We start from the raw sequence: 72,089 nt of genomic DNA, 5'->3' as shown, positions 1-72,089 counted from the left end.
ATCTACCAAAATGCCAACCCCTTCTCTACTCGTGTGATCCCTTTTAAAGTCCCTTGGGCTGTACCTGCCTAATTCTAATTGGTCACAGTGGTGAGTTAAGGGTCTATCTGTCCAATTGACTGGAAAAGGAGGTGGTCTACCTCCCTGCTCATCTCCCATCGATGACTAAATCAGTTACTGTCACTTCAAAATATACCAATTTTTATGTTTATCTTCTATATATGAAGCGATCATACATTTCAATGTACGATTAATTTGCTCAGTCATGTTGGTCTGGGGATGATAGGCAGTGGTAACCTTAGGTGTTACTGTCCATTGCTCACAGATCTCTTTGAAATCAGAAGAAACCAACTGTGATCCTCTGTCAGACAGGATGAAATCTGGAACACCCCATCTTGTGAAAATGTATTTTCTGAGGATACGAGCGATAACCTGAGAATTTGCTACTCTGATAGGGCAAAGTTCCACCCATCGAGTGTAGTAATCCACAAGGGCCAAGAGATACTCGTTCCGTTCCTTCCTCGTAACTTTTGTTTTCTTAGGTTAGGGTTAGAGTTTCCCAGCTGGTTTTGGGTTATCTGCTTTCAGAGTCTGACATTTCAAACAGCACCTCACAACTATTTAACGTCTCTCCGCATCCCAGGCCAAAAAGCTACTTCTTGAAGACTTTTGTAAGTTTTGAAGATTCCCAGGTGACCACTTAAGGGACTATTATGATAAGCTCTTAGCATAGTGTGAACTTAACTCTGTGGAATGTAGAGGCGGTAGTGGCGTTGATTGTCTGTCATCTGTTTTCTGAAGTACAGTTTGTCTTCCAAAATGATATAATTGTGTTCACCAGTGTCATCATTTTCTGCCAGAGTTTTGAAGATTTCAGGTCTTTGTGTTGTTCTTCCCAAACCAACTGGAGTGTCATTAGAAGAACAATGATTGTTTTGTCTAAAAAGTCTAAAGGTCGAAAAGTCGAAAGTCGAAAAGTTGTCACAGTCTGGCTCATAAACTGGACAAAAATGACACACGAGGGGTTGCGGAATAACAGTGAATCATTTATTTACAAAATAAACTGTACAAAAGTTGTAGATCTACAAACTAAGGAAAATGAGGAATAATACAAGTAAATAACCAAAAAGCCCAGCCAGCATCTGGCCTGCGAACAGGGCAAGCACCAAGCAAAATGCTGGCATCAGGGTGGAGAGAGGGAGAAAAACTGGCAGCTCCTCAGGTTTTAAACAGTTAGGCTACGACAGGCCCTTGGTGGAAGCCAATCAGCAGCCAGTTCTGCTCCTCTCTGGACTCTGCCTGAAACTCAAAACAACAGAGACACCTGGTGCCCTGGTGGATTAATCCAAAATTAACCCTGAGCCATTACCACCACCGCAATAAATCATCATAAGTGCAGTACTATTTATCATGCTAACAGGTATGTTAGGGAAAGTATGTACACCAATGCAACGTACATGAATGGATATGTGTGCAGGTGTGCGTATACAGATGTGTGTGAAAAAGCTCTCACCAAATCCAGGGAGATTCTCCCCCCAGAGTTTTACCATCAGCTGTTCCTGACAACTCAGCAACTGCTTGCACGTAGAGAAGCATGGATAGTCAATAGAAAGTGACAGAAAGGCCAGGGAGAACAACCACTGAATGGTCAGGACATGTTTCAATCGGGGACCGCCCTTGATAAGGCATTGGCCACAATGTCGTCCTTGCCTTTAACATGGTGGATATCTAGGCTATAGGACTGCAGAAATAGAAACCAGCCCACCAGTCTTCTATTTTGACAGGACAAGGAGTGAAGAAAAACTAGTCGATTATGGTCTGTATAAACCAGTAGAGGAGCACTGGAGTTCACTTCAAAGTGTTGCAGTGCCCACATCAGGACCAGTGCCTTCTTCTCAATTACAGAGTAATTCAACTGTTGAATTTTCATGAGAAATAGCTCACAGGACGCTGAACATCATTGCTGTCAGATTGCACTAACACAGCACCGGCTCCACAATCACTTGCATCCACCTGCAGTTCAAATGGACGCTCCAAACAGGGAGCTGCAAGGGAAGGAGCGGCGCACAGGAGACTTTTAACATTGTTGTTACATGCTCCCCCCCGCTGGATGGGATATGTATGACCAGAGTTTCTAATGATCCTTTGTTTGCGCTTCCTCCCAGGTGGCCCTAATTGATTGAGGGGGAGGACTTATAAAGAGGAAGCAATGTGGTGGGGCCTCTCTCTCTGACTTCCCCTGTTTTTAGCCTGAGCTGCAAGGGTTTTGTTCTCATGTCTGGTCTAAAATGTGTCAGCTTTACCTTGTTACTTTATGGATTTTTGGTGAGCCCAGTAGCCCTCTTTTTTCGCGGCTTTATTTCTGAGGCTTAGCTTGTGTGGATCTAGGTTAGAGGGGAGAGCCCAGATCCTACGGCCCATTGTGGGTTGGCCTGGGTGTCTCCCCTTCTCTTTGTTTCTTTTGGCCGGCTCATCAGCTTTTGGTTAGTTAATTAACATACGTTTGGAGGCACCAATCCTAAGAGTTTTAAGCTCATATCTCCGGAACCACACATCCGATCATGGCGGTTCTGGGCTCTATCGACGCGGGTCAGCGAGACGAATCAAACCTACCCAGCTCTCCAACACATTCCTGTCATGAGTTATTCCCAAGAAAACAACTTACAGCCACTTCCCAATGTCAGATCAACTCGGGGGTGGTACCGTTGGATCCGGCATGGCTACAAATGGGGGGGGGGGGGGTAGACCAAATTTCAGTTTTCACTTTGGCCTGTGACAATTTGTGAATTTTAACCAATTTCAACCGAACTTGACTTGCTCTGATTTATGATTCAATGCTATCAGTGGACTCAGGGGACCTGAAAATAGGGGGGTTACCCAAGTTTCAGCTCAATATAACCTTGGGATTAGGCAGTTGAATTCGGAAATAACAACTTTCTTATGGGTATAGATAGACTCCAAATGGCCTGAAACGTGCTCCTAAATGGTTTCTGAAGGAAGAATTTGGCCTGTGACACTTATTGAAATTTCACCATATTTCAAAATGTTTTTACTTGCTCAGGTTGGTGATTCATACCAGTGGACTCAGGGGGCCTGAAAATGGGGGGGTAGCCCATGTTTCAGCCCAAAAAAACCTTGGTAAAGGCCATGAATCGCCACTTGAAAAGTGGCATTTACCCCCTTATTCCCTAAAATCTTAATCACCTAAACTCTTTCGTGTGGTTTGGGGTTTGGTCTGCCATTCTGCTTGGACATTTTGGAGAACTACCTTTCCCATCAACCCCCCTCCCCCTTCCCCCCTCTCCTCCTCCTCTTTCTTCTCTTCTCTTCTCATATGGCTCATGACAGCAAGTGGGTGGTGGTCTGGGGACTAACATGCGCCAGCCAGTGTCTTGCCTCTGTCTCACCACACAAACTATGTTGTCGTTGGTCAACATAGGGAGAGACTCTGAGTATTTTTCCACTTCACCTAACCCTAGCCCTAGCCCATTTTTTTTACATCTCTATTCTGTGTTAAATAAAAATATTGTTAAAAGTCGCCCCGTCACTTTGACACTTTTTAAAGTATCTTCAACCTGTTGTTTTATGTGTAACATTGTGCATTGTAGACTTATTACAAGTTTATAAGCTGCTTTGTGTACTTTTGAAATGGTAAATTATGCTTTTTAGATCACATTTATGTGGTAAATAAAAAACCTTTTGACCGACATTGATAATTGTAATTTTAGCTTCTACTTCCAAATTCCAATATATTATGCTGTAGAGGAATATAGATAGAAATGTGGAGTTAGTGGCTGAACGGAAATCATGGGTAGAAACAGGAATTATGGGTAGACAGCTGCTTCTGTTGACTGCATGCTAAGTGATCGTCACAAGCTCTCTAAATGTTTGATGATGTTGTTTTATGTGTAACATTGTGTATTGTAGACTTATAACAAGTTTAAAAGCTGCTTAGTATAATTTAGAAGTGGTAATGCCTTGTAGATCACTTTTATGTCAATGAAAAAACGTTTTGACCTAGCTTGAAAATTTGAATTTTACTGGGTGCACAGTAAACAGAGCTCTGTCTCTTAGCAACGCCTCGGTGTCCCGTGATATTATTAAACATGGTGAAGTGGTGAACTATAACTATAACTAAATACATATATATATATATATATATATATATATATATATATATATATATATATATATATATTTCTTCAGGGTTTGTATGGGTGCTTGAAATCCTTGAAAGTGCGTGAATTCCAATGTTGCATTTTCAAGGTCTGAAAAGTGCTTGGATTTTAGTTTAAGTGCTTGAAAGTGCTTGACATTTGAACTCTGTCTTGGCAAAATTGGGATCAGACTGTATATTTTACCTAGTACAGGGAGAAATAAAATCATTGCGTGTGTGTATCATCACACATGCAGCCTGGTAGCAATAGAGAAGGATGGCTGAGGAGAAGGTGAATTTGATGCAATTTGGACTGATGGACTGATGACATGTTCAATATTAATAAACTTTGACGAATAAGTGAACAGCTTATAAAAGTTTATGTCAAAAAAGAAAATTACAGGGTGCTCTCAGGTCTCTTTTTGTCTTGATGCAAGTGGCTTCCCTTTTTTGGATAAAACATTGTGTTCTCCTTTAATTTCTAAAGTTTTTGCTATTATGAAACATCATTTTAGATGCATTTTATATTCCTGTAGATATGTATTTTACCCCAGCGACATGGTACTGGAAAAGTTGGAAAATGACCCTTAAAAGTGCTTGAAAAGTGCTTGAATTTGACCTTGAAAAATGTGTACGAACCCTGTATATTCTAAGATATTGAGATACGTTTTGTGGCACTCCCTGTTGACCTAAGGTTACGAAATTTGACACACACTTTCCATATAACATTATCTTTCATCTAGAAACCTTTCAGTACCTACACTGAAAAGAGATAAGAAACTTACCGAAAAGATGGTAAGAAGAATTTCAAAATTCAGTTCATGCAAGTGATCCATTTTTCAATTGCCAATTTGCAGAGGAGGCCAATTCATGTATTGTTTCTTATAATTTACAGACTCAGAAGGTGTGCGGACTATGTTTTCGCGCCTTTTTGAATTTAAAACAACCCCTTGGGGTGTCCCACACAATCCCCAACAAACAGGAGCTGGAGCTCCCCATTCAGTATGGGAATGCACGGTAACAATAACAAAATTATTTTTATACTCATACTTTGATAATATATCCTACATCTCATAGATTTCTGAAGACAGTAACTTCTTCCAAATTTCAATGATTGCATTTCTCAGTCATCATGAAACACTCAATAGATTAATCACATGCAGGAGGTATTAGAATTTCCTGGACTCATGTACAACTTACTTCCTACCACAGAACTTCAACCCGTCTGACATCTCCCTTATGCAGCAAGCGCGACCTCGCAAGGCGTGATAAGCATCTCAGCGAGTCGCACTCGCTGTTCAACCATGATGTAAGTACTTTAAATTTGTATTGTTTTGATATCGGTTGTACATATACTGTTTTACATGGAATGCAATGACTTTACCTTAATAGGACAGAGAACCTTTGATGTGGAAGACGAAGAGGGCAGTATTTATAGAGAAGCTCGGCGAACTGCAACGGTCGGAGCCAGAGGTCTCGATGGTGTCGTCACTCGACCTTGGCGGTCACAGCAAATATGGTAAATTACTAGTTTTGTTGACATTATCTGTTATACTTCAAAGTGAAAAGACAAGTTACATCATCACATTTCATAACATCATTTAAATCGAATCTTTCCTAGATCAAATTGAAGGGCTGGACAGTGACACGAGTGATGTCGATATGGATACTGGTACTGGTGCTGACTCCGCCTGTCAACTCCCTTTGGGTGTTGAGTTGGCCGGCCCGTCTACTTCCAGTGAGCCGGGGATCACCATCGCTTCTCTGCCACCCACCCCTCTGCCTACCTCCACAATCAGCGAGACGCCCGCATCCACCGTCTGTAGCTGCAACTGCAGTGAGCTATTGGAGAGGATCAAAGCTCTGGAGGACAGGCTAAACATGAAGACTCCAATATCCACTCCCCAAAGGACGCCCAGTGGGACTCCTAGAGGGACACTGGGGGCCAGTCCATCTGCGCTGGCGAAGATCCCTCGACACCAGGGCCGCTCAGCGCAGAAAGAGGAGCGGGTATTCAGTCAACAGCAGTCACTGGATGGTAAGTTTGTCTTTCTTGTCTCTCCCTCTTCCCAATTTCTGTTGCTTGTGACTCAGCATTGTTACCTAGTAGGAACATAGGAACGTAATTATCTAGCTGGCCAGGCCAAGAGCTGTCTTTCAAGCCTAGTCTTGTGTCTGCAGTTGCTTCCCGCAAGGAGTTGTGAGGGACAACCCATCTTCCAGAATTCCATCTATGACATTCCCATTATTGTAGTTGGCAATTTGGAAGTCCATAGATGAAATTCTGGAAGCCAATTTCAAATGCTTGGAACTCGGCAACGATAGGTGGTAGGAACCGGAGAAGTGAATTTTCTGACAGGTCATGCCAAGAGCTGCCTTTCAAGCATTGTCTCATGTCATTATGGTAGCTGGCAATTTGGAAGTCCATAGATGAAATTCTGGAAGCCAATTTCAGATGCTTGTAACACAGCATTGGGAGCTTGTAGGAACATAGAAGTTTTGTGCAATTTGATGACAAATTGATACTGTTTTCGTTAATGCAGAAATATATGCTTTCTGGCTGCAGCACCGATGGGAGGAATGACATGTTGTTCCTCCTAAACATGGAGAAGTTGCGTGTGTGAGTAGTCCTTTTTATTATTTAATTCGTCTTGCATAGATTTCAATGAATCAAGGAGTCAAGGACTGCTTTACCTTTTTCGATAGGTGGCCCACTTACCTGACAACTAAGGGCTATGCAGCCACGACAATAAAAAACATGCTTCTCAGTGTGTTTGGCTTTGTCGAACATGTGGGAAACTCCTTCATGAAGGAGAGTAGGCTCAAGGCCAGGTGCATTGAGAAGCTACAATACGAGCTCAAAAGGGTGATGGCGGAGGTGACCAAAAAAGTTGTCGTCCACTGACAACACGTCCTTCGCCAAAAGTCAGGTAAATGTAGTTGTGTCTGGGCTGTCTTAATCAAAGTTGTCAGCGTGTAGTTTGTTAAGAAAAGAATCTGCGAAGGCAAAGGCTGGGTGGAATGATAGAACAATCTTTATTGAAACAGATCTCAAGCCCGTTTCTGAACCAGTACGGCCACAGTTTGCTTGTGTTTTAGTGTCTTCTTGTGAAATTTTTGTACTGTAAACCTACTTTAACTTGGTGTCAGTCTCCTTCAATAGCCAACCAGGTTACTGCGAAAGAGGAGCTTGAATTCATGGTGGCTGCCAGAGAAAAAATTCCGGCGCTGTTTAGTAAGTAAAGTTAAGAAGTTCTGATTGGATTTTCATTGTTTACAATCTGTCAATTTCTTCATATATCCTTTTTTTTATATTTTATAGAATGCCTTGCAAATGACCCACTCTCCCTAGCCCATCACAACATGCTGATGGGCTATATCATGGGTTATCTGTGCGTCCTCTCTGGACATCGTGTGGTGGTCCTGACCAATATGACGAAGGACAATGTCGCCAATGCCGAGAGCTGGCACAACGGCAAAGGCTTCCAGGTTTTGGTGAGTGTTTCTTTGCCAAAAAAACATCTGGTTTTGAATGACTAGTAATGAATTAACTTGATTTTACTGTTGGATGGTTAGGGTTTCTAAGTCACATATGCTGGATATGTCAACACTAGTATTTGGTTGACGTGATTCAAATCAACTTTCCAATATAACTCTGCTAATTTTGTTCATCTTTTTGATTAGGTCGATGAGCACAAATCTGTTCACAGTTTTGGTCAAGCCTCCATGTCTTTAACTGCAGAGGAGTATGGATGGCTTGCCAGACTGGTTTCTACTGCTGACCAACGCAGAGGTGGAGACTGTAACTACGTCTTCCATACCTTCACCGGCCACAGATACGAGAAGCCTCTGAACATCCTGATCATGTCATGGAAGGATGCAGGGATGAAAGGCGCTGTCAGCTTCACAAAAATCCACAGCAGTGTCTCCATCCAACTAAGTACTTCATGTGTTATCTTCCTTTTTTTCAAATTGTATTGCATATCAGAAAAAAGTCAGTGATGCACAGAGTCCGAATATGCAAAAATCAAGTCTCTAAGATGCTTCTTCCAGAAGATATGGCTGAGTCAATTTTTTGGAAGTTGAAGTTGGAATCTTGTAAGTTTGTTTTTCTCCAGAAGATATGGCTGAGTAAAAATCATTTGAGGTGAATATGGCTGAGTAAATGAATTTTGAAGTTGAAGTTTAAACGTTGATATTTTGTTTTAGATTAATGTAATGCATATTATCTGAAAGCCAGTGATGCACAGAGTCCTAATATGCATAAGCCATATTTGTAAGGTGCTTTTTCCAGAAGATATGGCTGAGTAAATTTCTTGGAAGTGAATGTGGCTGAGTAAATGTATTGGAAGTTTATTGCATGTAATGCATATCAAATGAAAGCCAGTGATGCACAGAGTCTGACTATACAAATGCAGTGTCTCTAGGATATTCCCTTGCAAAGATATGGCTGTGTGAAAAATGTAGAGGGTGATTTTGGAATATGTCAACTAACCCTAACCCTGAAGCGCCACCTGGTGTCTGATGGCGAGAATACAATCCAGAAAGTATTGTCGGATTTGGATGAAAGTGACGTTGTTGATTTCAGAAAAATGTGGAGAATGCAGAGGCGTCGTCCATAATTGTCTGACGCCATTTTTTGAGATTACAATGGATTTTGGAAGTGGTGACCCTCGACCGTTTCCGAGGTCAGCGCATCGAGACTAACATTTTGCACCTACTCCTGTCGCTCTGCGCCATCTCCTTCCAAAATCGACTTGTCCCTTATTAGGTGTTAGGCTTACCTTGGTTCAGGTCTCTACGACATTGATCTCCGCTTCCCGATCGTCCGAGGTGCTTGTTTTTTCACACACTTACTCAACTCCAAAAACAAACACCACCAGCGTGCTCAGCACCCTCAAAACTAGATAGAAACATGTCTTTCCTGCCACTCACACCCCGGGAACACGAAAGACTGGAGACGTCAAGGGTGGCACTCAGCCCTATCCCCCTTAAACATTTTTTTCCTTACTTTCATTATTGTTTATCCCCTTTTTTCTATTATAATTTCCCATATTTTTGCTGTGACCTCCTACAAGTTCAGGTTATTTTGTAAGATAATTTGAATTGAGAGCTGTGCCAGTGCTTAATTTGGCTTCTATGAGCCCAATTGCCTCGTTATCCCCATTACCTAACTAAGGTATCAAATACGATTCAAATGGTGATATTGGGTTAACAACATCGTTAATCGGTGGAGTTTTGGGTCGTACCAGGGCTATGGTTTTACACTTGAGCCACCCAAAGAGGTCATGGACCTAAATCATAGACACATTGAGTTGCTGTGATGATTGTTACCCTGTCTCTCATAATAACAGAGTAAGATACATCATCACCTACTCGTCTATCTCCAACAGAGTAGCAGTGTGGGTGACCTGTCCTGACTCCAAAGCCAAAGCCAAAGCCAGGATACAGAGCTTCAGTGAATGAATTGTTGTAGGTGGATAAGACTCTGGTCCTAGCCTAACCTGTCTGGTTCCTCTGTCTCTGTGGGATGGAGAATCTTGTCCTTGTCAAAACCTGGCACAGCAGTATGTGACAAAAGAGGGAGACAACATATAATCTGTAAATAATGCTAAAGGTTTTAATTAACTACATTTAATATGCAGTATAATTATGTCTATCAGTCATTCAAAGTATTTGAATGATGCTTGCGAGTATAATTATATCAGTATCAATTTGTCATCAAATTGCACAAAACTTCTATGTTCCTACAAGCTCCCAATGCTGTGTTACAAGCATCTGAAATTGGCTTCCAGAATTTCATCTATGGACTTCCAAATTGCCAGCTACCATAATGACATGAGACAATGCTTGAAAGGCAGCTCTTGGCATGACCTGTCAGAAAATTCACTTCTCCGGTTCCTACCACCTATCGTTGTCGAGTTCCAAGCATTTGAAATTGGCTTCCAGAATTTCATCTATGGACTTCCAAATTGCCAACTACTTGCATGCTTGCATGCTTGCAGCCAATATCCAATATTCCGTACATCATGCTCCACGTGACTGACTATTTACACCACACACCCCCTCCTTTGACATTCTTCCTCACCCCATGCCAGCAGCAGTACAAAGCACAGTCACGGTCACGGATCGCCAGCTGTCTTCCAGGACAACCATCTCTACTTCTCGCCGCAAATTCCTGAAGGAAGCCGTTCTCCGACGCTCTGGAGGCGTGCGCCACCCGACGTCGCTGGCGGACTCTCTTCCTCCTGGGGCCGGGGCGGCCGACCCACCGCAACACCTGTCCTGCCGGGCACAGTCGCCGATCCTGCCGTCAGCACACGCCCCAGATGCTGGATCACCACCATCCCTCCCGGCTCAACCTCATCCTCGCCCACTCTTTCCACCAACCACCCTGATCATTGGGGACTCCATTACACGAAATATCCGCTTTTTCAACGCCACCACCTGTTGTCTCCCCGGTGCCACAGTCCTGGATATCCTGGAAAAACTTCCTCGGCTGCTGCAGTCTCTCCCGTCCTCCATTACCCGACTAGTTATGCACGTAGGGACCAACGACATGGCTCGGGGTGCCTCTGAACTGACAAAACGTGCTTTTATCTCCCTCCTGGACTTCCTTCGCACTTGTGGAAAATCTGTTTTTATTTCTGGCCCCATTCCCACATTTGGTCGCGGCGACGTGCGCTTCTCCAGATTATTAATGCTCAACACCTGGCTCAAACCTGCCTGCTACATCCGAGGTCTTAACTTTACGGACAATTTTAATCTCTTCTGGAACCGCCCCTCCGTTTTTAAATCCGATGGCATCCATCTTAGCACCACAGGTGCTCGCATGCTTGCAGCCAATATCCAATATTCCGTACATCATGCTCCACGTGACTGACTATTTACACCACACACCCCCTCCTTTGACATTCTTCCTCACCCCATGCCAGCAGCAGTACAAAGCACAGTCCAGCTCTCTAGCGCCCCCGTCCCTCCCACTCAGCCCATAAAATCCATCTGGTCCAACTCCCGTCCCCCTTCACGCAACACTGGCCGGGCCGTTGACCACAGTGTCCTAGCCTCCCTGCCCTGGTCGGCTAGTAGCACTGCCAATTGTGAAAGCACCACTGTCAACTTCGGTTTACTCAATATCCGTTCACTCACGAGCAAGGGCCATCTTATCCAGGATCTCATCACTGACCATAAGTTTGACTTTTTCTGTTTAACTGAAACCTGGCAACAATCCAACGACTTCTCCCAACTCAACGAATCTACTCCTCCGGCATTTACTTACACCTGTCAACCCCGTGGCACCGGCCGGGGAGGGGGTCTCGCAATAATCCAACACGAGAAGTGGAAAGTCTCGCCGGTGCCTACCCCTGCTTTCACCTCCTTCGAATCCACTGTTTGTCAGCTCTCTGGACCGACTCCCACCATCATTGCTACTGTTTACCGGCCCCCAAAACCAAATATTGACTTTCTACATGACTTTGCTGCTCTGCTCACCCACCTATCCACCCTTTCACCAAACAACATAGTACTGGGAGTTTTTAACATTCACATGGACAATACCAACAACCCACTTACCAAAGACTTTACATCCTGCCTCGACAGTTTTGGATTTCAACAGCACACCGATACCCCCACTCACTCCAAGGGTCACATTCTGGACTTAATCTGCTGCTCTGGTGTTTCCCCTTCCGATCTAACTGCAGTTGAACTCCCCATAACCGACCACTTCCTCCTCTCATTTAATGTAAAACTCTCTCTCTCCACTACCAAGCTCCCCCGTCTCATTTCTTTTCGCAATATTAAGGATATTAACTTAGATTCCCTCTCCTCCAGCATTGACTCCCTCATGGCCACTCAGAACTCACTCACCCTCGAACAGCTGGTTTCACACTACAACACTGGACTCCAACAGATACTCAACTCCCTTGCTCCGCTAAAAACCAGATCTGTCTCCTTCTCCCTTTCCGCTCCCTGGTTTACCCCCGAACTTCGACTTATGAAAGCTAAAGGACGACAACTCGAGCGGCTATACAGGAAAACTGGACTTCATATTCAGACATTTACAAAAATCATATGTTACATTACAAGAACTGCATTACCCAAACCAAATCCAATTATTACACTGCTATAATCTGTTCCAACAAAGGTAACACTAAATCACTATTCTCACTGTACAAGAATATCACCCAAGCCCCAGAATCTCTCCCATCTCACCTCTGTTCAACTGCTTTCTGTAACTCCATCATGTCTTTCCTCAGTCAGAAAATCCAGATGATCCACCAACATCTCAGCTCACAAACCACCCTCAATGTCATATCCGAACTTCCTCCTCCTACCCACTTTTTCTCCTGCTTCCAGCTCCCCACCTCCGCAGAAATTTCAGATCTTATCCGCAAATCCAAGCCATCCACCTGTCAGCTAGACCCTCTCCCCACGGTTCTGGTCAAAGCCTGCCTCCCTTCCCTGGTCCCTCTCATCTCTGCCATTATCCACTCCTCTCTCTCCACTGGAACTGTTCCTACACCATTCAAGACTGCCGCAATTACCCCAATTTTGAAAAAACCCGGTGCAGATCCCACAAACTTCAATAACCTACGTCCAATCTCTAATCTCCCCTTCATTTCCAAGATTCTTGAAAAAACAGTAGCAACTCAACTCCATTCTCATTTATTCAACAACAACCTGTACGAACAGTTCCAGTCTGGTTTCCGCCCTCTCCATAGCACAGAAACTGCACTCTTAAAAATAACCAACGACCTCCTCATGGCAGCTGATACTGGTTTACTCTCCATTCTCATCCTCCTCGATCTCAGTGCAGCCTTCGACACCATCTGTCACACCACCCTCCTCAAGAGACTGTCCTCCCTCGGTATCACTCATACTCCTCTAAACTGGTTCAAATCATATCTCTCCTGCCGTACTCAGTTCATCCAGCTCAAAACCTTCACATCCCAACCTTCCCCTGTCACCTCAGGTGTGCCTCAGGGCTCTGTCCTGGGGCCCCTCCTCTTTATCATTTATCTCCTTCCCCTTGGCAATATCTTCCGCAAACATAACATCACTTTTCACTGTTACGCAGATGACACCCAGCTCTACCTCGCCAGCAAACCCACTTCCAACCTCCCTCCCTCCTCCCTTACCGACTGCTTAACTGAAATAAAATCCTGGTTCACTTCAAATCTACTAAAACTCAACTCTGACAAAACTGAGATTCTTCTCATTGGCACACAGTCAACACTTTCCAAAACCGACAGTTTCCCCCTCATCATTGATAACTGCTCCGTTTCCCCCTCCCCACAGGTTAAGAGTCTGGGTGTCATCCTCGACAGTACACTCTCCTTCCAATCTCACATCAATAACATCACCCGGTCTGCTTACTTCCACCTACGCAACATCAACCGCCTCCGCCCCTCCCTTACTCCCCATACCACTGCTATCCTCGTCCATAGTCTCATCACTTCCCGTCTGGATTACTGCAACTCCCTCCTCTCCGGTCTCACCCACAAATCCCTGCACAAACTTCAACTGGTCCAGAATTCAGCTGCCCGTGTCATCACCAGAACCCCCTCCATCCACCACATCACTCCCGTCCTACAGCAGCTCCACTGGCTCCCGGTCAAGTCCCGCATTGACTTCAAAATCCTTCTGCTAACATTCAAGGCCATTCACAATCTTGCCTCCCCATATCTTTCCAATCTTCTCCATATCGCCACTCCCTCTCGCACCCTCCGTTCATCCTCCTCCATTCTGCTGACTGTCGCCCCTGCCCGTCTCACCACCATGGGGAGCAGAGCTTTCAGCCGCTCTGCTCCCCGGCTCTGGAACTCTCTGCCACCCGAAATAAGGAACATCACTACACTATCTGATTTCAAGTCCAAACTCAAAACACACCTGTTTAAGATCGCCTTTCTTAGTTAAATGAATTTTCTGTCCATTTTTACTGTTTTCGTCTCTTGTGTACTTTTGTGGCTTAAATTGTCTTTGTTTACTGTAAGGTGTCCTTGAGTGACAGAAAGGCGCCTATGAAATAAAATGTATTATTATTATATTCAACATGTATGCATTGTCTGTGTGGGTGTTTGTATGTGGAAGACAATATAGAAAGAAATAATAATGTCAGTCGGCAGGTGAGAGCAAGAGAGAGAGAGACCTGCCTGCTCCGGCCTGCTCAGGTATGTGCATCACTGAGGAGGACGCAGCTCCACGCATCACCTCCCTGAAACAAAGGAAATCCACAGCCAACAGAGGACAGAGCAGAACCAACCCTGAAGCAATCTCTCTGCTGATGAGGTGCTTCAGTCTGGACAGGATACCACACAGCTAATGTTAAGAGAAGTGCAAAGGATGCTGGGATGAAGGGATAAATGTGTTGAAATTCTGGGGGAGGAAGCACATGGATGTGTGTTTGTCCTGAGGGGGCGCCAGAGGATGAGTTAGGGATTCAATACAAAGGAAGGATGATCCGGTGATGACCCCGAGTCTAAAAATGTTTGTTTTTAATGACAGAGGATCAAAGTTTAGACACAAGTTTAAAGAATAACATGCCTGCTTTCTTAATCTAATCTTTTTCTCTCTGAAACCAAACAGAATGATTTTAAAACTAAGATAATAAAAAAACAATAAAACTTTAAAAATGAGTCTAAGACTGCCTGTGAAGAAAAGACATGTTAAACTGTCAAACGTTCAAACATAACTCTTTGAGAAAAATGATGACATTAATTACAATCTGTTGCATGTGTCTACTTTAAACTCTAATTTAGTTTGACACATTACTTGTGTAAAATTTTGCCTTTATTGTCAGGAAAAAAGTTTTGGTAGAAGAATGAAGAGACACAGGAAGTTCTTTTAGTCGTTATTTTATTCGCCTGAAGATTTGGGCAATTTGTAATAATGTCAGCACATTTATTTCTCAACATGTTGACTCTGAACATTGCCTTTTCTTATTAACGTGTATGGGTTCAAATGATTCTTCCTCTGCTAAAGATAATGACTTCACTGGAATAACTTCATTTTATTGTTTGCTAAAAACATTTTCCTAATGATGATATGACTTGTTTTCACTCAGCATCTTTTGGTGCTAAAATATATATATTTTTAATATCAGTCTCGCACAGAAGTTTCCTGCAAAAATATTTTGCACATGAAGCATCTCACATTTTTATTCACTTCATTTTACAGAAATTAATAAAGAATTTTTCACTTCCTGACACGTTCTTACAGAGCCCTGGAGGTGACATGGATGCCACTGCATCTTACTTACCATCTCATGTGCGTGAGATAGTAAGTAAGATGCAGTGGCACTCTGGCACTCTGGGAAAATTGTGGTGTTAACTCAACAATGATGGGACACTGGAATCATGAACAAGTGCCATTTGCTTCAACAACTTTAGGTTTTCTGTAACAACTTTTACATTAATATGATACTATATGCACCTGCATCCACTGCCAATTGTTTGTCCTGATTGCCAGTTGTCACTGCTGCAATGTTATTTCATAAATTAATTATAACCAAACTATTGTTACCTTGACAACTCTTCATCATCATGTCTAGCACAGCTAATAAAACCTACACCTGGAATAATCATGGATCATCAAAATACCTGTTACAGGTACCTCTTACCATTACACAATAACAAACTTTATTAACTTTTATTGATGAATTAATCAATCAAAATTATGAGATGGTCTCGATCCATGACAATGAGCCTGCATTTAACCCACTGCCCTGTTTAATCAATTCAAAAGGCACGTCTTACTATCTCACACGCGTGAGATAAAAAACCCTTCCATGTCACCTACAGGGCTCCGTATATTCCACTCTGAAAAAAAAATAGTTAACTGTATTGGATGTGGGATGTGTTTAAACTCCCTTTACCATAGTTGTTGCAACTTTCCTTGACCACAAATAGCACAACCTTTTAAACAAACATGTATTAAACTGTAGTTAATCTGTCTTCTATTATTTACTTGTTAGATCATCTTCTTAGTAAGACAGATAGATAGAGAAATACACTACTCACAATAAGTTAGGGATATTCTTATTTACATGAGTGCTTTTCCTATATGGTCTGGATTTTAATGAAATAAGTAAAAGTTCCCTTTGATATTACTAATAATGAATGAGAAGAAACACCATTTTCATTAGTTTAATATTCATTACCCTAAAAATTTAGACAATAACAAGGATAGCCCCAAATAACAAAAATTGACAATGTCAGTAGCGGGTGTTTCCACCATTTGCCGCAATGACAGCTTGACAGCGACGTCTCATGCTCCTCACTAGCCTCATGATGTTGTTCTGAGGCAATGCGTTCCACTCCTCCACAAGTGCTACACGCAGTTCTGCCAGGTCACGTGGGGGTGGGGTACGATCATCCAGTCTCTGCTTCAGCTGGTCCCAGACGTGCTCTATGGGGTTCAGGTCAGGGGACATTGCTGGCCATACCATATGAGGGACTCCCACTTCCTGAAGTCGAGCTGTGACAATTCTGGCAAGATGTGGTGGAGCATTATCATCCATGAACAGAAAGTTGGGGTGTGCTGGCGGAATTGGGGGATGATGATGGGTTCTATGATGTCTCTGAGGTAAGAACGTGCAGTGACTGAGCCATCTACAATAACCAAATCTGTTTTGCGCTGACTGGTGATGCCTGCCCAGACTGTTGCACCTCCTCCACCAAAGGGAACCCTGGGGACCATGTTGACCTCGGCGTATCGCTCACCTCGCCTTTTCCAGCAACGCTGACGACCATCATTTCTGTGCAAGGTGACCCGAAACTCATCAGTGAACAGGACGGTAGACCACTGCTGCATTGTCCAGGTCACATGGTCTTGTGCCCACTGCAAACGTTCACGGCGGTGTCTTGGTGTCAGTGGAGTCACCTGCAACGGTCGTCTGGCATTCAAGCCAAAGCGGTGGAGTCGGTTTCGAATGGTTTGTCTGGAAACCCTAGTACCCCTCACATCTCGTAACTGGGCCTGCAGCTGTGTGGCAGTTGCATAACGATGTCTGAGTGCATAGGTCCTTAGGTACTGGTCATCGTTGTGGTCTGTCACTCGTGGGGCTCCACTCCTGGGTCTGTCACGAACTCTGCCAGTACTTCTGTGTCTTGATGCAAGTCTGCTGATGACACTTTGAGACACACCAAGTTCACAAGCAACATCTGACTGCCTGCCACAGACCCGAAGGCGCGCTATGGCCAGGTAGCGCTGCTCGTCCGTTAAGTGACGTCGTGTGTTCATGGCTGTTTGAATGATGAACTTGGAATGACTTACTGACAATACCAGCTTTTTATACCCACAGAATGTTGAAATTAATGCCACATTGAAAAGGGTTGTCTTTTAGTTTTTTGGTATTGGCCCCAATATGTAAGGCACACTGTACACAGTGACACCATTTTACCAACACTGTATGTATGAAATCCACTGAGTCTCTCACAATATCCCTAACTTATTGTGAGTCGTGTAGAGAAGATTAGATTACATTATCTCGGCCAAAGGTTTTTTCCCCCATCAGAAACAGGAGAAAACAGTTTAGGTCAGCCTGAGGACATTAGTTTACTTGCCACTCAGGCCTGCCGAGCATGCACCTAATCATTTTGACTAATATTTTGTTTTGCTCTCAAAATGATGACATCATTCTACTTACTATATAATTGAGACTTGAGAAAGGCATATTTCAAACTCTATACTGTCATCTTTGCTAAGATTCATTATGTATTAAGAATGTTTTCTCCTCAGTATTTCGCAGTCAGACGCAAACTGGCTTTACAAAAGATGAGGAACAGACGAGGAGGCTGGACTTTCTTCGTCTAGAAGCTTTATTGATAATTGTTTACATCTCACAATGCATTCCACAAACACGGCTCCCGGCTGGAAGCTTTTTATCGTCACAATTGAAGTATGAAGTTTATCATTCACAATTATACTTGCATAACAAACAAATGCTCGAAGGTTTCCCAAAGTCACATCAAGTTGCAACTTTATTAAGATATTGGCTCCACAGACAGTATGGTTATTTTTTTCTTTAAATCCCATTTCTTTTTTTGTCACTTTTTAAATATTTTATCTGATGTGGATGAATGTAAACGTGTTTCTTCCAGAGTTTTCTTTACTAGACAGCTGCAATGACATGGAAATAACAACTTCTATGTAATTCGTGTGTTTTATTTGTCTGGCAAAGGTTTTCTAGATGATTCTAGCTAGAGTTACTCAGAAGCGATGAAAGTCTTTAAATGGTAGTACAAGCCCCGCCCCCTCCCCTCCCTCCCCGCACCCCTCCCCGCCGCCTCATCAGGAATCAAAGACGGCGTTCACAAATTCATCAGTCATCACATCGAGTCAAAACCACGCAGCAGGTTAAAGAGGAAACGAGCTCGAAGCTTGAGGGACACGACAGTTTAATCAGAAAATACTTCCCACCTCTGAACTCAAAATAAGAACAAATACAAATGGAGAGCAGTTTGCTGCTCGACTTTAACAAAAACAGCAGAGGAAGAAAGAGATATCTCTCCGCTCGGCTCAGCTGCGGGAAGGGAAAACACAAAATGACAAACAACGCCCACCGAGGTGAACTGAAAGAGCATTCTACTCCCACAATGCACTGGGTGGAAGAGGGCAGATTACAGAAGTTTAAAATGTGTTTCTCAAAGAAACAAACATTTCAAAACTCCATTAAAATAAAAAACGCTATATATCATCAAGGTGACGCCGATGTCGTGAACCTCAGCTGAACTCTGACCTGCTTCAACTTTTCCAGAAAACACAAAAAAAGGAATTCAGAACTGGAAAACAAGTGTTTTTATTTTGACAAATAAAGTTAGAAGGGTTGTGCCACGCCAGACCCCTCGTCTCCTCATGCCTCTCTTCATCTCCCCCTCCACTCCCCACATACAACCCCCTCCCCAACAACCATCTTCCTCTCAGGACTTCCTGAATCCAAACTCCCACTTGTCCTTACTTCACTCCGCTTTACGTTTCATCCCTGGCACCTTTGCCTGGATCCTGCAGGATGACAGGAAATTCAGAAAATGATCATAATGAGGGAATCAAAATTTCTGACATTTTTCTCTTAATTCTCTCTTTATTTCTGGACTTCATTCTCAAACCTTGAGAGGTAATACATCTGACTTTTTTTTTTTTTTTTTTTTACAGAAAATTTAAAAAGTCTCAAATCTACATTTGTATCATACATAGAGTACATGTCAAACACACTGCCTTTTTCTGCCGATGGCTCCCAGACTCTGAACAGACCTGGTCTGACGATGTATCATCAGTCAAACAAACAACATGGTTTCACACCTGATGGGTTTCTTGTGGATGGTTTCGGGCCACTCAGTGTTTATTGAGGTTCTCTCCCCCCCCCAGTTTTTTTTTTTACTCCTCTTCCTTGCCCTAATGTCAGTCCCTGATTCAAGTCTATCGATTGAACTGGTGCAGTTGTCATGACAAAAGACAGCTGGTTCATGTGATCAGCAGTAATGTCAAGCTTCAGAGATCAGAGGGTCACTGTGATCATATCTATCAAAGACCTGTTGTATCCTGTCTTTTACAGAAACATGACGCACAAGTTAGTCTCAAAACATACTGTCTTCATGAAGTTGTCAATGTTGACAGAAGGAGGAAACACAGATGGAGGGATGAAACTGTCAACTTACTTTCCAACGACGTCTTTGACCTGGTTGTTGACCAGAGCCAGGTAGTGGTCGATCTGAGCCTGAGACACAGACAGAGAGAGAGTCAGGACCGCTAGCGGCAACAACTTACAATTCTAATCTGTTTATCAGTTTGTTTCAGTATGTGACAGAACACGTGGTGTGTCCTTATTAATGAAGGAAAACAAATAATTCCCATGTGAAACAACATGAATCAGCACATTACATCTGTTATTCTACAATATATCTATAATGTCTGTTGTTGTGTGTGTCAGTGTGTACGGAGGCTCAACAACACAGCAGGTGCACCATTTATAAAAACCTTCACTGAGCTGGAAGAAACCATCTAGAAAAAAGTGTCTGAGGTGTCTAATACTGACAGCAACTACTACCTACTTGAGTAAAAGTACAAAAGTATCAGCTGAACACACATAACATCATTATAGTGACTTCATTTTGCTGTAAATCGCCTCTGTGCCTCATTTCATTATCAAGATTGTTAACACATGAATGACTAACAACTAGATTTAGGATGATTCAGGGAAAGGCACACAGATTTCTTCAGTTACAGTTGGAAAACAAATATTTGCTTTGGAAATTGTTCAGACAGGTGGTTACACCCGACACATTTCACAGATGTATTATGTCTTAATGTGTGGACAACCTTTTTGCACTGCTGTCAGAAAAGCAGCAGGACAGTGAGTTTGATGGTCTATGATATAAATATGATCTCTGAGACTTTGTCACTTCCATGATATTTCATTAAAACATTATTTTTTACAATTAAATGTTGAGTTATTCTTAATAAGACCTAGTTGTTACCTGGTGTTTCTCGTAGATGATCGGGCAGCTGAACGCTCCAACCAGACCTGAAGAACATGAAGAAGAGGAAAAGCTGAATTTAGTGATCAGAACTGAAGAAGTGCTGCTTCTCATTAGTTTGATTTAAAACCAACAACTTAAAACTACGGATATTCATATCCATCCAAAACAACAGGTTGGTTTAAATATCTGATCTTTTATATTATTCTACAGGCATCACTAAACATCCCTCATTCACCACCTGATGGACCAAAAGTAAGAAAGATTTCCTTCCTCTACGCCGTCTCTTTATATTCATCATTGTGAAATTCTAAGGATCATGGGAAACAACAGCTTCATATCAGCACATGTGCCCGTTTCCTCACCCAGAATAAGAAGAGTGAGCCCGTTAAACAAGGCACCAACGTAGGTCAGGATCCACATCAACACAGCAAACTGCAGAGAAAAAGAAGAAATGTTCATTAAAAACATGAAGATCATTAAAATCATTCAATCAGCTCTGTTTCTTGAAACAGGAGACATGAGCTCATCAGTGGTATTGATCCAGACACTCCAAGATAAAAAACACAACACAAGTAATCACACAACTTGTCATTTCATTTTCTGTTGATCAACAAATCCATGTGTCACTTCTGACTGGAGGCCGCTGGGGCACATTAAACATGTGTGCAGGCTCAGCGAGGATGACAACAGAAAGTTCATCAAAGGCAGGAGAATAATATGAACATCCCACAATACATCCAAACACACATTTGTAATCCACATTCTTGAGGCTGAAACTTCCTCCTGATGGGATTACAAGAATCTGACATTTTTACCCTGTTAGGGAATTTCTTCTGCTCTGTCACTGCTGGGGCAAAGTGCAGATCTGTATTTGGACTAGAGGGTGGAGGGAGCCGGCTGAAGGGAGCCGGCTGAAGGGTGCAGGGAGGTGACGACAGGCCTCTGACAGCTGCAGAGCTCTCAGTAAAACTGAACTGTCTTATATTAACAGATCAACACAGCTGATCCTTCAAAATCCACAACTGAAAGGACATGAGTAGAGGGGACCGCCAAATTAAAAGTAGAAGCTCACACTGAGTGTCAAACTTTTATTCATCCTACATCGGGGAAATTCACTTGTTACAGTAGCAGTTAGACAGACACGCAATAACAACAAGACTTCAAAAATACTACAAAAGATTTAGATAGGAGAGAAAGATACAAATAGAAAGGACTGTATGCTATGTGCATTATATACTGGAACAAGAGGCAATGTGCATTGTATACAGACGTAATTGTGCATTATGTACATTTACATAAAGTGTAAAACTATTGCCTTGTTTAAGGCTGGATACATAAGTAAATACAGAGTCTGAATTAAACAGACTCAGTGTAAGAATATGTATATGTAAGAAAAAAATAAAAATAAATAGGAATAGCATTATTGCACAGGATAACTGCACAAGATGGCGGAGGTAGAAGTGCAAGATAAGTAGGTGCTTATGGTGCTACAAAGTAAAGCAGGACCAGATCACCCGTTCGCCAAGCAGCCGGGACATTCATGTTAAAAAGGCTTCACTTTAGTCAATGTGTCAATCCCCAGCAGGTCTGCTGCGCTGCGTATCTGCTCCGTCCCAGCTCCAACAGTCCGAAGCCCTCCGGATCAGATACGCAGGACTTCTATTTCTGGTAGATGCCGGAGCACGATGCAGCAATTCAGCTGAATTTAGCACCGAGCAGACAGGAAGTCAAGCGCCGAAATAACAAACGACATCCGGCTACTTTTCAAAATCAAGCACTCCGTGTTGACACCAGCACACAAATCTCAAAAAGAGACAAACACAAGGTCTTCTGCTGATCCTTCGGTCGGGAACACTTCGTGTTGTTGTTTTTAAATAACACAGACCAATAACTGCGGTCGCGAGTGATTATGCGATTATCGCGGGAACTCCTCGGCCTCGTGATGCCAGCTGTCTACTGTACTGCGCCATAGCGGACTCAAACTGCAACCGGTAGGTAGGGATTGCCGGACGGCGGAGCAAAACAGGATCGGAGCCGCAACGCAGCGGACAGTAACGCAGCGGACACGTATCCAGTGGAAATCGGGGGTAAGGCTTTACCTGAGTGACCTTCAGGTAAGATTGTTTATTAACGGGTACATCCCTCTCGACAACAAACAAGTGATGTAATCAATCACCAACATCAGACATCAAACAGCTTTAATATCCTCTTTATGATAATGACTGGCTCTGAAGATTCAGGTTAGACTCATGACATGTCAAACACTTTACGATTTTAGGTGTTGACAGGAACTGACCCACACTGGACCACAAACCGCAGATTTAACAAGCAGTTAGCAGCTAACTCAAAGAAGACTGGCATCCTCAACAATAGCGGTGGGAATCTCTCTGCACCTCACGATTCGATTCTGATTATCGATGCACCTCAATGAAACTATTTTTTTGTGTACATTTCCATGCATGATTAAAACATTTTTTTTAAAGTTTGCTTATCACTTCCTACCTACTTTTGTGATGATCAGTAAAAAAGACTAATCAAATACCTTCTCTAATATTTTATTATATCCATAAACACAGAGTCCTCCTGTTACTGCCAATGAGCACATCCCTAAGCGACACTAAATTATAAAACAGTATACTGGAGGCTATACATTTTTTTAAAAAAAGCTTTCAATGCAATAATCAATGTAGCTGTTAACCCTTCAACACATTGTGGACCTATGTATCAGCTCTCGTACCAACACATGGCTACTTGCCTACCCGCTTACATCAAAGTGTCCAAACCTTCTGTTCTAGTTTCCCTGTGGAGCGTTGATATTGCTGTGTTAGTGAAGGGACGGCGAGATGGTATTTTGTATCTTGGCTCTGGAGTGAACACCATCGTCCGAAAACCCACGTTCTCCACAAATGAATACGGTCTTAAATCCAATGCAATAAAACTTAAGATGGATTTCGTGATCCGCTTCGCTCTCTCAGAGTTCAGTTGAAGCTGTGCCACCGCCTGCTTGATCGTTCTCTGGCTGGCATCTGCAGCAGGTCGCTGCTTCTCTCCCAACTCTAGGTGGTATTGCACAAGGTGGTTTCTCAAATGAGTTGTGTTGCTGAAGTATTTAAGTTGAGTTCCACACACCTTACAAACTGTGTACGTCTTGTCAGAGGGTTAGACTGCTGAAATTACTCCACAAGTGATTGCTGCCGGCTAGCCTATTAGCTGGCTGCAAACTGTGGAATGGATTTACTGAACGGGGGCGTGTCTCATAACTCTGTGTCACTGAGCCACACCTCCGTTCAGGAAATCCATTCCACAGTTTGCAGCCAGCTAACAGGCTAGCCGGCAGCAATCACTTGTGGAGTAATTTCAGCAGACAACGTTAAAGCACAGACATGGCTCATGGATCAGAAATCTCCGCAGGTTGGATCAGAAACCCATCCAGTATCGGTGAAGGGATCAGCCTCAGCAGCCATTTTGTCGCCGCTCAAACATAAACAACTTGCACATGTGTGTTCGGTGTGCATGCGTGTACAGCAGAGAACCAGCAGGCGCTTTCTGTAGCGCTCTGCAGCAGGCAAACTGAATGTTGCAGCAGGCGAAATAATTTCTGTTTTAAAATTACCATTACTAACTTATCTGCATTGAGACAATCATTCTAGAGAGAATGGCGATGCATCGAGGAATCGAAATTGTTTCCCACCCAAACAAAACAATGAGTCAGTTAAGGCCAGGAGATGCTGACCCTCCAATAGGCCCTGATCCACTGCCACATTTCAGATGCTGTAGTTATTTACAGTTTAGACGGCACTGCCCGACATGAGCCGCTGTTACATTTTATCTTTAAACACTCCTCCAGCCTTCATATTAATTTATCATTCCTTTGTGAGCCAGCATCGGACTCACCTTGATGGAGTCAACCAGGTCATCGACCAGGAAGAGGCGCCTTAATTCACCGATGGTCTTGTTGAGCTTGGCCAGAACCATGTCACTGTACTTGTGGACCATGTCTTCAGACAGCGCCACCTCATGGTCCAGGTACTGCCTGAAGGGGCCAGCAGAGGAGAGGGTCATGAGAATGTCTGAATCTTACACATGCTTACACCATGATTACAGTAGTTTAAACAGAAAAGCTATCATCCTCTGCTGAGTTGGTGCGTCATTAACTCTTTCATTCACCGGCAAGATGTTTAAACTTTAACATAACCTAATAGATTAAAATAAATACTCTGAAACCTTTTCGGCAATTTCAAAAATTGACGTCCCAAACAGTTCACATTATTTTTATCTTAACCATTTCCAATTATTTTATCAGTCTTTTAAATGATCTGCCCTAACGGCATAATGTTATGGGTTTTATCTGACTGAATATTATTTTACATTATTTTCATTCTTTATCAAATTCCATGTTTGTTTGTGGCCTGTAGTGGGATTGCTTTTAGTTAGTCAGTATTTGTTATTGTTCTTCCTTTTCTTTGCTGTATCTGACTTTGTGTCATTGGAAACGACAGTTACCCCTCAATGATGTCTCCAGTATCAATAACTGTCGATTGATGGATCACCACTGTTTTTTGGCTGGAGACTGGTGCTTATTTAGAGCCAGGGTGCTAAATATTCCATAAAATCTGTTTTGAGTCACTTTGCAGATGTGTTTTGACTTTTAATTGCAGCGCTCATTTTTCTCTCTGATGCCGTAAGATCTGAAGAAATCAGCTTGTAAAGTGACTCTGTGAGCTTGCTTTTCTCCAGCTTATGTTAATCTGAGCTAATTGGCCTCTAATGTGCCATGAGGTCAGTGTGGAGGTAAAAAAAACACAATAAGAAGGTTTTGTCAAACAGCCAGGAAGGAGGATGAAGAAACGAACCACCAGTAAGAAGAGGAAGTAAACAGTCACTGCTTCACAGGATACACATTCATGTGCTTCTTTGTGCTGTGACGTTTGACCTTGTCACTAAAATTACAATTACTCAAAGATTTTGTGCTTAAAACGTTCCTATCTGGACTCGACATACTTTCTGACATCAGGAGACAGATCCGACCGCCTGCAGCACTGACTGATAATTAAGATTAATCAGGTCAGTGATTTCTGTGATGTGACTGGCTGAGTTGAAGTCCCACTGAAACCCTGAACCTGTTATTGTTTGATTTTATATCCCACACTTCTTTTTTCTTATGTTGTAGAAAGAACCCACAGGTTATAAAGAGGGTTAAACCCTAACCCGACTGGTGAAGAACTTTTTAAAAATAAATGTATTTTTAACAATGGCCCTAATCCTCTTCCAAACATCAGTATTAATAAGAGCTTACTCATAATAAACACTTCTACCCAGCAAAGCCTCGTCTGTAAATCGTGACGCTGACACAAAGTAGGTGATATCCGCATCCGGCAACATCAGCACTGGACCCTCTGACTCACTTGAATGGGTGTCCTTCATCTGACTTCTGGATGGCCTGCAGGATGCCTTTGTATATCCTGAAGCAGATGGTGACTGACAGCAGAGCCAGGCCGATGTAGGAGCACACGCTGACGATGCTGCACACCATCAGGGAGAGGAGGAGCAGCAGGGCGGCGCCGAACACAATGCCTGTGGTCTTCACATCACGCCAGTAGAGGAGATCTACCACTGCAGGAGGAAGAGGAGGAGGACTGAGGGTTAGTGCCAATCATCCACAGAGGAGTAACTGAGCTCAGCCTGGAGCTTTGTTGATATACATTTTACATTGTTGTTTGTTGGAGTTTGATAAAAACAATCAGGATGATGGGTCGTGGTATCCGTTTGGCTCCATAACACAGTCCTATTTGTTGCCTCATCTATTTTAAAAAGCTTTGAGAGGACAATAAATCTTTTCAATGTACTTGCTGACCGTTAACCCACAAGGAAAGTTCAAATAGGATGTGTGGAATACTGTAGATGAGACATGTTGTTTATGCAGGAAAGATTATTGTAATATCTGTGATGCAATTTAATGTTTAACACTACTTTTAAAAGTATGTTGATGATTCAAGGGATAATGTCGTAAACTATACATATTTAAGACACCTTTGACATTTCAATTTCAAATGGTCCCATTCCTGGTCTGTGCACACAAACGTCCGCCTGCTTAACACTTGTACCGGTATTTTCTTTAACATTTTGACTCTCATGTCTCAGGTCGCCACCATGTGAGATTATTTCAACTGCCTTCTACAGTGCATTTCTTAATAAAACACGTATGTAACGTAACATGTGTTTGGGGAAACAACAACGTCACACCTCAAGTTGTCCATGTTCATCATGTCCTTTCGTGCATTTGACGCATCTGTGACATAGATTTTATAACCGTGCTAAAAATATCCGTATTAAGACTAAATGCTATTTGATTTTTGTTTTGTTAAAACATACTGTGTGGAATCATTTATTTTTACAATTATCCAACTATTGATTGTTTACAAGTAGAGATGCACCGATCAGGATTTTTGGGGCCGATCACCGAAAGCAGTATCTGCCGATCACCGATCACAGCGTCAAATCCATATATTTTCCTATATTGTTGTCTTGTGTAACTTTCATATATTTAATTAATGTTTCTTCTTACACAACATTGACATTGTATTATTAAGTATAAAAATTAGGAGATGAGAAAGTATCATGAATTGACCACCGTTTTATTGCAGGCTGAGGCAATGTGCAATATTTCACACTCTAGAGACTCTTAGAGACAACTTGGACTCAGCTTACACAGAGTAACTGTAGCTTACTAGTGGGAATGCAGTCAGGGTGGGAATTTCATCATTTTAGGGGCACCAAGGCCACATGACAGGGCACAAAGGCCACTGAGTAAAATGTGTTGATTTACCTTTCAGACTGATACCATAACATCCTAATTTATAATAAGACATGGATTGTGTATTAAAACATTTTTTAATACCAAAATCAAGTTAAAGTTACATTAGAAAGTAGTTTTTGTTAAGTAGGATTAGGGTGAGGTGAGTTTTGTGACACCTCACTGAATATTAGTGTTATTGAATATTTCTCCCAATAGAAATTCCCCAAAATTATGGCAAAGCACATTTTTCCCAAACAAAAAAATTGTAGAATAACCAGCAGGAGACCACTGATGTGTGGAGTGATTTTGGTGGCACTACACTCTGAATAATAGTGAAGTTATTGAATATTTTTTGTAGTTTCTCTTTTCAGTGTTGCACTTTGTAGACGGTCCCTGCGCCCTCGTCTCACAGCTGGCTGACCATACAGACCAGAGTTAATGTCCAGACGCTCGTTCTGATTAACATACGGTTGTAGCTCGTTGTCTTCCTCACTACAGTAGGAAAGAGCCGTCGTTTGTGTTTTAACAAGGTTTCACTTATGAGTTATTGATCCGGGAAGTTCGAATCTGTGAATATATTTCCAACTTTACCGGACTAAATCCTACCACATAAGTCAGTTACGTATCATGTCAAACCGGCTGCGCTCGCTCGCTGTGCTGTAAGTTTCGTTCTTGTGTTTTGAGACGCTGCTGCTGTTTGAGAGGCTTTCACGTGAGATCATCGTGATGATGAGACTCCACCTGCGCGAACCGCAGACTCACTGAAGTTACTGTGAGTGACTACTGTGCACTCAGGTGGCTGTAATTAAAGGCAAGCCCGCTACGCTGACCTGGCCAGGGGCACAGAGGACACTGTGGCCGTACCATGAGTTTTTTTTTCACGGGGCATCAAGGCCAAAGTGCGGGGCAACGGCGGCCATGAAATTCCCTCCCTGCATGCAGTTAATGCACTGTCTTTATACTTAAACGTCATCTGATCGGCCTGATGTGATCTATTTTGAGAACTCCGAACAAAACCGATAGGGGCATTATCGGCCGATTGCGATCGGTTGCCAATCGATCGGTGCATCTCTATTTACAAGCCCAATAATTGATCAAGGATACTCTTTGAAATTTGACCTTCCAACACATGAACAGATGAGACATCATGAGGTTTTCAGGGGAAACACTGATTGATCAGTATGTTTGGGGTGTGACAGCCACTTTGATGAAATTACTCAGTGTGAGGTTTCAGGAAGAAAAAGTCAAAACTTGTCAAATTTTCTGCTTCCGTTCTCAGCTGGACATCACACGGGTGGTGCATGTGTAGAGATGGAGCATCTCGAAGTGCGTCTCTTCTATCAGTGACCAATGTGAGGTCAGAGGTCACTTTGTCAGTCTCGCCCTGCAGGAGGACATTCACTGGAGCTGCTGACTCACCGCTGTCCTCGTCTCTGAGCCTTAATTTAATTTACTTTATTTGATAGGAACAATGCAGGTTTACATAGTAACACTTCCACTTGTTACAAACAAGTCGATATGACTGATGTTCTGCTTACAGAGATTGTAGCTAATGCTAGTTTCAAACTCCCGTACCTAGTTAGGCTTTTAAGAGGGTCAGAAGAAAGACATCAAAGTTACATAACAACACAATAAAATGTACAATACATCTAAAATCATACCAAGTCATGACCCATTAAAAATGCATACAGCTCTGATTTTGTTTCAGCCATTTGTGTTAAAAATCTTAATGTCTCAGGTTAGTTTTATTTCGGTCGGTAGTGAATTCCACATCTGGGAACCCTTTATAGAAAAGGCTGATTGCCCAAAGGAGGTCTTACGGCGTGAGATTTTACAGTTACCACTTCCGTACCCCTGGTGATCCTATTTCTATTTTGTCTGCTAAAAAGACTGCACAGCACATCTGGTGCCAAGTTCTGCAAACACTTAAAAAACAGTTTGACAGATGAACATTTTAGGAAATTATCAAAACTAAGCAAATTATACTGCTTCAAAATGTGACAGTGATGCCACTTTATTGGTTTCTTGGCCATTATTTTTAAGGTTTGATTAAACAAAGGTGCAATTAACTTAATTGTAGTTGGAGAGGCCTGACTCCACACTGTAACACAATACGACATATGAGAAAAAATCATGGCATGCATATAAAGCTGTGCTGCTTTGATTGGTATATGATGTGTAATTAGTTTGAAGCAATCAAAAAATGTTGGTAGTTTTTGATATCTTTTTGATTGTTGTGTTTGTCAAACTTGAGTCTGGAATCCAGAACTACACCCAAATATTTAAAATCCTTTACCATCTCAATTTCCTCTCCCTGCAGTGTTATGCAAAAATCTTCTGATTGTGGTGTGTTTTGGACGTTCTTACACTTTTCGCCCTGTCGCCACAGTGATGACATCATAGTGATGCAACATCAGCAGCCACACTGAAGGTTACTAGGATTTTATTGTGCCATCCAAAAGTGCCCCTAACGATCACGCATCTGCCACTAAGCTTACTGTTGATGTCATCAAACAGGACGCCTCTCAGGAGCTTTCAGAGTCCGACTGCAGTGAATAAACACTGGTATTCACTGGCTCCGCCCCCTGCTTCCTGTTCTTTTGCCAGGTTTGGCTGATTAACAAAATGGCTGCTTACAAACAGGCTTTTTTCTGCAATACACTTCCAGTTTGGCAGCCTTTTCAGACTGTAATGGAACTGATGTGGAAACTGCAGAAAAGCATTTTTATCACACTTGTCACTTGTTGGATTAGTCCATTGTGATTCGGCACAAACTTCTTGTGAAGTCGGAATACACTTTTAGAAACGGCTACAGTTCTTTAGACTAATCTTACCTTTCTAGAGGTACTTTACTCGTAATTTGATTATGATTGATTTCATTTGGTAAGAACTTGACAGGCTGATTATAATAGTTGACATTTCTTTTAATTATTTACACAGAAGTAATGTATGATCAGGGTTTCCCCCAGAAAACTTGCCAAGCCCGGTGGTAAGTTGGAAGGGTGACCCACCGGCGGCGAAGCATTTTTTTTTGGTGACAGGGGCCTGACACAGGCCAGCAACTGACTGATGGCAGTGCCCTATAGGTAACAGATTCATGATGTAGTACAGTTTAGATTGATTTAATGCAAGACAATATGGAACCAGAGTTAAAAGTTAATTGGTAGGCAATTACGTGCTTTAGGAGCCAGTAAAGGCATCTAAAACCACCAATTATGGCTTCATGCTCCGTATTAATCACTGGCTCGAATGCTGCAGTGATTGACAATCCTACAACATGGAAACAGTGCAAGCCAACTATTGGATATTTCATGATAGATATTTCGTTATAATCAGTGACATATATGTACATTTGAAACAATGTGGCATTGTTTACATTTGCTTCCAGGGCTTGACGCTAAGCTTTTTTCCAAGTAGCACTGTGCTACCATGCTGAAAAATGTAGTAGCACACAACATTTTTTAGTAGCACAATGAAAATTCAGCAATTTTGGTAAAAACGTCATTTTCAAACAAATAAAGTACTTATTTAGCCTAATCCTAACCCTGTAGACTCATTTTAATGTTATAACTGGCTCTTTTAAACTGGAAGAATGTCCCTGCTCCAGCGGTCAACATAGTCTGGTCTCCTGACCCGCTTGGAACTAAGCCACCTCTCTACAGCTGGACTGGGTCATAGCTCTCCAGTGGAGGCTCCTCGAGCACACGGCCAGGCTGCTTCGTGTGGAGGTCTAAAGCTTCACAGCTACAGTTACAGCTACCCGGCTGCTCCCAGCGTCCAACATAACATTTTTTTCTTACTGGCCCGCTTGGCCAGTAGATTCGAGTTTTACTGGCCCCATGTGTAATTATAGTGGCCCAGCCACGAAAAGAATTAAAATAACTGTTTTTCTGGAAAAAAAAAAGAAAAAAAAAGACTTGTTTTTAAACTGAAATTGTTCCCGTTTAATTGTTTGGAGAGTCTGTCCCTGCAAAATCAGTATGATCTGGCAGTGGTGGCAAAAAGTAATAGTGGTTTGCGTTATAACACGTATTACAATTTCAAAATTGAAATTACAACATATTTAATATTTTGAGATGTATCATTTCTCTCACTCCTATTGTGAGAAGAATTCTGTTATCATTTTTCAGGTGATTGATTTTCTGAAAGCACTGTACAAACAGTACCATTAATTATCCCAAAGTGGAGGGATCAGTATACCTGGATCATTTTTTAAAGTAACCTATAATAACCACACCCTGACATGTAAATGTGACATCTGTCTTGATTCATTTAATTTAACTTAAAATATGGAAAACTGACTGCATAATATATGAATCAGAAACAGAAATGCTTTACAGCAGCTCCCATTCAAAGTCAAGAATATGCATAATAATAATAATAATAATAATAAACTATATATATATGCTTGTCTTGCGAGTCTAATTTATTTTGAAAAAACATCAAGGAAGAAGACGTGACCACTGACACTGCACGTTTTTCTTCTTCGCCTTTTTCACGTGTTGTGCCCAGAAGGATGCCAGAGAATTCACAGAGAAGCTGGAGAAGTTTGTGACATTTTCATCCGGATTTTTGTGAGGAGGAAATTAAACGCCTGTCCCAAATAAACGCCTGGTCTGTTAAGTGATTGAAACAAATAAACGCCCGGCTATTATTGGGTATTTTGCGGTAGTTCCTGCATCATCAGCACGAGCTGAACAATAAAATCTAACACAGCAAGAGAGGCGGGACTTAAGGCAGAACAGCCAATCATCAAACCCCTCAGTCCCAAAGCCGGTGTCATGTTTGAAGCAGCAACAGGAGAGAGAGGGAGAGAGGAGGCAGCTGCAGCGAGCGCAGACACAGAGCGGCCGGAGTGACTGAGCGACTGTAGTGACTGAGCGACTGTAGTGAGGCGTTTGTGCAAAACTGCGGATAAACGGCAGAAAAAATGTGGGTGTTTACTGCTCAGTGCTCACGTAAACAGCAAAACGGTGAATGTACTACAGTTTTGTCGGAGTCGCACTGATGCGACTGAATGTAATTTTCTATTCGCACTGGAAATAATCAACTCACAAATGCGAGCAAAACAGTCGCACTGTCGAGCCCTGGCTTCTGCTTGCTGCCATATTGATGCTGGTGGACCCAACATGAGCGTTTAGTTTATCTTGCCTATAAGTAGTGCAAGGAGCTTCAATAAACGCTCTATGGCTTGTGTTCATGTCAGGAACCTGAGACAGTGCAAAATGCTTTGATTCCTTGTAGAAACTATGACTGCCAAAGACAAGATCTACTCAGAATTGCAAGAAATTAGCTTGGAAGAAGTAACTCTGAAAAGTATTTTAGAAGTCAAGCAGGACGGGAAAACGCTGCTTCAAATTCTTAAAAGACACTGGTCTATATAGCAGGATATAGTGCACCAAGGTGCTAGTCCCATAGATGGCAGCAACACAACTTTTGGAGGCAGGCTGCTGTAAAACCCAGAAGAAGAAGAACCACTAAACCACTGTGAAATTAGTGCACTTATTATTGTTAATATTTTCACGTATTGTGAAACAAACAACATAAAACGTACCATAATTGGTCAGGTACAGCCACCCGCTGTAAACTAATTTTGATTAAATCCGCTGGTTCTATGTTTCCCATCGCGGCACAGAGAAGGCTGCTCTGTCACTGTAGTGGACGACGAGCTAACATCCATGCTAGCTGCCTCATCGACCTGTGACTAAGCCAACGTCGTGCCGCTGCACACCTGGTCAACAGGTGAACCACGCCTTAGCTCGTCCGACTTAGGGAGATTTTCGTCTTTTTCTTTGTGACATCCCGTTATGTTCAATCACAAGGCACTGACCCCTGACACTGCTCATTGGGTGCCGTGGCATGTATTAATAATAATAATAATAATAATAATAATAATAATAATAATAATAATAATAATAATTTAAAAAAATGATTGACTTATTAGCCATCTTGATCTGAGAATGCTTTTCGGGCTTGGCTCTTACCATTTAGGCGGTCACATGAGGCATTTTTAATTCTGATTATTAGTGTAATAGTAGGGTCCATGGACCCACAACTCCGGCCTCAGTGACTGGTAATTATGTGGAGTTTAACCTGCTGGTTCCGTCTGACGTACAGGTGCTGCAGGGAGCTTGGCGACTCTCTGAGGAGCTGACAGACAGGTGGTGTTGAGATGGTGGCTGGGGGGTCGGACTCTGCTGTGAGACAGCTGAGTTCATGACCTGTGTCCTGTACCGAGCATGCTTATATTTCACCAGGGAATTCCAGGCAGGTCAGTGGACATTATTAGAAGCGAAGGAGTCCTGGGTTTCCTGCAGGCTCTGACGTGGCTGGCAGCTGACACACGCTGTACTTTCTGACTCTGAACCATGAGGACGTCACGTCAAACTGCACCATACTTATCGACATTACAGCTGAAGAGCCTCCATAATAAAGTGTTCACTGTAAAACTCGGCAGGTACATGATCCACTTCATAAGCCATTAAACAATAAGGTCTCAAACTCTTGTGGATAAAATGTGTTGCTGATAAGCAAAGCAGCATTAAAATGCAAACTGAAGAGACAATAGCAGGTGGTGTGAGCGAGGGCGGCCGTGTTGCTCAACAACACAAATGACCGGCCGGCCACAATATGTTTGCCAACCAACAGAAGCATTTAACAGCCAATAAAAGAGCTTATGAGGCTGAAAACCTCACATCAGATTTCAATATGTTGTTTTCAAGCGGAGAAATCTGACTGACTGCTTCCACTACATAACGGCTGCTCAACATTAATACACAGAAAAAAGACTTGTTTTGCTGACAGAATATTTAAAGCTGAAGTGACAAGTCCATGACAAAATGTCAAATTAAGTCACATATCAAACAAAACACTTAAGTTTTCTGTTTTCAGCACATCAAATGTGACTATTTGCTGCCTTTCTTTCTTTTCTATCCATACCTCTTCAGTATGTTTGCGTTTGGGACAGGTGGTCATAAAAGGCGAGCGACTGAAGGCGTCTACAACTTTACTGAGGAGTATCTTTCATTACTTTTAATTGGCATACACACATTAAAAGATGTGTGGCAACTAATCATTATTTTCATTATTTTGTCACAATATTTTTAACAAGGTCAAATGCCTGTCATGAGTTCTTCGACCCCCAAGTGATATCTGATATCTGTCAAATATATATTCTACTCAGATTGCATTACAGTGAAGTAGTCTGATTTTTTTTTCATTGTCAGAGAAAATCACCCGTCTTGTGTTTCCTTCTGACGGAAGATCACCTGATTAATAACTAATCTACTGACAAAAATACAACCTTTTGTTTCAATATATCCAGAAATTTTAATGTATCCGTTAACATTTGCTGGTTTAAACTCTTTAACTGCATGCATGTATATATATATATATATATATATATATTTGTTTTACTTGCTCTGATTTCGAGTCCTCTTGATTATATGTTATTCACATCTCTGTAGTATGATATTTCTATTATAGGAGGTACTGGAACGTTCCAAGTTCTCCTCAGGGGTCAATAAACTAGCCTGACTCTAGAAGAAGACACTTCAAGATGCTCATTACAACTTACAAGATGCTGAGGTGACGCCATTTTTCAAGGTATTGCATCAAACTTGTAACTGTCAGTATCATGACGACACAAACACACACTTCTTTGACATCAGCAATCAAAATGTAATCAATAACCCTGATAACGTGCAGTGAAATCAAACAAATCAACCAATAATACACCTATCAGTGTCATCTGTGAGAGCATGGTCAGTACAATGATCTCCTATGTCCAATATACTGCAGTTAACCCTGACACACACACACACACACACACACACACACACACACACACACACACACACACACACACAGGGCTCCAGTAAAGACGAGGCCTGTCAGCTGCTTCACAGTGACTTCATTAGAAACAGAGGAGGTTTATATTCGGGGAGCTTCTCTCTTATTGAGCACAGCGGCTGTAAATGTGGGCGTTAACAGCTAGCTACTACGTTAGCTTTGCTGACAGCTAGCTCTCCCCCGTTATCTTACGGCTCAGTATGCTAACACAAATGTTGTAAGCAGCAGCTGTGGTCGGTAGTTTGACAGAGAGCCATTGTCTGGATGTGAAGACACGGACCCACCAGCCAACATGAGAGGAGGAGGCGGAGGAGGGGGAGGAGGAGGAGGCGGAGGAGGGTCTCCGGTCCAAATGTGACTGCCTGGCTACATATGGTAGCAGGCGTGCTAGCAGCGCCGGAGCCTGGCTAAAAATAGACCCCGCATCACAGCGCGCTAAACCCCGGCGGCTGATCTCGTTTCACTTCTCGCTATGTTTAATCGCTCTATCCCCGTTTCTTTAACATGGTCAGTGTCGCGAAGAGTTTTATTATCCTCCGGGGGGGGGGGCGGCTGCCAGCCCCCACCGGCAGCCCGGTCCTCACTGCGGGGACAAAACGCCAAACTGTCCGACGTGACCTCCGCAGGAGACCCAATCTGCCTCCAACCCTCCCCGGGCTGAAGCCGCAGTCCCGCTACTCATGCAAATACTGAACCGGTCATACAAGCGACATAACCGTGTCCGGAGGCGTCATGTGAAAGAACAGAGAGGCGGTCGGTAAACAAAAGATTAGAAGCAGACTAACCCCGTTTAGCGTCCATCTTGAACCTCCACTCAGCACGCAGCAGCACGGCGGCTCCGCCTGGCTGACGGGAGGCGAGAGAGGGGAGAGAGACACCGAGGAGGAGCGGGAGAGAGAGACACATGCGCAGCTCGGTCTCTCGGCTCATGCGCTGCTCATATCCTGTTAATCACTGCTCATTAATGCATTTCAGATCATTTTTAAAAAAACGTTTAGCTGCACGAAACAATGAGCAGTAAATACTAAAGAGGAACAAAGCTCTGCTCTATAAAACACGTCATCAGTATCTTAATAATAATAATGTTAATAATAACACTCGGTTATGTTTAATAGAGTAAAATAGAGTGCTATCACCTATCACTTTATTTTACATGTCCATGCTTCAAAACAATGGATTGAAATAATCTGATATTAGACTAAAAGGTGCATTTTGGTATTCGTATTTAGAGACATAATCGAGTAACTGCTAACATTAGTGGACATTAATCTCCTCCTTCAAAGAGAAAAACCTCTTTTTGGTGTCTACTCATGAAGTCCTGTCTCTAAACATGAGCCAGACATTTTCATCTGATGTTGGCCGATCACAGATATATCACTATCTGCATATATGTTGTCTCATATGCACCAATATTAAATTGTTTGGTTGAATTGAATTTGTTGGTATTTACACCGCCTGCGCAGAAGCTTTACAAGCAGGCTGGGCCTGGGCTAGCTAGTTAGCTAACTTCTCTGCAACACAATAAATAAACAAAATTAGATTGAAAAAAGTTTGTTAAACTGTAAAATCTGTATAGAATAATATATTCTTGATTAAATGTCTTGTTTATCACTGCCCAAGTTTATATAATCCAGCAGTTAAACACTTCCTTTCATCAGTACGATCCCATCCACATGAACTGTTTGACACTGATCAATAAAGTAGGTTTAACAAATGAACACCAGAGTTTCACCACCCTGATACAAAGTTCATCCACAGCAGATAGGCAGGCGTGAACTAGATATATGTGAGAGGGCATCGTTATCATGAAGATATGGGTTTTCTAAAGACTGCGACAGCAGGAGGAGGAGGAGGGTGGAGGAAGAGGAGACGGAGGAGGAAGAGGAGTCGGAGGAGGTGCAGGAGGAGGGTGGAAGAGTGTTACATAACCCAGCTGTAAATGGAAAACTGGATTCAGAATGCCAAGCAAAGAGATAACAGTTAGGAATTCCAATCTAACCAACTGGAACGGAAGAAACCCGACTGAACATCAGATCTGACAGTTTAAAATCCTTGTAAGGCACTACGAGCTGTCCAGGATCACCAGGTGCATGCTGGGACAGCAGTCCAACAACTGAGCCATTGACTCCAACACAAAGAGACACAAACCAACGAGGATTTAACCATCAGGCCTGGTTAGGTGATTTTACTCGGGACCAGAATGAGCTGCAGAAGGGCTTTTTATTTTTTGTCTTTAAAACGAACATTTCACCCAAAATTAAACTGTCAGGGTTGTTCAAGCTTCCTACCTTGAGCGTTATGCACATTATCAATTAGTCTTTATTTTTCAGTGAGGTTTTTTGTCCCACACAAATAATATTCAGTTAACTTTTATGCAAGACAAATATAAACAAATCCATAAGCTGGAAAAATCAATTATTTGAGAAAATATATTCTTCTTGGATAAATATCACTCAACTAATCTCGTTCATCTTTAGTCATTAGTAATCTAATTTGTTCTCAATGGGCTAAAACATAGACTGCATATATCACTGAGTGGTAAAGTTCAGGACAGATTCAGAGTACAGGAAGTAGAGACGTGCTTCAACTATACATGTCCCATTAGGGTATAAACTAACTGTAAATCTCCGTTACAAAAAGACACTGAATAGAAAATATGCTGCTATAGGCTTACAGGACAGTCTTCATTAGAGGCAGGACACTTTATAGAGAGCTGAGGTATTAACAAGTAATGATGACCTCAGTGTGGACGAGGATGATGAGTCACTATCGGCAAAAAATGTGTGAGAGGTCAAAAACATGACGACGTTCCTCATTCCTGAGGATAAACTGAAAGACGCACAGCGCTGTTCGCAACATAACGCCCAGTTTTTCACTGCTGTCTCTCACACACACAGCAAGTACTGCTTCGTCATTGTGCGACTCGGTCTCGTGGTGTTAGAGACACAGCAGCTTCTTTACACGTTCTGCTGCTTCATGGTTCTCTCTCGTCACCGGCTTGATGAACAGAGCTGGTCTGACACTCTGAGATCTCTCTCTCACACACACACACACACACACACACACACACACACACACACACACACACACACACACACACACACACACACACACACACACACACACACACACACACACACACACACACACACACACACACACACACACACACACGTTGAGATGAGAAGCAACAGCAGCACTCTGACCTCAGATGATGCAATGACAGCAGGACTCATGAAGATCATAAGATTAAACACTACAGCTAAGTCTAAATTGAAATAAGGGGCCGATTCCCATCTGCATGTTTGACCACTGACCAAATGACGGTGGCCATTTTGGCAGAACATTAGCAACACAAGCTTCTCCACTGTGAAGATTTGCTGCTTCTGTCTTTAATTATCACATTGAATACAGGTTAAAGTCTTGTCACTGTAAACTGCTTATCTTGGGGGTTTTACACTGATGGCTCTGATGAACGCTCTCTGGACGTCTGAAACTTGTAGTGAACTTTTGTTCATTATCCTAAAATGCTTCATTTACTGTAAATCCAAAACATCACAGATGAATGAGGCATGAAAGACAAACTACTTTGTACTAACAAATGCCAGAATGTGGCGAGAAATGCACATTACAACTTCCACATCCCAGAGCTCGTCTTTACATACTTGTATTCAGCTTGCTGTGACTTTTGACAAGATTAACCACAAATCTTCCATTTAATGAAGCTTGAAGCAGATTAGGAAGTCAAACATTCACCATTACTGTGATAATGAAAGATTAAATATTGTGTTAAGAAAACACATTGCTTAATATTGTCTGATTAATCCAGTGAAGATGTTCGGCATCTTTTGTTTTTTACTTCATCTGGTTGCCTTCTCACTTATAATTGAGGAGTTGATAGTAATTCTTCTTTCTGTACATGTTCTTCAGAGTTACAGAATCTACACTCTTATTTTGTCCAGGTTTATTTATTCTCATACGAAAACACACATTAAACAAAGTCACAGCTAGATCATTCCTTGCATTTTCTTTTTCAAATCCCCAAAGACAGTGATAAAATTGTGAATTATTTGGCCAAAAACTCTGAAATCATGACAGCCCTACTTCAAGGACTAACTTAAAAAGTTGCAAATCTATTTTCTGTTGATGGAAAGCCCAACAATGAAGCAACTATTAATGACACATTTACTTTCTTAGCTCATATGACACGTCAGCTGATTCAAGCGTGACCGATTCTCCATTTTCTACTTGAAAACATTAAACACAAAACGATCTTCGAGTCTCTGAAGCCGCATTCATTCAAGCTAAATATCCAAACATGTCAGTGTCTGTCACACACAAAGTAAGAGTGACCTGACTCTGCTCCAGCTCATTAGCATATCCCCAACACATTGGCCTATCATCACACTGCCAGCTAACGTCAGTCTACTCTGAACTCCCTCCTCCTTCTCTCTACTGTCTACCTTTGCTCATAGTGGGTGACTGTCCAAAGGTCCTCCTTGTAGCTGCTGCAGTCACCCAAGGACGAGAGCTGCACAAGACGGTCCAGAAAAATCTGCACTCTGCAGTCTACCTGAGAGGACTCAGAGCATCAGTCCCATACACAGGTGAGAAAACATCAGAGGACTTAAGTCACCAAGAAAAAGTCTGTCACACATGAAGAAAGCGATATGAAACACACAAAAAACCAACCTCATTAAACTTTAACTTCCCCTCAAGAGGCTACAACTAAAGATGCTTTTATGGCTGCCACACAAAATTAAAATGCAAATATTCAGCAGTCCAGACATTTTTCTTATCAAAGTTTCCAAGCTTGTGTGAGCTGTGCTGTAGCGTCAATTCACACATTATTAGTAAGTCTGTTTAAGCATCAATGTCAAATCTGTCTTTCCTACAGCCTGGCTAAAAGAAGAGCCAATTCACTGAAGAACAAGCTGGCAGCAGTGAACAGCTTCAGTGCTCTGGACGTTGACAACACCAGCCTGCGACTAACTGTGAAAGCAGCTGAAGACAAAGACAGAAAGGTGGAGGTGTACAGAAAGGTGGAGGTATACCCTGCTCTCTCCAGGGCTTCGCTGCAGTCTCGCTCTCCTGTTTGTCCACAGAGTTGTTCTCCATGTCGTCCGGTCAGCAAACACACATTCCACACGGAGAAGACGGAGCACAGGCACTCAATGTAAATGTGAGTAAATGTGTGTGTGTGTGTGTCCGGCTGCAGGAGGAAGAGGAGGAGGAGGAAGAAAGAAAGAGAGAGGGAGGGAGGGAGGGAAGAACCCGAGTAAGGCTTCCTCTGGGGGAGACGACTGCAGCGAGCGAATGAGCTGTCAGCTGACTGTCTGCTGCCAACCCTCTGACGCAGCAACTATAAGCGTCTCTCCCTCTCTCCCTCCTCCCTCTCTCCGTCTCTCCCTCTCTCCGTCTCTCCCTCCTCCCTCTCTCCCTCCAGCTTCCCCTTTTTCCCCCTCATGTTTTATCTCATCCTGCTTTCCCTTCGTCATCCCTCCCTCCCTCCTCTTTCTGCTTTGTCAAACCTGCTGATGAAGCAGAGACGAAGCTGAAGAACGTTTGGAAGTGATTCAGTTGATCCGGCCAGCTACAGTAAATACAGCGGCTGCAGATCTCTGTGGGAAGATAAACCTGCACAGTTTGTGACTAAAGCAGGTAAAATAAATTAAAGACCATCCACAGAGAGATAAAAGTGCTGCACTTCAACAACAAACTAGACATCTCATAAAGGATTTCTACACCATCACAAACTGGCATTAAATATCCGCTCAGATTCCTGGTCTCTTATTTATGGCTGCAACAATTATTGCCATTATTCATTAATCTGAAGAATTATTATATAATGATTTATATAAAGGTGACACCTTCAAGTGTCCCAAATCCACAGATATTGGTTTATGGTGATATAAATCTGTCAATTAACCGAGTGTTGGATTTATCAGATCAGTTATTGATTAGGTCTTGGTAATATGGATATTATATCATGATAGGACATCAGTGTTGTCTTTTCCTGGTTTTGAAGGCTCATTGCAGTACCGTGTCATTCTCTGAAATTACCAGACTGTTCTACTTGATCCAATACTTGTTTTTATCCACTTGGTCATTTTATCCTCATTATGACTGTTGATCAAAAAAGTATCAATAGTCACTCCTAGAATACTGTCACAATATCAATATTGGGGCAGCTGTGGCTCAAGAGTAGAGCCAGCATCTTGTTATCAGGAGGTCGCTGGTTAGATTCCCCTGGTCTGAACGTGTCCTGGGGCACGATACTGAACCCCAGACTGCTCCTGATGTTCTTGCATGGCAGCCGCCACCATCAGTGTGTGAATGTATGAATCACAGTGTCTGATAAATGTCCCAAATTTAAATGTAAAATATTGACGTTACTTGGTCAAAAATATTGCATCTGATTTTGTCTTCAAGTCAGGGTATACCCTAATTAACGAACAATCACAATATTTTCTTATATTGACTCTTATTCTGTTCTTGTACAGCTACTTGTCTTGAGAAAACATTAGTTGACATATTTGGTTTGTAATGAAGGAAGAGCATATTTCTACTGATTCTACTTTCTACTCCACTGATGCAAAATATTAGGTTTTATGATACATCTATACCTATATATATATTTTTATGGATGAGCGAGTACATCATCTGCATCAGTTCAACCAATTCAATTATCTGTGTCTGTATCTGCAGTCAGAACAGGAAGTGAGAGGGACTAACAGGAGGTTGTTCATTTAAGTTGCTAAATTTAGATTTATTTATTAGATACATTTATTAGGAAATTATTCACACACAGCCTCAGAACTGAACTTCAGATCAAAGATTGTGATGACAAGAGTCAGACAACCTTTACAGAACAAGTTCTGTATCTTATCAACTTGAAGAATAAACTTCAGTCAGCTACACAACAAGGGTTTTTCTTCATCACTATTATAATACAAATATTATTAGAAACTCATGCTGTTTTAAAGTACATGATCTATACTGGATACCTGTTTCAGCTGAATAATTGCTCATCCCAAAATTCTTTCATATAGATTACTCTAACCACAATAAACTGCTGAACTTATTCAAACTTCCTGTCACCTTCACTGCTGCCAACAAGGAGTTTAAACAAGATTAGAAAACAATAACTGTTTTCTTGCCTTCAGCTGTTTTTCCACCAGCTGCCAAGACTGGGAGTTTACATGTTAAAGAGCAGGAATGTTCAGTTTGAGGGTTAGTCAGATATCTGACTAAAGCTGGTGTTGTTTTACAGCATGATATTATCCGTCTTATGAGCTGCTGTGACACAGAAACATGACTGTGTATAAGGTGTGTATACATAAGGGGTTCGATGGTCTGAGTCTGTCTGCCCTTCATGGGAGTGGTCATGTCTGTCTGCTTCCACTAGAGGGCAACAGATTGACTTTATAAACCCCTTTACCTCCTCTCTTGTTCAAAGACCCCACTCCTCAAAACTCACTGAACTACAAGAAAAAACACACACCTTCAGATGTCCGTGTAGAAAGAGAAACTCTGGATAAACAACTTTATCTGAAACAGACTACATACTTTTATATCAACATTGATCCCATTTAGGTCTGTAAACAAGACCAGGAGAAGAATTGAGATTAAAAACAAGATCAGTTCAAGAAATCAGAGCTCAGCAAGTTTCAGTCAAGCACCGATATTCAGGATTTTAGTAAGCAGTGAGTTGATGATGTTTCAGGTTCAGGACAGTGTAACTACTAGTGGCGATATTCTGGCTCTCTTATCGTTCTCTGTTCTGCTAGACACAAATGTGAAGTTCATGAAATGGTGAACTTGAGTGGTGAAAGAGAGTTACATAGCAGGAAGTACAAAGTCTGTACAAAGTGACCCTTGACCTTCATCTGAGGTTCTGAATAACTTCTTCACTGCTGATGTAACCCACGTCATCATGATTAAACTGCGCATGTATGTCATTATGTTTTCCTTTACAAAATAAATGTGACGCAATATCAAACTTCATTATCATGATATGAACTGCACATTGATTGGGTAATAATTGATGGTGTCAAATAATATTTACTGTAGGCATGTTTTAGAAGTGTTTATGATTGCTCAAACACTTCACCTAAAAATTCATCATGGGCTCGATGAAGATCAATCCCTCATTTATCAAGGAAAAATTCTCATGAGATTTTAAGTCATGCATCATGTTGGGCTTTTTTCATATTTCTACCACTCTAAACATGAGTGACTATATTTTGTCACTTTCCAGGATGTTTGGTGGGTCAGGATTTCAACCACAACACATTATAACTGAATCCATGTGATTATGAGCAATTGGCTGATACATGTTGAGCTTAGCAGGTCGACAAATGTTGGAAACCACACAGATCTCAATATCATGATGTGTTCTGTCATGTTCTTTTGGTTCTGCAGCATCTGCGTGCTGTATGAACTGACACTCGGGTGTGACTCTACGCCACCGCTGCTTGGTTCAGTGTGGACAAATAAAAGGTGGAGACAAGGCGAGCCTTGGTTGCGGCGCTAATGCAGAGTCTCTGTGGGGAGAAGGGCTGAAGTGTAACGGGACGATCAGTGAGGCTGATTTATGTTCAGCTCTGCACCTCAAGTTGCATAATGAAGAACATTTGCTGAGTGGTTTCTAGGTCGGAGAACCCTTTGTGGGCCTGCCAGTGTCGCAATGCAGGGAGGAGGAGAAATAAGGGGAGGAGGAAGCTTTAATTAACACGAGATCCCTCCAACACACAAGAGTAAAGTCCTACTGCTCTAGTAACATAGTACCTGTCTGCTGTGTGTGTGTCCGTCTGTCCATCTGTCTGTGTCTAGGCATTCATCTAAGTGTGTGTGTATTCACAGTTCGATATCAGTTGAAATAAAACTAAGTCATCCATTCAGATGAAGATTATGCGGTGTTGTCTTCAGAGATTCGGCAGAGCCTCAGTGGTAATTCGTCACTTTGTAAAAGCCCTGAAGGAGGCAGCTCTCGTCTGCCTGATAAAATATCAGATACAGATTTCATTACATCAGAGTTTTATCCTCAGACATTTGTCTCAGGTGACTATGAAGACCAAAAACAAACGCTCGAGCATACAGATCAGAAAGAAAGGGATTTCAATTGGCCTTGGATATTAGATACCCCTTCATTGAATATCCAGTTAAAGACGTAGTTTAGCATCATTATCAAGTGGGCTCATTATCAATTGCATAAATGATCCATTATTAAAAATTTACCAGCCCAGACACAAATCACTGACAAAAAGTACTGAAGTTCTGAAAGCTAAACATGTCGTCCTCGAATGTCTACTTTTTCTGACCAAAACACTCAGATATTCAGGTTACTTTGATATAAATGCAGAGAAATACAGCCATTCCTCAAACGGGAAAACCCTAACCCGCAGCCAATTACTATTTTTGTTCTGTAACACATCAACTGATCAAAAACTATCAATTTCCTATCGATTGACCAATTTTTCCAGCATTTACCTTCCTAAAAAACAACTTTGACTAGGTTTTACATTTTCTTTTGTACTATGATCAAACAGACCAGTGCATAATGTCTACCTGATCTTATAGAAGACTTAATCAGTGATGTTTTATATCAAACCAAGTTAAAACCACAGGAACTTTCTGGCTAACTGTTTAGAGTGGTTGGGGGTTAAACGTTCCACACTCTGTCATGACAACTTTACATATTCGGCTCAGATGTTATCTCTACATGATGTTCAGTATTTAGCCTTAGGTACATTAAATCTGCAACCGTGCATTACAGGGTGTGGGAGAGATTGTAAAACTCATCATAAATCAGAGTGGCAGCTTATTGAGTCAGCAAGTGGGTGTGGTTGGTTGTGAATGTAGTGTGTATGTAGTTGTGAGTGGGCATTGGAGTCTATAAAGGTGATGTTGGGTTTCAGATTGGTTTCAAGTTATTTCCAGAGCAGAGAGAGGCTAAAACCAGATGGCCAAAGTAATCCAAAATGCTCAGAGGGCAAAAAGAAACAGCTATAAGAGTGTTTTTTTTTTTAGATGGTTTAAAGATGATTATCAATCTGTATGTATCAAACGACCTCTCATTTCTGCTCATTGTGTATATTTTAAGAAGACAGTAAAAGGAGCTCATTTTTCAACAGAACATAAATTAAAAATTACATTTTACTTACCACATCTTAAAATGATTAAAAATATGAGATTATTATGATGAGACAGAAATGCACAAAACCCAGTAAAAGCAACCACAATGAAACACATAACCACACATTAAACTAGATGTTACAAAATGCAAGGGTTAATTTTCAAAGGAAATGCAAAACGGGACAATGCAAGAAAGGAAAGGTGACACTAAGGAGAAAGTGATGGTATCTAGAGTAAATACTGGAAGCTGGTTGGTTGGTTGGTAGAAAATAACTGAGGAGAACAAAAGAGTGAAGATGAAAATTATGCCGATGAACATTGAAGTGCCATTGAAAACTGAGGAGGATGGGGGGGGGTGGTTTCCATGCTGGGACTGGTTTATTTTACCTGCTCTTATGTTCACGTTTGGCATCTTAAACAGTTTGCCGCCCTCCACGCTCTTCTTGGCCACCGTCTCCTCTGGTTGGTGGACGGGGGGATGGGTGAGTGGAACCTGGGGTGGGGGCTGCTGAATGTTGAGCTTCTCAAGCTCGGCCTTGCTCTTCTGGGGGGAGGCCTGGGTGAGGATGCGGTAAGAGCTCTGACTCGGAGCCTCCTCCTCAATTTTGGGGGTTGGTAGGTTTGTCAGAGAAGTAGCAGAAACTGGAGCGACATCCTTTTGCTGAAAGCTCAGATCATCATCCATGGGGATCTCTGGGGGGTTGGAGGAGGCAAACTTGGACGTATCCAGAGCCTCAAGAAACTCATCAATGACGCCCCTGGGTGGTCGCTCAATGAACTCAAACTCCTCAGAGGAGACTTCATGCTCAGAGACCTCCTCAGCCACCTCTGCCTCCTCTACCTCCATCATCAGGTCCTTCTTCTCAGTTTCTACCTGGAAGCTGGCGGGGTTCTTGGCCATGGCTTCCAGGACTGGAGACAGGGAGTCTGCTGTTGGTGACTCCGAATCAGAGTCCTCAGCGGGGGTTTTTTTGCTCTGGAAGTCAAGTGGCTCAAACTTTTCGGTCATTTTGGGAGAATCAAGGCTTGAAAACCAATCTTTCTGCTCGATCTTAACAGGTTCCTCTTCTTTTACCTTAGTAGGGGTGGTTTCCTCTGCCTCTTTCACAAGATCAAATGCGCCAAAGCTTTTGTCGTCTTCAACTTTTGCTTTGTCGGCCGCTCTCACTTCCATCTCCTCAGTCATCTCCTTCAGCAGGGACACTTTAGCATCAAAGGCAAATGGGTTGTTGGCGGATAAATTGATTGGAGGGTTGGGCGACTCCATCATCCTGCGTTCAAGAATGGGACTCTGCTCCTCCGGGCTTCCCTCTGAGGAGCCGGAGTCGATTTTGTCAGGGTTGAGTGGAGAAGACTTCAGGATGTCTGGAAGCGAGGGTGGCAGAGTAGAATCCTCCTCTTCCTCTTCATCATCGTCTTTCAGGCCAGATGAGAACTGACTCACTGACTGCATGAGCGAGTCAGCAGCCATCTTGCTTGTCTCAAATATTTTCCCCTCGTCCAAGAAAGATGGAGGGGCATCCTGGGATTCTCCAGTTTGACCATACTGGACCAGATCTGGAGTCGGGCTCTCTGACATTTTTGAGGCCCTGCTGTCGGACTTGGAGTCTCCAAAATGGGAGTAGCCACTGTCTGCCAGTGGGGAATAGCCTTCAAAAGGGTTTTTATTCTTCTTCACCTCATCCATCAGGTCATCATCTTCATCTGACTGGTTGCCGTGCATGTCTTGCTCATACCTGGAGGAACTAATGGGAGCTGTGTCCTCGGAGAAGTTATCCATGGAGACCTTGGCGTTGCCTTGAGATGATAGGAATGGTGAATCCCAGTGCTCTGTTGGGTTAGAGGAGGCAAGGTGAGACTCAGGGACCTTCATCTGGGGGTTCACTGGGGAAGGGCCAGTGGAGGACCTGTCTGAGCTAACCAGCTTCTCCTCAGGTGAAAAGGAAACTCCACTGTCTTCGCAAGGATTATGAGGCCCTGGGTCTTTCCCTAAACTCAGGTAGGGACCAGCTAACGGATCTAGAAGGTCTTCTTTATTCTTACTATGGCCTGGTCCAGTGTCACCCTCTTCACCCATCCAAGGCATATCCTTGGAATGAGTAGTGGGGGGTTCAGTGGAGAAGGAGCCCAAGGGTGCCGCAGATCCTGAAGTAGGGGGCTGGTTGGGACTCTCGGTCAGAGAGAGCTCCTCCAGAGAGTCAGGGGAGTGAAGAGGGGAGAGAGGAGAGATGGGAGCAGGGGAATCACCCTTCTGCCCAAGTGCTTGAGTAGAGAGGGAGGAGGGAGAATGCAATACAGCACATATCAAAGACATACTCCATTCCTTACAGTGCCAACCACATCTGGGGAGAACCATTAGGACCAGACCAGGCCAGTCCTGCTGAAAGGTTGGCTGTGGCAGGTAGACAGCTCACACTAAGATTGGTACATGATTGGATAGTTATATTTATTCTACAAAGGGTTTGCCAGAACCCAGTATTAAAAGGACGGAAAGGCGATTCCCTGTTAGGGTAAGGGTGAGCTTTAGAGTCAACCATGATGTGATAGAGGCCTAAGGCTGAAACACATCAGGCTGATGATGAACTTGTTTGTAATACTGCAAGATTTGTTTCTTTCAAGGTCTCTTAAATCAGGGCTGAGAACCACTGCACTGTAAAGGCATGGTCACACATACACAAACTCAAAATGGTCAATATTCACCCGAATTCCTTTCCATTTTATACGAGGGGCCAATTTAAACATTAAAATCTGGTGTACAGAGGCTTTGTCCTTGCTGCTGCGGACCCGGGTTCAACTCCCAGCCTGGGGCCCTTTGCTGCATGTCACTCCCCCTCATCTTCAGCTGAACTATCAATAAAGCCACATAAAGTCCAAACAAATTCTTGACCCCATAAATCAACTAAAGAAAACAAACTTAGACCCTTTCAACCAAAGGGAAACAAGTGCTGGTTAAACCTGCGACCCTTTTAGGAACCAGTATGCCTTTCTATGGGCACGACAGTGTTACTCCTGGCTTTGCATGCCTGCAGTGGCATCCAAACATGACTCGGCTCCACTGCTGCGTCCATAGTGAAAATCTTTTGTTTGTGCTCACGTGGATTTGCCAAACATGTTGCACTAACTCTGGTTTTCAAAAAGTGGCAGTCATGAGCATTTTTTTAGTTGGTCCTTGATCCCGATAACCCCATCCCCAGTTCCCAATGCAAGTGGTTCTTTGTTCTAGACCAGCAAAGTGTTATGGTTTTCCAGCTGTTGAAATGTTAAGAAATGGTTCCGGAGTAGGTTTTGGATCCGAACCAGCACCTAAACCACCTTGGTCGATTATGAGTTCCATGTGCACCGCCGTTGATCCACCATTGGCCATTTGTGCATGTGTGACCATGCGTTAATGCAACTCTGCATCACAGCTGGATGTGGTCAAAAGTACAAAAGCCCACACCTGACTAAAGTGACCACAGTCCATTGTGAAATTGATTGGTCGGAGATTCAACAGACTTTTAACCCAGTTACAGTCAGTGCAGCAATGCCGCTTCTCTAAATTCTCCCTGAGCCTTAAGTTTCATTTCAAGAAAGTGTGAACTCAAAATTCGGACTCTAAGTTTGGTAGTGCAACAACTGAACGTCACAGGTCCAAATTTAAAGGTTAAGGTAATTTTTCCTTTTGTCAATAAAGGAATTATTTTTATTAATTATTATTATCTATAATTGTATAGCTTTTAATAGTCATCTGTTTTTTTTGTTGTGTTTTGTTTTTTAATCAAACAGGACATAAAAGCGGAGAGCTGACTACCCTCCACAGTCGAGATTTGGCAGTTGTCTGGTGGTCGGTCTAACACCCTGGTTTGATGGTAAAATAATCTTATGCCCCAGGTCTGGCACCAATAAACCATGCCCAAAGTGTTTTACAAACACAAACCATTAAGTGATGGTAGATAATGATTCCTCTCAAACAGCTTTTTCAAAAATATCAACACCAAATTATTTCAGGCCTGTCAATCACTGAGAAGAATCATTATTCCTGTGCTCGTGTTAAATTCATGTCAATCTACTCTATATACAATCACATGTGAGTCACAATGCAAAACAAACACAAGCCAAGTCAAACATCACAATTAATGTTTCAGAGATACTCTAAAAATCAGCAAGCATCCTATGTCAGGAATCTACAGCTTCTCACATGCAAAAGGGTTATTTTGCCACTTAAAAGACAAACAGGAGAGTGAACTAAAGTAGTGGTGAAAGGCGATAAATGACGAGGACGGGTAAACACAGTGAGCAGAGAGAACTTGCCTGTAGGGAATTGCATCAGAGGATGAGGCTGAGCTTTAGAAGGAGAAGGTACATCTGTGGAAGAAACAGGAGAAGCAGCAGAAAGGGAGTTTAGTCAGCATGGAAGCCCAGAAGAGAAAGACCAGTGCAAGTGATCGATATCCTCTTTATTACAAAGGAGATATCTGAAGTTTAATGCAAATAATATTTTATTTATAATATAATCGAAAATCAACAGTCAACTAAATATATTTACCTTTTTGAGCTGTTATTTAATGGAAATTAAACACAATGCAACTCATCATTTAACTAGAACACTGATTAAATGCATTTAATTTTTGAAATCATTCAAGTTGATATATTGTGATTACAACTTAATTCTGTGGTCATTTCAACTGGGAAGATCTTTTGTTTTCACATCTTGCAGTATATTAGAGAGCTGCCTCTACCTGTCAATCAAACACCACACCCATCAATTGCATCTGGGCTTGATTATGGGTGCCTTGTTTCTTCGTCTCCGTGGTTGAGCTATGGTTGTGGCGGCGTTCCAACACAACAACTCATTAACTCTACCTAATTAATATGCAACAGATCACAATAAGATTGGTTCAAATCATGGTAGATTCATATGGCTGTTTCCTCAGACATATTGGGGGATATTTAATAATGGTGGTAAAGAGAAAGATATTACAGTTTGAGTTTAACCCCAATCTCACCCTGGGTTAAGTGTATATTTAACTGAATCTGTAACTACCGTTCTTATTTTAAACAAATCATGATCTTTTCTAACCCTACACAAGTTTTGATTCCTAGACCAGTTGTTCTTGCAACGTAGGCGAAGGAAATCGAGCCCAGATGTCACTGATGGACACTGACAGAGAGGCAGTTTGCTTATTAACACTTTGTAAATGAAATTGCAGGTTAATTTAATGCAAGGTTGTCCCAATTAATACAACCACAGAATAAAGTTCTAATCACAAGATATAAACTCAAATAATGCAATGTTTTAGTTTATTAGAAAATAAATACACTTGGTTGATAAACTAGTTTAATATTAAAAGCTAGACTGTATTTACACTACTCACAATAAGTTAGGGATATTCTTATTTACATGAGTGCTTTTCCTATATGGTCTGGATTTTAATGAAATAAGTAAAAGTTCCCTTTGATATTACTAATAATGAATGAGAAGAAACACCATTTTCATTAGTTTAATATTTATTACCCCAAAAATTTAGACAATAACAAGGATAGCCCCAAATAACAAAAATTGACAATGTCAGTAGCGGGTGTTTCCACCATTTGCCGCAATGACAGCTTGACAGCGACGTCTCTTGCTCCTCACTAGCCTCATGATGTTGTTCTGAGGCAATGCGTTCCACTCCTCCACAAGTGCTACACGCAGTTCTGCAAGGTCACGTGGGGGTGGGGTACGATCATCCAGTCTCTGCTTCAGCTGGTCCCAGACGTGCTCTATGGGGTTCAGGTCAGGGGACATTGCTGGCCATACCATATGAGGCACTCCCACTTCCTGAAGTCGAGCTGTGACAATTCTGGCACGATGTGGTGGAGCATTATCATCCATGAACAGAAAGTTGGGGTGTGCTGGCGGAATTGGGGGATGATGATGGGTTCTATGATGTCTCTGAGGTAAGAACGTGCAGTGACTGAGCCATCTACAATAACCAAATCTGTTTTGCGCTGACTGGTGATGCCTGCCCAGACTGTTGCACCTCCTCCACCAAAGGGAACCCTGGGGACCATGTTGACCTCGGCGTATCGCTCACCTCGCCTTCTCCAGCAACGCTGACGACCATCATTTCTGTGCAAGGTGACCCGACACTCATCAGTGAACAGGACGGTAGACCACTGCTGCATTGTCCAGGTCACATGGTCTTGTGCCCACTGCAAACGTTCACGGCGGTGTCTTGGTGTCAGTGGAGTCACCTGCAGCGGTCGTCTGGCATTCAAGCCAAAGCGGTGGAGTTGGTTTCGAATGGTTTGTCTGGAAACCCTAGTACCCCTCACATCTCGTAACTGGGCCTGCAGCTGTGTGGCAGTTGCATAACGATGTCTGAGTGCATAGGTCCTTAGGTACTGGTCATCGTTGCGGTCTGTCACTCGTGGGGCTCCACTCCTGGGTCTGTCATGAACTCTGCCAGTACTTCTGTGTCTTGATGCAAGTCTGCTGATGACACTTTGACACACACCAAGTTCACGAGCAACATCTGACTGCCTGCCACAGACCCGAAGGCGCGCTATGGCCAGGTGGCGCTGCTCGTCCGTTAAGTGACGTCGTGTGTTCATGGCTGTTTGAATGATGAACTTGGAATGACTTACTGACAATACCAGCTTTTTATACCCACAGAATGTTGAAATTAATGCCACATTGAAAAGGGTTGTCTTTTAGTTTTTTGGTATTGGCCCCAATATGTAAGGCACACTGTACACAGTGAGACCATTACGTGGAAAACACAAAATGAGGAGTGTCTATCACCCCAATACAATTGCCTCCCTATCCCAAAACTCTCTGAAGTGAAACAAACACCGTATGTATGAAATCCACTGAGTCTCTCACAATATCCCTAACTTATTGTGAGTAGTGTAATTTCATGTGTTGATTTTTCTATATCTAACCGATGAGTATTGGTTTTAATTCAACAGTGCACTGTATTCAATTAATATGAAATCATGTTTTGTTTTTTTTTCCCCGAAAGGTGCAATATTTAAGATTTGGCCACCTGCCGAATGTCGCTCTGAACAAATGAGAACCACATAGGCAGAGTAACCATTAACTGCTGCCAACTTTAGCTGCCCGGCTGACAAGCTAACAGCAGCTACAGTTAGCAGCAGTTACTGGTTACTCTGCCTATATGGTTCTGGGAGCTTGGAGTGGAGGTACAAGACAGGTGTGCTGGGTCTAGCTGGCTAGCGTGCTTAATTCAGTAGCAATTGCTAAAAAGATAAATAGACATCTTTGACGTAACGTTACCTGACATTTCTTCCCATTCCGTTGATATTTCAGTTAATTTGTTGGTTTTTTTATGTCAAAATTCTTACACATTGCACCCCTCATAAAAGTGAAAACCACATCCCTACACTAACAAAATGGTAAATGGCATGAATTATCAGCTGGGACATTCTAATCACAGCTTCTGTGTGTTACATCAGTGTAGTTAAGACAAACGGCTGTCTGCAGGGTATTCTCAACCTAATTTAAAAACCCTGTTCCCCAGATAACACTAGCTAGCAGTTAGCACAGAAGTGAGACTGAAAGAGCACGAAAACAGCCATTCATAACCACGATGTTGAAAGGGACTCTGTATGTTTACAAAGTTTACTCAACAGGTTCGCTCAGGTGTGTCAACATTTGTTAAAGGCTCAAAGTTTCATGAGGTGAGAAGAGGACAGAACAGATGGGCCGTCAGTGTTTTAACAGGTGATGACAGTTTGCTATAGAGAAGGTACAGAAAGCATACGAAGAGTCAGCCATCGTGAGACAGAACAGAAAGATCAGATCAGGAGGAAGTGCTCATGCTCAGTGTCAGCAGAGAGGGATACGGGAAGTTCAACTAAAAAACAACCGTCCTCACAAAAAGAAATCTTTAAATATACACAACAAAATACTTCCAAAGCTTCAGCAGCACATTCGAACACATCAACATGACTTCAACGTTTCGCCAAACCGTCATTCCGAGCTCTTGTGTACAAAGCAGATGACTTATAAAGGCAAATTAAAATAAATTACATTAAGGACAGCATGTGGAAATTAGGCAGGTTCTTTAACCAAATTAACTACATTCCGTTTTATCACCATGAGGAAAGACTCTAAAATATGCAGACCACAGGACATAAAGGAAAATGCATCTTCTAAAAAACTCCAGAAACCCACAAGTAATACTTCATGAGTAATACTTCATGAGTAATACTTCATGAGTAATACTTCATGAGTAATACTTCATGAGTAATACTTCATGTGTGAAGCAGGTTTCTCAAACTACATGCCACTATTTTGTAGTCAGACTAATCTAGCAACAGATTATAGTGGATTATAGTCAGGTGTTTTGAGGTTGGATTTGTGTAAAGCTGGGAAGCCAGTCAGCGCCAAATCCAACACTAATCATTTTTAATTTAATTTCTTTTTCTTTGCATGTGCGCTAAACCCTACAAAGAATACATGAAATTCTCTGTAGGTCGTGAACCTTAGAATTACATTAAATATTATCATAATAATCCAACAACTAGGGAGCTAATAATCCAACACAGAAAGAAAAACAAAGATATTATATCTAAAAATCCATTGTTCAGTTTAAAAGCTAAGCAGCAACTTGCAGGTCGATTCAACTCAGGTGGGAAACTATAGGAGCTGAGCACTGAGAGCCCAGGTTTAACCCAGTCATACAGACATGTGAAACATATTCAGTATATTCAGTGTGATTTAGGAACGACTTACTTACCTCAACATCATAGCAATTTGCCTTTTTACATCCAAAGCATTATGTCAACTGTAGTCCATGGGGGCTAAATAGCAAATAGTATCTGGTATGCTCTCCAAAACATACCACAAAGCAAGGAATTTAACCTGTCGCCTAAAGACTTGATTCCTGGGCTCATTAGAAGAACAATTACACGTGAAGATTACTTGTACTATAGGAGGTTTCCTTGATTATGAGAATTGCGAACAAAAATCAAGCTTTGATGATCACAGTCCAAAAATATGCATTTCATCGATCTTAAGATGATAACCATTTATTGGCACAAAAGCTTAAGTGATTCATTTATAACTGCACAATTATAGATTATTTCATAATCTAATAATCATTAAGCCAAAGTGATTTGTCATATCAGGTGGTTTTGTTTGGTTACCTCTGCTGTAGTTTAGGTTCCAGCTCTGAAGAGGACCTGTAGGATTGGACCAATAAGACACATGAAACTACTGCAGCCATTTGTTTATGCTCACTCTGCTCCAGATTCAAACAACAGGAACCACATATCGTTTTCTGTCCAGTTCAACATGTTATTCTCAGTTTTTACATTCAGTCTGAATTGCATTTTAACTACCAAACTGCCATTCAGGAGCTGCGTCTCTCCAGCAGTGACAATCAAACTAGTAACTCCGGCAGCTCTCCTGCCTCGTCTTCAGGCCGACGTGTTGGTCTGCTCCTGGAGCTATAAGTATCTCAAGGAATGCCGTCACAGCTCGACACTGATATACGACTTCAGGACAACCACTCACCTGCTGCCATCGTGTAACATAAAGAACTCAATGTACGATTCTCTGCTGCTTCCCATCAGTTTCAAGAAATTATGTAATGTCACTGTCCTCTTAAAATAAGTTTATCTTAGTTACGAGTTAACCAGAGAAGGTTAGTTTATTGACAAACAGAAGATCAGCAGTTAAAACTGATCTCAGCTTCTCATCTACAAAACTGACTGTGATGTTATTCTGACATTAAACAACATGCCACTAAGATGTAGGGCCCAACGATACATCGCTGTATATTGATTACATATTATGTATTGATACCCATTCAATTTAAGGGATCAATATCAAAACATTTTTGATTATACTGCAAATAAATCAGCTGAAAGATTAGAATTTTTAACTAAAATATCGTAATTTGTCTTAAAGGTGGTATTGTATGAATAAATCAGGCTCTATCACAAACGTGCTGATTTAATAGATTCACAAGGGAAATTTACATTAACCCTCAAGTCGACACAACAACTCAACAACATGGCGGACAACATTGGGTTGATGGCGACATGCATATTTGTGAAATATATTTCATGGCTTACGTGATCTGTTTATTTTGCTCTTCCTTTTACTCAAGTACCAGAAACAACTGTAATGACGTGTTGTTTAAACACTGAGCGATAAAATGCAAAAACGCAACTTCACTGTTTTACAGACACAGAAAAACCAAGACGACAAGCAGCAAGCTTCCCTTTCCAAAAGGTAGAAACAGTTTATGTGGCATCTTTTTCACTATTGTTGCTTGAAAATGACTGAAAAAAAAAGACCAGTTCTTTTCTGATCAAAGTAATCATTTCAGCTTTAAAAACTTTAAACAAATACTCAGCCCTGATATAAATCCTAGGTACCGCAGAAGAAGAAACAAAACCAAGATATATTTGCTTGGCAACAAAGAAAATAATGTTTCAAAAGAGTCACTCAGAACAGCCTCCAGACCCTGAAATCAGCATGAACGTGATGAATCAGCACAATGTGGGTAAGAAGTATCATCTTTCACCAGGCATCTCTGGAAACCTTAGTGCTTATTCACAGCGATAAGAGGCAAGATAAACCAGATGAACATGTGCTTCTCATCATATTTAGGAATTTGACTCAGAGCTGCACTGAGAGCCAGCTGCTGTGTTGGCAGAGTAAAAACAACAGAGAGAAGCCTGGTGAAGGCTCTTAACCCCACTAATGTTCAGCCTTCACCAGGATACAGAGACAGCAACAACACTGGACACACACACAAACACACATTGAGCTTTAAGCCTCCATGACTGTGTGTCTGACATCTCCCCTCTCCATCTAATCCACCTGACCACATCACGGGTGCTTCACAAACACACACTGACGGATGTAGGTGACCCAAAAATAAGATGTAGGCCGGCGGTGATGGCTGCGGCCCGGACGATTAACCATGGTGTCAGTCACAGTGTGTGACGGGACACACAGAGGGCACCAAGACTCACTTCAGACACCCCTTTAACGGTGACGACATGAATCTGTGTGATGCAGAGTCACAGCAGGACTCATCGTGTCCGACTGAGAGGAGAGAAATGCTCTGAAAAGACAAAAGAGGGAAGAAGCAGGTCGGCTAGAATTAGGGCTGCCCCCGACCAAGGATTTTCTTGGTCGACCAGTGGTCGTCATTTAGAGCAATTAGTCGACTAATATATATATATATATATATATATATATATATATATATATATATATATATATATATATATATATATATATATATATAGATATATATATATATATATATATATATATATATATATATATATATATATATATATATATATATATATATATATATATATATATATATATATATATATATATATATATATATATATATAGGCGCTGTGTCATCTCCGCAGTACAGTGGATGCGCCTGTAGAGAGATGTACACAATAAGTAAAACACAGTGAGCTGGATAATTTAGCTTCCCCAGTACACAAGAATAGTCTAATACTAGCGCATATAACAATAATAAAATGTATTTATCTCTGCTTTCACACGTTCGGGCCGCCATGGGCAGGTAGCTAGGCTATTTACATGTTTAAGGTGGTACATCATGTTTTTGTCGTGGAGGAGTGATAGGCGAAGTTTTTCTTGCAAAAGTTTGCATGTCACCTTCTTGGGGTCATCCTTCTTCTTTTCAAAATGATCCCATATTTTAGACATCTTTCCCGACATGGTTGGCTACTAATTGTTAACTGTCTAACCACGATGTCGAAGGGACCTGCCGTGAAAAAAAAAAAAACACTGACAGTGAGTGAGTGTCAGGACTTCCTGTATCTTGCCCTTCAAATTAAAAGCCCTCCAGCCTTTTATACACAGGCCAGCCGCCAGTCACATAGATTTTGCCTTAATTTTGACAAGACACAGCTCCAAATGTTTTGGGGTTTTTTTTTTCCTGCGACCAATCGACCAATGAAATTTTGGTCGGCTAATGAGTTTTTGGTCGACCAGTGCTTGGTTGACTATTTGGGGGAGCCCTAGCTGGAATACTGTTCATTTTTTGACTGTTGATTATTTTGATTGTTTATTAATCTGCTGATTATTTTCTCGGTCTATAAAATGTGAGAAAGTGGGGAAAACCCTCCACCAGTGTCATAAACTCAGACGATGTTAATTTTACTATCATAGACTAGGAAAGAAACCAGAAAATGTTTTATCGTCTTTATTATCTAGGATGCTGACATCAGAGGATTTTGAGGTTTTTTTTCAATGAAAAAAATGACTCAGAAATCTGGCTCAGCCTGACTGATTAATCAGTTTTTCAATTAAACCATTCATTGCCGATATATGACTATAGCTGTGCTAAAATATCGATACAGCCATATACTACATGAATTTCCAGCTGCAAAAATGTATGCTTTTAAAAAAATGTTTTCATGTTGGATTGTGAGTAGCTGACAAACTTCGCTTCAGGCATATAGTTAACACTATAGTGGCACTAAGGAGTACAGGTGCATATGCACTTTATTGTCATAGGTCTTCATTTCAGTTCACTGCATTCACTGCTCACCAGAAAATAAAGTGCTTGTATTAAATTTCACTGTCTGATGTTTACAGTGTGTTCAGGGACACATTAAGAATACTTGTGCAGGTCCTGATGCATTTATACAAGTTCGGTGATATACGTGTCCGTTGTGCCAGTGTGGACACACTGAAACGTGTGAGTGCATTTTAAATTGTTATGGCAGCTACATCAGTGTGTTCGGTTCAGAGTCCTGCACGGGTCTTATTTTGCAAACCCGCACCTGCCGTACCCGTCGTACTTAAAACCGCATCCGACCCATTTCCCGACAGTAGCACAAATCACATTCCGCACCCGAGCCGACCCGCTATAAATTGATACTGACGCCCGACCCGCACCCGAAGCAAAATTAGAATGACGCAATTTTTAAAAATGAAAGTAAGCCAGTGTGGGGAATGGGAGTTCTGGGAGGGCGCAAGCACGCATGAATGAGCTCATATGAAATATACCGTATTGACCCGAATATAGGACGACCCTGATTATAAGACGACTCCTCTTTTCAAGACTTCAGGAAAAGACTGATAACCAAAATTCATTCTCAATAACAAACTCACACACCCTCCTGTCAGTCTCTTGGAAGTGGCCGCTTAGAGGACCACGATAAGCTTTTCTCTTACTGTTAGCGTTTTCAGACGGTCTTTTTGGACCCGCCATCTTCGGACGTTACCCTCCGTAACTCCATATTTCTTGGCTGGCTGACAGTTGTTTGGCACCTCCGCTGCATTGATCACCATTATCTTAAAATCAGCATCATAGCTCCGCCTCAGATGTCTGTTAACTTGCCCCACTTGATCCACCTTTGCTCCGTAAAATCACCGCGTCTCTCCATTTTTCATCTCCTGTCACTTCTTCTTCTCCGCTGTGATTGACAGATAACCCAGCCACAGTGTCAGTGACGTCTCTACAATAAGCTGGCGCCCTCTGCTGTTGCGGTCGTGTAGCGACCCAGACAACTATCAGCATGTGTCAACGGTTAGACCCCGATTATAAGACGACCCCACTTTTTCATATAATTTTCATCGCAAAAAACCTCGTCCTATATTCGAGTCAATACGGTACATGCTTATCATTTTGAAATGCAGGCATATTTTTGTAGATGTGTCGCTAATGATTTTTTATTTTTTTGCACCTGACGCCATGAAAATGACAATCGCAAAACCCGACCCGCGCTCTCTACGCGGGTACCCGAACCCGTGCAGGACTCTGGTTCCGTTACACACTTGCTGAGTCTCAGTTCAGGTCTGCATCCTTCTGAGGAGCATTTGAAGGCCAATCATGTCACAACGCCACATGAAGGCTGTCCCAGTCTGAAGGCTCCTCCAGATGCTCCTTCTTCTCCCCGTTTTTGGAGGATGCACCACTACGGTCCTTCGTGGCCTCACATATCCCAAGATTCTTTGCGCGCGCGAAATAGCAGAAAGAGAGAAAATGGCGACATTGCGTGCTGTAGATCGTCACTTTCACGGGCCTGGGCGGCAGAAATTGTGACATAAGTGTAAAACATCAGGTGATGCAACCAGGAAATGCAACCAGGAAATGCTCCAAAGGCTAGACCGTCACATTTAACAACGGCTGACCAGGTTAACAAGGTCTCTCTGAAGGACTCGCCTTCAAAGACCACAAAGGCCGAGTCCTTCAGAGGACGCAGAGCCTGAACTGAGACACAGAAACTGTAACTGTGCAAATTTGCCAAAACCATTCAAATAAATTGGAAATGACATTGTTTTGACTCAATTTGTCAGCTGAATTATGATTATAATGTGATGTATCAAGACTACCCAGGTTGTACAAACCAACTTGACTTTCAGCCCCACACGTCCAAAATTCTTAGAACACATCAGATAACCTTCCGCAACGACTGCAGACATCATTAATGTGACAGACTTATTACTGGGGCTGGGTATGGTGCTCCAACAAAAGAGCTGCAGCTAAAAAAAATATACTTAATATCAATTAATCTACCAATCATTTTCTAACTAACTGACTAACAGTCCAAACCCTCAAATATTCACTTTACTATAAAATCAGGCCAAGAAAAGCAGCAAATTCTAACAATATCTTACTTTAAGAAATATGAACACAACTTCCTCACACACACACACAACATTTAAGAGAAGAAGCCTCAAGTTCTCAAATGCTAAATGTTCTTTTAATATCAGCAGTCCTACAACAACTTTGCCGGAAGAAAACTTGGATTTAATTAATTATTTGATCAAAGATTGAGAATCAAAATTGTATTTAAGGACAGTAGTTGAGTAAATCCATACTAAGACTTTCATTTTAAAAGCAAATGTACACTGGTTGACCTTCTCCTTGATTACAAATAAACAGCATTGGTATCAGCACTGAAAAAACACATCAGCCTCTCTTCAATGCAGCTGGCAGATTTTACCAGGTACCAAGTGGATGACAGGTCTCACCACTCGTTCTGCAATAATTTATGATTATTTTCTTAATTTGTTTAACTAAAAACTGTGAAAAATGCCACAACAGGGCAAAAGTGATCAATTCACTTTCATATGAGACAAAGAACAGCAGCTGATCCTCACAGAGCCTCGTGGTCAACAATCCTTGAATCCAGCTTTAAGATGTCATGTTGATACTTCTTGGTCACATTTGACTCTTTATCCTCAGATTTTGAGCACAACATGATAATATGGAAAGACAAATAAGGATAATATTTAAATATATATAACCACAGGTCAGAGAGATCAGTCTCAAAAAAATCGTATAATTAAACTTAAACAGTTTCTTCCAAAAGAAACAAAACAGTGATGAGACTGGATCTGCCGTCATGTGAAATGTGACAGTAATTTCCTTTAAACTTGGGAAATGTGACTGATTTCTTTGACATTTGTCTTTTGTTCAGACATGTGGCTGCGATGTTTGAGCTGCAGCTTGTGGTTTATCCAGCTCCATCAGTGGCCTTGCCAAGCAGCCCCACCCTGCCTCTCTGCTGCCTGCTTCTCATGCCTGGAGGAGGCGAGCCGGGCCTGTTTACCTGCTATCTGCCTCATCACAATAAACAACAGCAGCAGCGGCAGCTCCCAGTAAACACCTCCTGATATTACCGTCAGTCCAGACATGACACAAAAGGGCTTCAGGAGCTTTCAGGGCAGTGATGGCAGCTTACAGTGGGCACAGGGAGGCTCACAGGCCTCTGAGCTAAATTGCTTTTGGATTTGAGGCTGGAGGTTTGGGTGGAGATCTGCGAGGGTTCAGGGCTGAAAACAGGCCAGCAACAGAATAAAACACACGGTAGTGACTGAAAGCGTTGACATTAGCCTGGCAATAGTGTGGAAGTGCTGGGAAGCAGACAGGGAGTGGACGCACAGCGGATTCCTTTGTTGTGACTAATCTCTGGGTTACAGCTTTGGTACACCGTGCGGTGCTAGCGAACGTTGCTTCCATTATCGGACATATGCTTCTCCAACGTGCCAATTCTTCACTTATTCTACTTCAATCCGACTAAATACAAATGTCTATCCAACATAGTCTCGTCCATGTTGTGATTACAAGTTTTACAGATGAATAAAGTATTCTGCTAAAACGCCAGCCATGTTACGTCGGAGCACTGAACTCAACCTGCCCGCAGATAACCACAACCGGAAACCTCACACCTTCGGGTGTTTAAAGCTTTGCATTTCCTGCAGGTGATGCAGTCTGGACACCTGATGGTCTACAACACCTGTCTTCTTTGTATTTTAGCGTGGCTGTAGTGAAAAAAAGATAAAGGGTTGTCCGATAATGGAACTCTGGTAGCAGAAACCATTAGCATCAGCGGGCACGCAGCGGGTAGAGCAGGCAGCGAGCAGATGGGCGCAGCTCAGTCCGACACAATAACTGCACCGATAACCGTTAAATAAATAAATAACACATTAATGTAGGAACCGTTGGAATTGACATGGCGAACTTTAGCTGAATAAAGTTAATAGTTTACACATCGTTGAAGCCTGTTAAGATATTAACACCTCGTCCTGTCAGCTGCTCACATTATGCTTCCTGCCGTGTGTTTGTCAAAACAGGTGGGCCGCGTCTCTACAACACAGCAGAACCGGGGCGAACCTGCCAGCTGCTTTAGCTACAATGTGTTCCGAACAGAGAACATGGCTTCATTAATGCAGCCAGAACTTTTCCCGTGGTTAAAAGTGAGCTGTTCCGGTCCACAGCACACCGAACTGTCCAACAGCAGGTCAGCCTCATGATGAATCCCCCCAGAGTAGCATCACTAGCTAACCGGCTAACGCACCGTGACGAACAGCACCAATGTTCACAATCTGAAATCAACGGACCCATTTTAATAAGAATTTAAGTGTTCCTGTGATTCAAAGTTATTCAAAGCGACAAAAGCAGCGCTTCGGTCCACTTATTCATCTCCGTGTCGGCGTGTGGATGAGCTCACAATGCTAACCCGGTCCAGATGGACAGACACGTTAAACGGCTCCGATGTGAAAAATTAGCGTTTACATGAACCCGTCCGTCCATCGACACCACTGTGACACAAGCGTCTGATAAAAGTGATCAGAACTCGGTGCTGCTGTAATGTACCGGCCCTGTTCTGTGTAGATACTCACACGATGCCGGAGCCGGTGCTTCCTCTGTCACCGCAGGTTGCTCTGCTGCCTCTGCGGGGGCTGGGGCTGCTTTCCGGGGTTCAGCCACTGGGAGGGCGTCGCTCTCCGGGGCAGGTTCTGGCTCGGGGGCAGCCTGTGGCTCCGGGACGATCTTTGTACTCTCTGGTTCGGCTTCGGGGGCGACGACTTTAGGTTCCTCTGCAAATGAAGCGGTTTCAGGAACAAAAGAGAAGCTGGTGGAGTCTGGGGAGGCAGTCTCTACCTCAGGCTCAGGCTCAGGCTCAGGCTCTGGCTCTGGCACCGACACCGGTTCCGGCTCTAGTAACGTTACCGGCTCCTCTGGAGGAGAGAAGGAAGTTTCCGTGGACTCGTGTGGCGCACTATCTTCAGCGAAGTGGCGGTTCAAGGCGTCCTGAGCCCCGCCGACCAAGTCCACAATATCATCCGCGCTGAAGAGGTCTGGTTTGGGCTGGTCCAGCTCGGAGTCCGGCTCGGCCTGGTAGTGGTGCACGTCCTCGTTGAACAGAGGGGTGGTGGAAGAGACTTCATGCTCCACGCTGTCTGCCATTTTTCTTTTTTTCAAACTGTCTTCTGAGGTGGAAAAAGTTTCTGTTTCGGTAAAGTTCTGGCTCAGTTACCTCCTGTGACAAAGTTCTACCGGGATGAGCTGTGAAACCGCGCCGTGAACCCCCTCCGGTAAGTCTGCTGTCGACACCGGACGAAGTTGGACAAGTGCGCCACACGACAGTCGCCACAGAGTCGGACCCGAGTCTCAGATGGACACCGTCGAGTTGAGAAGGAGATGAGAGGAACTCCGCTGACCAATTACCTGTAGCTTAACCCCTGAGTGACACCAGCCGTGTCCAATCAGACCGTGTCAAATGAGACACTGACCCCGCCCACCAGAGCGGAGGCATAACGAGACACCTCCTCCATGAAGCAGCTCCAAACTTCAGGAGGAGCTCAGAGTTCAGCCGGTCCTCCGGTTCTGACATAACTTCTGCTCCAGCGGGGCACCTATTACATAAGTGCAGCATTTAAACTCCTCCTGCTCCCTCAAACTTTAACAAACGCAGTGCAGGAAGAAGTTTCACAGCTTTAAGTTTAAAACTCCTTTAAAACGATCAATAAAATATACTTCAAGTATAAAAAGTTAAGGCACCCACTCAAAAGTTTATTTGATTTTTAAAAAGCACTTAAGAAACAATGTGGTTACCTCTGTACTAAGCATTATAATCCAAATGTTCAACATGTGTTTTGTTTTGAAAAGTATGAAGGTATTTTAAATTTGAAGCCTGTTTTAGAGCTTTTAGAGTGGAGACATGGCAGGAAGTGAGGGGAGTCTGGGGCCGGACCTGAACTGGGACATTGTGTTCCTTGACAGTATCATAAATGTCAAGAAGCAAATTAATCAGGAACTAAAGCTCTTAAAGAATGAAGTAAGACTGCAGTGTCTATTTTTTCTATGTAGTGCAGTAAAAGTCTAAAGTAGAAAAAAGTACAAGTATGTCAAAATTACCCTGGAATAGAAAATGTTAGTTAATCTAAAGAGAGAATTTCACCTTGGAACACATGTTGCACATTTAGAGAAGAGGAACGTGGTGACACATCACTCGGCAGAAGATGATGACTAATCACACGTTTCACAACCCTTCACAGAGACGTGCTGCGTTCAGGGAACCAAAACTTGTAGTTTGAACTACTTGCTCTTTGAAGTGGGTGAAATCCTGACCAGCTTTGAAGGGTACTTCTGACCTCTGGACTTTACCTAAATAAAATACAAACACTACAGATGTATTTTAGGCACATTCTTGGTGCTGTAGACAACTAAACTTGTTTCAGTTTGTTGAAGACTTTCAATCTCTCACTCAAGATGGCTTCTAACTAACTGGAGGAGCTGCAGGCTTTTAAACTATATGTGGTAGTGTCCTTACATTGTGTGGGAATGTCCCTGCAGGGCGTCGGAATGTCCCTGCAGGGCGTGGGAGTGTCCTTACATTGTGTGGGAATGTCCCTGCAGGGCGTGGGAGTGTCCTTACATTGTGTGGGAGGGTCCCTGCAAGGTGTGGGAATGTCCCTGCAGGGCGTCGGAGTGTCCTTACATTGTGTGGGAGGGTCCCTGCAAGGTGTTGGAATGTCCCTGCAGGGCATGGGAGTGTCCTTACATTGTGTGGGAGGGTCCCTGCAAGGTGTGGGAATGTCCCTGCAGTGTGTGGTAGTGTCCTTACACTGTGTGGGAATGTCCCTGCAGGGCGTCGGAATGTCCCTGCAGGGCGTGGGAGTGTCCTTACATTGTGTGGGAGGGTCCCTGCAAGGTGTTGGAATGTCCCTGCAGGGCATGGGAGTGTCCTTACATTGTGTGGGAGGGTCCCTGCAAGGTGTGGGAATGTCCCTGCAGTGTGTGGTAGTGTCCTTACATTGTGTGGGAGTGTCCTTACATTGTGTGGGAACGTCCCTGCAGGGCGTCGGAATGTCCCTGCAGGGTGTGGGAGTGTCCTTACATTGTGTGGGAGGGTCCCTGCAGGGTGTGGGAGTGTACAGAATCATTAAGGATAGGAGCCAACTCTGAGTTCAAGAGCGCTTAGGGCTCTAAAACTCAGGTGTGAGCCTACAGTTAGTTAGAAGTGGCTGTCTTCTAAAGACCTCGGATTTATTGTTGTTATAGAGTTAATTTTCAACCAACCAATAGTACAATACGAATACAGAAGAGTAATTAAAACAATCAGACACTAATGCACATGAAACATAAACATGTGAACAATGACGAAATAAATCAATTAAAAAAAAACAGAGAAACAAGATTCAAATCTTTATTGTCATTTTGCAAAACAACGAAACAGCAAAGCTTCTCCCTTAGCTACATGGAGAATATAAAATAATGAAAAAATAGAATAAAACAAGATCATTTAGTACTCAAGAAGATACAAACACAAAACTGTTACTAAGAATTAATAAAGGCATCAACATGATTGTCAACCCAAGAATAACCCAATAACCCAACAATAATCCAAAATACAATGAAATAAAATAGAACAATATAGAAATATAAAATATAGTAAAACATTTAGAAATTGAACTGCAATAACATTTAAAACAAAAACAATTATATACTATAATCAAATCATGGTCTGTTCATTTTAAGAAAAGTCAGGCTACAGATGACTGAAACTTCCAAAATCTAACAAATAAATGATTCCGTAAATAAATTATTAATTTGTTATAGCAATTCCCCTCTTTATTTACTTTCCCATTCGAGTTTACATTTTATTTATTTATTTATACATTCTTACATTTATTTATGTATGACACACTGTGAGTGACAGTCCCATCATTAGCATGCATTAATAAATGTAAAATACATAAATAGATAATATAATAATATAAACCTATAAATCTATAATAATTATAGGTAAAATGCACAGCGAAACAATAGGCTACATAAATAAGAGTACTTATGAGTACTGTGTGTACTGTGTGTATAATTATATATACGTTTAAAAATGAATAAATAAAATAGAAAATTAAAGTACAAAGTAAAAATTAGGGGGGGTTGATACAAAGGTAAAAAAAAACACAATAGCAAAAGGGAAAAAAATAAATAAATCACAATTTCTAAATTATTTATTGCCTACATTTGTTTTTTAATATAATTTTTGGTCCATTCAGTTGTATATTTAACATATATTTATTTATTAAGTAATTAATTTCTTTATTCATATTCACATTTCTGGAAATTTCCGTCCTCCATAGATGGAGGTTTTATTCTACCGGCACTCTGCTGGCCACAGAACCAAAGTTCTGGCAGCTCTGCCACTAAATGCTAACACCTTCACAATTACAATGCTAACATGCTAAAGTTTAGCAGGTGTAACGATTACCTTGTTTGCACAAGTTGGGATATTATGGTCTGAACCATAGCAAAGCCACATGATCAAAACTAAAACTTGCCTGAACAAAAGTTTCTTTCCTGACTATATTTTGAAAGGTTTAATATGTTTCATGTTTTTAAAGCAGCTTCTCCACAGACATCAGGATGTTTCTTCAGACTGGGTTGAAGCAAACAGTGTGCTGCTGTAGAGGATCAGAGCTCAGCTTCGCTCGGAGATATAGAGTTTCACACATACTGTTGACAGGCAGAGTCTATATATAACATGAATATATATGTCTGTAAGTATATATGGCTGCTTCAGAGAGGACAGGCCAACATATGATAACGTGACACTGACAGAGGTCTGAACCTGCAAGGGACAAAAATGTCTCAGTTTGACAAGAGGAGGTTTGATTGGTCATGTATTGGTGGTAGAACTAATAATGCAGGTTCAAAGTAAAAGAAAGATAAATAAATCTGGTTGTATTCTTGACAACAGTATTGTGTGTGTGGTAAATGGACTACAGTGTCTGCTGGCCGCTCAGTTTTTTTACTCTCTCACATTCACAAACGGATGGCGGAGGCCGCCATGCAAGCTGCCAACTGCTCATCAGGAGCTATCCGTTTTAACTTTTAGCATCTTGCTCAAGGATTCTTCAACATGCAGCCGGGGATTCAAACTAGCGACCTTCTGATTAGTTATAGACTGCAGCACCAAATGTGGAAGAAGTTTCCAACAACGTCACTGTTTCCTCCTGTTTGTCAGATTAAAACTACTTTATATTTTGGATTATAAGTGTTTTTATTATAGATTTACATCTTCAGTAGGATCGTCCAACCAACTGATATATTGATGGTTCTGGTAGCAGAAAGCAGAAAATATCAGCAGACAAAATAATCAGTTTATCTTAAAATGACAACACGTTTCAGGAGCACACTTCAGCTCTGCATACAAAACAATAACAGACTATGATAAACACAAAGAAACAGAGGCTAACAGAACAGAAGCTAACGGAACTGAGTATTTCTGTTATAATTAAAATAAATAAAAAAAGTTTGTGGTGTCAGTCAAGGTTTAATTTCCAACAGAATGAGATGAGCTGAGGACACATCAGGTCCCAGCGTCTAATGCTGAGTATTTTATTTGAAGACGGGACATGAAAGCTAAGATGTGGACAGATTTGGGGGGTGGAGGTCACATGTCTCCATCGCCTCACTGTGGTCTTCATGGGTCAGTGTGTGCAGGGTGGAACAACTGGGAGCATGTTTTCAAGGTGTAAAGTTCCAGTGTAGGAGCCACACATTGTTTTGTTGAGGATTATTTGGGTTTTGATTTGTTTGGTCTGGTTGCCAACGTGATATGTGGTGTTTGGGTCACATGGGCACAGTTGATGACAATGTAGGTTACAATAGGGGCTGAATCACCTGCACTGGGGGAGGAGGGAGGCGAGTTAGGTAGCCGTAAGTTTTGTTGACCACTTTTGTTCAGTTTTGATCGTTCTGATACACATATGCAAACAGTGTACACATTTTTCCCTCTGATGTGCGCGTGTAATTGGAAAGCCGCTGAAGTAGCTCTTGTGTTTATCAAATACCCTGAAACTTACCTGGACTCAGCGTGCTATTCAAATATACAGGACCTATTCTCTACCTCTCAAGCGACTTTAAAGGGATTAGAAAGTCGCAACATTCAGTCTGACTGAGTGATTCAGTTGAACAGTTTCCTGTAGGAGGAAGTATTCAGATCCTTAACTGAAGTAAAAGAGTTCAGAGTCCCAGGTAAAGGTGAGAGCGTGAACCAACCTGATTCTCTAGAGGGCTGCAAAACCTGTAATATTAACAGGTCATGATTGTATTATGAAAATAAACAAGGCAGAGAAAATTCTGTGAAAACCAGGAAGTCCATCAACAGGAAGAGAATCAACCTCATGTTTATTCACAGCTTTGGTTGGTTTGTGAACCTAAAAGGATGTAAACAGTGAGGCGGTGTTGCCTCCATGTTGCAGCAGACAGCTTCAGCTCAGAGCTCACTATCAGCTGACTGGAGGACAACAGCTGAGTCACTGAACATGTGAGCGAGTCCATCCTGCTGCTGTTTGTCTGTTTCACACCTACAGAACGACACATTACACTCAACACATCTTTTCTCTCCATTCACACTTTTACAAATGGCCTCCAGAGTGAGTAAATCTTAAAACAGCAGCCTGGTGTGTCTGGGAGTCATGCTGAGGGAGTCGTGCTCTGTGGGGTGGAGGTGGAGTCTGAACAAGTGAGTCTTGAGTCTCCTGCTGCAGACAGAGAGAGACTCTGCTGTCCTGATGTTGGTCAGGAGTTGGTTCCTCCACTGAGGCTCCAGAACACAGAAGAGTCTCGACTTCTCTGAGCAGCTTCGTTTGCTCTCAGCGATGGCGGTACCAGCCGGCCCGCTGATGTAGCAGAGTGCAGTGCTCTCTCTGGGCCGTGTGGTCGGACCAGGGTTTGGAGGTAGACGGTGCAGTTCTGTTGTCGGCCTTGAAGACCAGAGCCATCATCTGGAATCAGATGTGGGCCGCAACAGGAAGCCAGTGGAGGTCACGGAGGAGGCGGGTCACATGGGAGAGTTTGGGTAGATTGTAAACGAGGCGCTGCAGCATTCTGGGTACACTGCAGTGGTTTAGTCCAGCCAAGAGGGAGCTACTGTAATCCAGGCGGGAGATGACCAGCGCTTGGACCAGCGTCCGTGTTGCCTCCTTTTTGAGCAAAGACTGGATCCTGTGGATGTTGTAGAGGGTAAATCTGCAGGATCGGGCCACAGCAGTGATGCTGGGTGCACAGGACAGTCCGTCGTCGAGGATTAGGCCCAGGTTCCTCGCTGTCGACGAAGGCGATACTGTGACATCCTCGACAGTGACTGACAGATCCATGTGAGGGCAGTCTGTCCCCGGGATGAAGAGGATTAAGGTTGAGTTTGAGGTGATGAGCAGCTGTCCAAGCAGAGATGTCTGCAGACATTCAGAGATGTGCATCACAACGTGGATGTCGTCTGCATAACAGACAGCAGGTCAGAGAATCCATGTGATGTGACTGCAGAGCCTAGTGATCTAGTGTATAGTGAAAACAGAAGTGGTCCTTATACTGAGCTTTGAGGGATACCAGTTACCAGAAAGCAGGGTTTGGACTACCAGTGGAGTGTTATTATTTGCAGGGTTGGGGGTTAGGGGGTTAGGGTTAGGCTTTGGAGGTTTTTAAACCCCGAGGCTAGCTGGTTAGCATGCTAACTTAAGCAGATATCTCTTCAACAAAACACAGATGACTGCAGATGTCTCTTCACATGCTGTCGATCATTTGAGTAAATGTTTGAATGTTTTAACAGAAATTCCTACATATTACACTTTTAATCCACAATAATACACTGTAACTGAGTTATCTAGATATTGTATAAATAATCTGAATTTGTAGACTAAATGTATTCAAGAACTGCAGCCAAATGTCAGTTTTATAGTCACTTAGTGTCTGACAACAAGTGTGTGTGTGTGTGTGTGTGTGTGTGTGTGTGTGTGTGTGACCCAGTTGTTGCAGGCTGCTGACACACACAGTTATCTTTAGTCATCCAGCGGGGGGGATGAGGATGATGGCAGCTGCTCTGATTAGAGACGGTTGCCTAGCAACAGTGTGGACTAAACAGTGTTTCAGAGGAAGTGAAGAACAGGCAGGTTACAACAGATAGACATGGATGAAGACAGTGTTGTGCTGTGCTGCGCTGCGCTGTGCTGCGTTGCGCTGCGCTGCGTTGCGCTGCGTTGCGTTGTGTTCAGGGTTAGGGTTCCGTTCCGTTTATTGTTCAATAAATGTAGTAAAGTTAATATTCCCTGCCTGAAATCTTCACTGTAGCTGCTGAGCTAACAGTGTTAGCGTTAGCTTGACTGCACATTAGGGTCTCCTCAGATCAGGTTGTGATGTGTTCTCTCCTGCAAACTGTGATCACAGTTTCGCTTTTGTCCCAGTTGATAGAAAATCCTGACAGGCTGCCAAAGTTATAAATCAAAGTCATAAGAGAGTGTATTGCTGCTTGTGGGTTGGAGACGTACAAAAGGACGTCTTTAACATATAACGAGAGGTGATGTTTATGCCCATACATGTCGATGGGAGATAATAGAGGGCTTTGTCTGATGCTAGCGGCCAGTGGCTCAATGATAATTGCAAACAAAAAGGGGGAGAGAGGACAACCTTGACGTGTCCCTTGATGGATTGCAAAGGGAGGAGTAATATTTTGGTTAGTGATTACTGAGGCAGTTGGGTGCGAAAAAATGATCTCAATCCATTTCATGAAGGAAGGTCCAAATCCAAACTTCTCGTGTGCAAACATCATATAAGGTGCCTCCACTTGATCGAACGCACACTGTGCGTTTAAGGAAATGACAGCAGCCTCTTCTGTATGTTTTGTGTACAAAATATCGAAAAGGCATCGCAAATTCCTATATGTATGTCTACCCGGCATAAAGCTGGTTTGGTCAGAATGAATGATAAGACCTGTGCATTCTTTTAACCTACTGGCCAGAACTTTACCAATGATTTTAATTTCAATGGGCAACAGTGAAATGGGACGATGCAATGAAGCCACTTTGGGGTCATGGCCAGGTTTAAGAATCAAAGACATATTGTCTTTATACTGTGTGGGTGGCAGACTTGAGGTAATCCTAGAATGCTTCAGCATGTGTAAAAGCAGGGGCGATATTCTAGAACCAAATACTTGGAAAAATTCTACACTAAAGCCATCTGGACCTGCCGCCTTGTTTTCGGGGAAGGAAGAGATTAATCTCATCTAGATTAATATCAGCATCTAGCACATTAATTGAATCTTTTGACAATTTGGGTAAATTTAGGTTTACCCAAAACATATCCATAGTTTCAAGATCTGGCTCGCCCTGTGATTGGTAGACACTTGTATAAAATTCTGCTAAACATTTATTAATTTTTACAGGGTCCTTCAGTAGAGTACCATCTTTTGATTGAATACAATGTATAGTTCTAGAGGCCTGCGACTGTCTTAGCTGACGAGGGTTTTTCACCGAGCTCAAAGTATCTCTGTCTGACTTGTACTAGTAACTTTGAAACATTTTTTGACATAATAGAATTATACTCATACCCCAAAGCAGTACTCTTATTCAGTCATTCTGGTTCATGCTCTGTTCTGTAAGAAGCTTCTAGATCAGTTAACTGATTCACTCAACCTCTTTTTTGATTTTTTCTTTTATGCTGCCTCATAAGATATTATGTGGCCTCTAATAACAGCCTTCATGGCCTCCCACAGTGAAGTGGAGTTATCAGCACTGCCTGTATCGTTAGTATTTAGGTATAGATTAATTTATCAGAGAGATATAAGCAAAATTCCTTATTCTTCAACAAGGCATTTTACAGCACCAGCTGTATTCACCCTTTTCGTGGTTCAACTTGAGACTTAAAGAGACAGGCGAATGATCTGATATGTGCAATCAGCTACTGAAGTCATCAACTTTGAGTCCAATAAGAAATAATCAGTTCTTGAGTAAGATTTGTGCACCTTAGAGAAATATGAACAATCTCTTGCTGTGGGATAAAGGAGCCTCCAAATATCCAGTACATTAGAAGACTGCATGAGATTATTAAATGTTCTACTATTCTTAAATGAGCTTACTTGGAGGCGCTGTCTGTCT

General features: G+C 42.3%; 1 protein-coding gene across 13 annotated transcripts; it reads right to left on the bottom strand.

The window, feature by feature from the left end:
• Positions 1-17,955: 17,955 nt before the first annotated feature.
• On the bottom strand, positions 17,956-63,373 carry rtn4a (reticulon 4a). 13 transcript variants are annotated; one of them, XM_030442517.1, is made up of 10 exons: positions 62,550-63,373; positions 54,551-54,586; positions 49,706-49,759; positions 45,803-47,677; positions 26,037-26,244; positions 24,526-24,664; positions 20,994-21,063; positions 20,629-20,675; positions 19,810-19,868; positions 17,956-19,156 (listed from the first exon to the last, which is right to left on the bottom strand). In XM_030442517.1, the coding sequence occupies exons 1-10, from the start codon at positions 63,115-63,117 to the stop codon at positions 19,114-19,116; spliced, it is 3,099 nt and encodes a 1,032-aa protein (XP_030298377.1). In that variant the 5' UTR covers positions 63,118-63,373; the 3' UTR covers positions 17,956-19,113. The 13 variants fall into 13 exon arrangements, with proteins under 13 accessions (XP_030298377.1, XP_030298379.1, XP_030298378.1 ...); XM_030442519.1 differs by having other exon boundaries at positions 45,803-47,245; positions 62,550-63,365; XM_030442518.1 differs by lacking the exon at positions 54,551-54,586 and having other exon boundaries at positions 62,550-63,366.
• Between the last annotated feature and the right edge of the window lie 8,716 nt (positions 63,374-72,089).

This window comes from Sparus aurata, chromosome 15 (genome assembly GCF_900880675.1).
Source record: "Sparus aurata chromosome 15, fSpaAur1.1, whole genome shotgun sequence".
NCBI lineage: Eukaryota > Metazoa > Chordata > Actinopteri > Spariformes > Sparidae > Sparus > Sparus aurata.
Note: the sequence above shows the minus strand (reverse complement) of the source record. Positions and strands in the feature narration are given on the sequence as shown.

Bases quoted from the DNA above. Each gene is read 5' to 3' on its own strand.
- rtn4a (XM_030442517.1), bottom strand. From the start codon at position 63,117: ATGGCAGACAGCGTGGAGCATGAAGTCTCTTCCACCACCCCTCTGTTC. The intron at 26,245-45,802 runs GTAAAATAAACC...TTCCTCCTGCAG, and splicing joins AAACGTGAACATAAGAGCAG to TGGTAGATCTCCTCTACTGG. The intron at 19,869-20,628 runs GTAACAACTAGG...TCTGTGTCTCAG, and splicing joins TCATCTACGAGAAACACCAG to GCTCAGATCGACCACTACCT.